Source organism: Cherax quadricarinatus, chromosome 83 (genome assembly GCF_038502225.1).
Source record: "Cherax quadricarinatus isolate ZL_2023a chromosome 83, ASM3850222v1, whole genome shotgun sequence".
NCBI lineage: Eukaryota > Metazoa > Arthropoda > Malacostraca > Decapoda > Parastacidae > Cherax > Cherax quadricarinatus.
The window spans coordinates 7,202,508-7,274,596 of NC_091374.1; positions in this window are offsets into that span (position 1 = coordinate 7,202,508).

A 72,089-nucleotide genomic window follows, 5' to 3' on the forward strand; every position below is an offset into this window, starting at 1 on the left:
AAAGACTTGGAGCTACCTTTCCTTGTCTTGGACTGGATATGAGTCTCGTCCCCTAAAGTGCTATATTACGCTTACGGTTCAAGCGCCCCTCCCGTGAAATAAATGTGACAATACCATTAATTCTGAGGTTTATTAAAGGAAACGTTTAGCCATGACGGGCTTCTCCATTATTAACATATATCTGAAAAAAAGAGAATATATAGTGGGTGGAGACGAGTAACAAAGTGTGAGATGGTAGTCACGTGATGAGTAGTGGGTCAGGTAAGTAGTGGGATCACGTGATGGTGCACGTGGGTTGGTGTTTCCTGAGGCTGTCTAGGTTGGTGGTGTTTGAGTGCTGTAAAGTACGTTTCTAAGCACATCCGCTTTCACATGTCACTCTCCTTTATGACTACCTTAGCATAACCTCGTCTCGTCCCGAGTACCTCGTTTCTCTGTTTTATTACAGAAACGTTCTTAATAAATGTCGTAACTGTACGTTTGTGTGTATCTTTTTCCACATCTTATCAGCAAGGGTGTTTATAGCCAAATAAATAAATCCTCACCAAGCAACACGAGACAGATTAAAGTCTGACGAAAGAGTCTGTGGAGATATTCGTGTTGTTCTTTGCGGAACTAGAATGGGGATTGTCCCAGGTTGACTGACCGGTTGTGAAATAAAAATATTTCCACTGTTCTTACTTTTATATTCGTTGACACGGTTGCTTCTTCCGGTGATGATGTATTGTATCAGCGGCATCTTTAAGAGAGGTAGAGATGCAAGAAGTACAGGAGGAATATATTTCTCTCCCTCTCTCTCTCTCTCTCACACAAAGGCGGGGCCAGGAGCTAAGGATCAACCCCTGCAACCACAAATAGGTGAGTACACACACACACACAAACTGGGAATTCTTATAAAGTTCAAGATTGTCTTGCCAGTCTTCTTCTGTCCTCCGCAGTATCCAATGAACCAACGAACAGGTTAGGCAAATTCTAACAGAACATTCAGGTAATTCAGCTTGGGTGGACGACCCCAGCTTTACTAGTAACACCAGTTTGTGGAATGTTTTCACGGTTCCCTCGCTAATACCAGTTCCATATATCTCTGAATGCGAAATGTTTTCCCTTGTTTTGTAAATGATGCAGAGAAAAACTTAAGTATCATATAATATGATATTAATTGTTTTACAGAATAAACTGGTAAGTCCTCGGAAAAGTTAAAGAAGTTATACTGTTCGGGTCGTCATGTAAGACCCGCGCTAGGAGAAATGTTACCATTTCTCAAGACAAAAAAAAATCAATATCAAGGCCGGTTGCAGTTGACCTTGATACAGATTTTGCCGCAGCTTTGCTCCAGGAAGAAAATACATGAAGTATATTATCTGCTTTGCGGTCCATATTTACAATGAAAACAAGTATATTTACGGCAAAGCAGTGGCTTACTAATATTATCTGTATAGCCTGAGCTGTGCAAATTCCAAGTGATGACGTGCAATACCTGACATAGAGTACTCTTAGTCGCTTGGATGAGATCACATTGTATCCTCGTAAGAATGAGACAGATGGTGTATCCTCGTAAGAATGAGACAGATGGTGTATCCTCGTAAGAATGAAGCAGATGATGTATCCTCGTAAGAATGAGACAGATGGTGTATCCTCGTAAGAATGAGACAGATGGTGTATCCTCGTAAGAATGAGACAGATGGTGTATCCTCGTAAGAATGAAGCAGATGGTGTATCCTCGTAAGAATGAAGCAGATGGTGTATCCTCGTAAGAATGAAGCAGATGGTGTATCCTCGTAAGAATGAGACAGATGGTATCTTCATTGGATGATACCTATATTCCGTTTAATCGAGATACACAAGTGTAATAAACTGATCATTGGTGAACTCATGAAAAAAAATAGACATTCCTTCTTTAGTAAAAGAAGACCCCAATTGTCAGAAATATACAGTACCCATCTTTGCTTCTGCTTCATTTTCTCATGTGGGTTTGATCACATCATTCATTAAATGTTGGTCAACCGGGTGGTGTCGAAATATATATATATATATATATATATATATATATATATATATATATATATATATATATATATATATATATATATATATATATATATATATATATATATATATATATATATATATATATATATATATATATATATATATATATATATATATATATATATATATATATATATATATATATATATATATATATATATATATATATATATATATATATATATATATATATATATGGACAGTGGTTGCAAGCCTCACTTCCGGTCAGGCTAGGGGACTGGGAGTACGCAGATCCTCCCAGATTGCCCTACCAGCTTTCCTATCCTCTTCCATAGCATCAAACTAGTTAATAAGACAAATTCTTCCTGATAACCTCAGTGACTCAGCAGGAATACAGGACCCTAACTATGCCAGTGCCATCACTGAATGGGAGACTCTTGCTTTTCCAGCACCAAACCCTAGTGCAGCACTGGCTTACAGTCAAGCTGGGATGGCCCCCATCGCTGAAAAGGTGCTTGCCAACATCCTCAGGGCTGTAGCATCAGACAGGGAGACTGCCCGTCTCCAAGCTGTGAGCGCACATCACTCCAGGGACTTCCTCCAAACAGTTCCCATATCGGCAATGGGAACGCGCCTCGACCCAAAGACCCTCCGTATTGCAGTGGCTCTGCGCCTTGCTGCCCCAATTCACACGAAATATACGTGTATTTGCGGCGAAGCGCAAGCCGACCAATGTGGTCTACATGGTTTTAACTGTTCCAAAATCAAGGGCTAGCATGCAAGACACAATGAGGTCAACGATATTATAAAGAGAACCCTTGCTACAGCTGGATGCCCAGCCAAGAGGGAGCCCCGATCACTAGCAGCCAACAATACCCACAACCCCGCCCACCTCCCATATGGGATCACCATCTATCCTTGGAAGAATGGCAAGCTCTTAGCATGGGACTATACTTGTGTGTCCACACTGGTTGACACCTATATCCATCACAGTGTCGGGCGACAGGGAGGAGCTGCTGACCACAGGGAGGAGTACAAGATCAGCAATTACAAGGACATAAGCCAACAGGATCAATTTGTCCCAGTGGGATCAGAGACCTTGGGATCATGGGGAAAACATGCCACACGTTTCCTTAAAAAACTAGGTTCCAGACCCATCGACACCACCAGGGACCCAAGGGCAGCCACTTTCATGTTCCAGCGCCTCAGCGTGGCCATCCAGAGGGGAAATGCATGCTGCATACTGGGCTCGCGTCCAGCCTCGGAGGAGCTGGAGGAAATTCATAACCTTTGATATACATGTATTGTACCAACGTACTCATGTTTGTGTTTTCTATCAATGTATTCTGTCTATTAATAAAGTACATATATAATATAAATTATAGGGGGTGGTAGGAGAAGAAAATATTCAAACAACTCCGGGGAGAACCTTGAGTTTTCCTTGAGGTACGTTTATTATCTACTCTGAGGATGAGGGTCCCCAGTAAAGTTCTAGAGGTGGTACCTCCCTATAATTTATATATATATATATATATATATATATATATATATATATATATATATATATATATATATATATATATATATATATATATATATAATATATATATATATATAGTCAGTTATACTACATTTCTTTAGTTCTTTTTTCGTATCAGACTTTTTTATTAAATATCTTGTTTAATCGCTACCTGGTGAAGGTTAAGTTGATAATGAGGAACAAGTTGCCCTGACTGGTGCTTGCTCACGTTGCTAGGCTGCTGCCAGGTGGCTCAAAGTAAGCTTCCAGCTTGTCATTTCTTTTTTCGGTTCAGTGTTTAATATACTAATTTCCCCTTGTGTTATAACGTTAATATTTAGGCATTGTTTTTAATACCAGTAGATATTTTACGTATATAATTTAGGAAAATAAAAGTCACAGTACTGTAGCTGGAGGAATTCACAAATATGCCACATTTCTGAGAGTAAATTTTAAGACAACGTTTGGGTTGTCCTGGACAAGGAGCGACAGACAGTTCTTGAGAAGCTTCCTCTCCAAAGTAAAGGTTGCCTATGAATTTCACTTCTGCACTGTGGAACCTCTTTTGCTCTTCCATAATTTTAAGTAAACCTTTTTTAGAATGGAATTTACCCCGTGTCATGTGTCAACCCGTTTCTCCACGCGTTTTCGCACTACGAGTTACACTCGTGTACAGCTGAACGTTTCTAGGTGCTGCTAGCCTTGGTAATGGCAGAATATGCCGACAGTATGTAAATAAGACAATGTGTGGATTATGGCACTATATTATGAAGATGTTTAGTCCACTAGGGACTTTGTAACTGCATGAACTAATAAAGTCCGACGGTGGACGAAGAGTCTTCATAACATAAAGCCATAACCCGCACATTGTCGTGCTTTGGTCAGCCTTCGCATCACCACACGTATCTGAGTTGTCTTTTTATTAATTATCTGTAGTTATATATACATTCTTTATATCTTCGTTTAATCTTAACTAAATTACAATAAAGAAAATAGTATTTGTAAGTTTACTGCAAGTGCTGAGGAATTGGCACTCGGAATCATGTGTAAAAATGTAACTAGTTTATTGAATCTTGTTAAATCAGCATGGTACAGTGGTTAAAACACTGGCCTGCTAGTTTTAGGACTGGTTTGCCATGGGTTGGAATCGTGCCTGTTCCATGAGTTAGTGTACTAAAATGAAGATAGGATATGTCTGCCTTGCCGCTGCAAGCAACGTCCCTTCTGCACTAACAGTAGACACCACTGTCTGACACGGCCTGCCGCACCCACGCCACAGGGCCCATGTAATCACCGCGCCCCCGCCACAGGCCACACTTTAGATATACCTGTGATTCATTTCGAGAGTTTTACTCTCGAAGCTCGGCCTGATGCCAGACTATTGCTGATTGCCTGGTAACCTGGTCTGTTGCTGCCAGCGATCTGAAGGCCTACATAATTGCGCCACGGATGTTGACAGTGTACTCTAATTGTTCCTTTGGAGCCCCTACGAATCACTGGCTTTATACTGCACTTCACCCGTATCTCTCGAAAACTCCAGTAGTTTATTGTGGTTTTGTGCAAATTGAGGAACTGAAACTAATTTCCATGTACATATTATGAGGCATCCCACTTTACGTTACTCGGAGTTCATTCCAAGTTTTTTTTTTTAGGCTATTTCATTATAGTTTAAATGTTTTATTGATTGTGCGAGCAGTAAACGACCTCTGTACACTTCCCAGCTCTTGAAATAAGCTGTTGAACAGAACTGTACTCGAGACGCGAGACCACTACTGATTAAAAAGGTACATGTTATCACTGGCATGATTTTCTTAGAAAGTTTTAATAATCTAACCTGGCATTTTCCTGGCATTTGATGCGGTTGCTTTATTTTGTTGTCCGTGACGCGACGTGATTATTCCTTGGACTTTTATACCTTTCATTTTGTAGGATAGCCCGTCTGCTTTGTTTAATTATATACTGGTATTTAGATCTCAGAGGTTTCCATTTTGAAGTAATTGAATTATGTCACCGTTGAACATCATATTATTTTGCCTTTTCCATGTTCTGCAGCTGGAATCTGTCACCGTTGAACTTAATACTGTTTTTCTGTGCCCATCGGAAAACTATGTTCATATCTATGATTCGTCTGTGTCTTTAACCGTGGTAACATTCATGAAGGGATACCAGCTCAGGTAATACCTCATCGTTATGAAGCACTGCCGTCTAGTTAGCTATTTTTATAAATTGGCGTCTTAATATTTAAATATGGGACTGACGTCCCTATTGATATCTAGGACCCCCTCCTGCTGTCTGTGATCACTGACGAATTTATTGACATCTTGTGACCCCCATATGTGGTCTATGTGATGACGAAAGTCTCGATTGGCATCCTGTAACCCCTACCTGCGGTATGTGTGATGAATGATGTTTTTATTGACACCCCGTGACCCCCCACCTGTGGTATATGTGATGACTAGCGTCTCTATTGACATTGTGTAGCCCCACACTTGCGGTCACTGTGACGACTGACGTCTCTTTTGACATCGTGAGACCCCCCACTTGTTGTCTGTTGATGTGAAGGAAGAGATGAGTTTTTACAGAAGCTCTCCCAGCCTCGAGGCTCGGGGACTTCCCCCAGCTCGCTGTACAAATGTCAAGGTTTGAACACTGCAACTTGTGGGAAAAAAAAAAACGAAAATGGTCCTGTTAAGGAATGCTTTGCATGGTCTAGTTGGGTGCGGTCCGGGTACCTAAGGGTAGCATCAAGTTGCTGGGTTGGGTAGCATCCGATTGTTGAGCTGGGTTGGGTTGGGATAATAAAATTGTTATGTTAGAGTTGGCAGCAATAGGTTGTTGAGCTGGGCTGGGTTGTTAGGCAGCGTCAGGTTGCTGGGTTGGACAACTGCAGGTTCATTGGAAGCGCTAAGTGTTTAGGGGTCGTACAGCGACTAAGGAAGAGGAGGTAATCAGTTTTGATAGAAGAATGGATAGTTCCAACTCCCTGAATCAAGAGCCCTTCGCCAGCATAAGTAACGTATTTAAGAATGTGGCTTCAGTGACAGGAAGCATACCACGAGCAACATTTCAGGACACCAGCAGTCTCATTCTCTCAGTGAGAGATGCAGCCCACTCCCCCCATATACATATATATATATATATATATATATATATATATATATATATATATATATATATATATATATATATATATATATATATATATATATTTATGCAAAACAACCACTCTGAAAGAATAGAGAAATTCCAAGCGCTTTCGCGACTACTCACATTATCAAGGAACTATGAAAGTAAAGCATCCAAGGAAGCTATATAAGGGGTCTGGCCAGCACCTCACTATCAGATCCCACAACGGTTAAACACCTGACGCGCGGCGACCCAACTTGGATAGGTCCTTTGCACAACTCACCCACAAACTATTCTACCCAAGAAAATTTAAAAATTATTATTTGTCCAGTGTATTATTAAATTCTTCCCAAATTCTATTAATTATAAATGGATCTAATTTATATAAACCAAAGGAAATATTCATATTATTGTCAAAACTGCTTTTTATGAAACAAGATTCAATTATATTCCTGTCGACCATGGACTTGCTTGATACTACTTTCTCAACTTTTTGAAAATCAATTGGATGGTTAAAATCTCTTACATGAATAAATAGAGCATTGGAATCTTGTCCAGTTCTAATGCTATATTTATGTTGTTTTAATCTTAGTTCGAGATTTTTACCAGTTTGACCGTAATAAACTTTATCGCAAATTTTACAAGGAATCTTATAGACACACCCATCAGCATTTTGGGGGGAATTCTTTATCAAAAGTTTTTTTTACTGTATCAAGATTTTTGAATACAAATTTAATATTAAAAGTCTTAAGAAGAGAAGGCATATCAACCAAGTTTTCATGGTAAGGGAGAACCAACATATTATATATATATATATATATATATATATACATATATATATATATATATATATATATATATATATATATATATATATATATATATATATATATATATATATATATATATATATATGCAATAAGATCACAGTCAGCAAGTGTACATATACGAGGACCTGATCAAGTTCATGGACAAGAAAAGTCTTAGATATTCTGATTAACGGAGTTAAAATGTCAAAATAATATTCAGTATCTGTGTCTTCATGTGAGGACACCCCCCATTTTGAGATTCCTCGAAGGAAACCAGTCTGAGGATGCCTTCGCAACTTTTCTTGAATCAACAGAGCACACGGGAGAAATAACAGAAATTTCTTACGATACTTGAAGACGTTGGGCTCGGCAAGCAAGAGTGACTTGTTGAAAACTGTTCTGTAACAAGTCTGATACTTACAAAGGCTTGCAGGCTTGACTAGGAAAAAGTCACATGAAAAAAAAGGAGAGAAACGGCCAGGAAAAAATAAACATTTTGGTCTGGGTTTGGTTAGGTAAATTCGGTAAAGTTATGCTAGGTTTGGTTAGATTAAGTTGAGCAAGATTTGGTTGGATTTGGTTAGATTAAGTAAAGTTAAGCTAGGCTTGATTTGGTTGTGCCTTTTTCACTACCTTACCAGGCAACCTGAATAAACTTTCTGAAATGTACAATACAATTTTTATTTCTTTGCAAAGGTTACAATATGTCATTTACATTTTATAAAAACTGTTGTTAAGTACAAAGAAAGCCACTAACATGCCTGAGCATTTCAGGTTTTATGGGACACGTAGGTTCCCTCGTCCATTTTCGTTTTTCCACTGTAATCTACTTTTTCCATAATTACTGTCGAATTTCCTTTGTTTCGTAAGGTGAAGTCTAGGATCTTTCCTTAATTTATGGTATAAATATAACAAATGTTTGATGACAGTTGTGTTGTAGAGGTGTGAGCGAGGCTGAGCGAGCGTTAGCAAGCCAGGATACCCCAAGATAACCAGGATAAAGAATTGAGACACTTATGCAACACATGGGAATCTTTATTGAAGAAACGTTTCTTCAATAAAGATTCCCATGTGTCTCATTTCTTCAACTTGTCGATTTTCAAAGCCATTCACCACATAACCAGGATAACCCAGATTGTGTCTTCTTGTTTGATTCTACTTTGGAAAGATGTCTTTGATGAGAGCCCTTGGAAAGTAGTCTGAAAATATAGGTAAACCCCGAAAACCGCCTTGCTTTCCGGTAATATTCTGTAGTTATTATATAAAAACATCGCGCTTTGATAATTGCCCGGGACGAACCGAAACGTCATCTAATTTTCATTTCCAATTTGTCAGTTAATTGTAAGTTAGTTCCGCTAGTTTATCCTTTAAAATGGTGCTCCTTTGGTAATTTCTGCAGAAGCTAATACTTCAATTTCTTTAATATCCACAGTTTCCGGTTAGAAAGGTTAATTGATTTAGGGGATTTCCTCTTTCCGTTATAACGTGACCAAGGTTAGCGAGCCCTCATATAGCAGCAACCTCAAGCCACTGCACGAGTCATTTATGCTGCTTATATCTTGTTCACCATTAGTCAAGGATACTTTAATCCCTAAAGCACAAATTAGAGCAAACTCTCAGCGTACATACGCTGAGATAAACACACTTCTTGGTGTATATTTCCTGCGATATATTCACTTTATTAAGTCAGTTTTTTGACGATTTAATATTTTCAAATATCTTCCTCATTTTAAGTGAGGTTAGGCTAATTTAGGTTAGATTGGATTAAGGTTGATTATATATATCTTTAAAACACGTATATTTACCTCGAAATAATTGGCACACAGCAACTCGTTCTCGCACTCTTAATCCTCCGGCTTTAAAATCTACTTGACTTCGATGTCAGAAGTGTCACAAGAAAACAAGAATGAAGGAACACTACTATAGGCTTATTGACCCATGCTAGGCAGGTTCAACTCACACCCCTCCACACCCACTCATGTATCCGTTCAACCTATATTTCAAGTTACCCGAATTTCTTACCTCAGTGATGCTACCTGGGAGTTTTTTTTTTTTATCCACTCCTTTACAACTCAAAACCAGCATTTCCTTATATCCTTTCCAAATCCAAATTTGTCCAACTTAATACATTGCTGCGAGTCCTGTCTAGGTTAGGTATTTTAAACACGTTATTTCTATATCTTTTATTTATTCCTATTTTCCAGTTAAACACTTAATTATATCCCCCAGAATTCTGCGTCTTTCCAGAGTGCAAATTCATTGCCTTCAGCCTATTTCGTAGGGAAAGTTTCTGATATATTGGATCAACTTCGTCATCTTTTTATGTATATTTTTTCCAGTGCGTTTATCCCTTCTGTAATATGGAGACCGGAACTGAGCAGCGTAATCTAGATAAGCCCTTACTAATACATACATTATATATATATATATATATATATATATATATATATATATATATATATATATATATATATATATATAGAGGTCGTGCCGAATAGGCAGAACTTGCGATCTTGGCTTAAATAGCAACGCTCATCTTGCCATATAGGACAAGTGAAAATTTGTGTATGCAATAATTTCGCCAAAATCATTCTGAACCTAACGAAAAAAAATATATTTCACTGTGTTTGTTTAGTATTAAATTATTGTAAACAAATCTAAAATATATTTAGTTGGGTTAGGCTAAAATAAATTGCACTTGTTATAATAAGGTTAGGTAAGTTTTCTAAGTTCCTTTTGGTGCAAAATTATAAATTTTTACATCAACATTAATGAAAAAAATATATCTTTAAACGTATAAGAGAAAATTTTAGAAAAGACTTAATTTTATATGAGTTCTTGATAATTGACAATTTTTACATATTCGGCACGACATTATATATATATATATATATATATATATATATATATATATATATATATATATATATATATATATATATATATATATACATATACACACACACACACACACACACACACTAAAACACTACTGCCTCCAGTGCCAGGTTCTAGATTATGTTTGTAGGTTTGGTGCACATTACTCTGCAGTGCCCCATAGAATAGTGTCACCTCCGAATCCTTTTGTTGGTTAATATATATGCGTACGCCCTGCTTAATCCATACACCTCTGCACTGTAAACCTGTGTGTAGGCTAGGAAGCCACTCAAGTAACACATCCATAAACACAGACTCCATATTTAATGCGACGCAAGAGATGACGATTGTACTGCGCCCTCCATAAGGATTCAATGTCACATGAAGGGCATGGAAGAATATTGCTGGGTGTTGGATCCAACTGGTTGGGGTGGGTGCGGCCGCTAACCAAAATATTGGCCCGCGTCATGGCATCACGAGTTAATCTAATTAAATTGTGATTGTGCTGTTATGGCAATGCTGATTCCATGTAAAAGGATAAGTGGTAAACTCTTCCACAACAGGTGTGATAATGGTCAAATTAGACGGACGCAATGAAAATTAACCATATCTGTATGTATGTGTATATATATATATATATATATATATATATATATATATATATATATATATATATATATATATATATATATATATATATATATATATATATATATATATAACTTTCAGGTGATGTGTTTATATAGTCAAATCCTCAAGATTTAAATTCCCGTAATAGAAGTAAGATAAGATAAGATTTCGTTCGGATTTTTAACCCCGGAGGGTTAGCCACCCAGGATAACCCAAGAAAGTCAGTGCGTCATCGAGGACTGTCTAACTTATTTCCATTGGGGTCCTTAATCTTGTCCCCCAGGATGCGACCCACACCAGTCGACTAACACCCAGGTACCTATTTGCTGCTAGGTGAACAGGACAACAGGTGTAAGGAAACGTGTCGAATGTTTCCACCCGCCGGGAATCGAACCCGGGCCCTCCGTGTGTGAAGCGGGAGCTTTAGCCACCAGGCCACGTTCTTTCTAAATTTTTGTTAACGCATTACACCGAGAAAGAGACGATATATTAATCCCGTTATTACGAACAGTACAATTAGTTCTGCATTTAGTTCTTCCCAATGACTATAATAACAATATAATTAATACGTAAATAAATATTTAAGGCTATCTAAAGTACTCAGTCACATGTCGTAATTTACTTTTTAGTCAAAATAATAATGTAAAAAATATCAGATAAGGTACGACAAAGAATTAAAATGTGTAACTGTCGGACTATGTATATAATTAAATTGCCGTAGTTCTGTGCTAGGCTGTAGTTTATTTTTTTTTTTTTTTGACATGCAGTGTTTCCGAGATGGTCTGCAAGAGTCAGGAGTCAGTACCTTGTAGCCAGAGTGAATGGGTGGTTGGTCCGCTGTTATAGTATAGTGGTCACTGAAATGATGGAGGAACTAGGGGACATATCTCATGGGTTCGCTTAACATGTTGATTTCTAGTGGGAAATGAATTTACAGATATGTTCATAGATTAGTGTGAGTGCGGAGTGAGCGTACGGTGCTACTCACGTTTAAGTGTACTGTCGTACCTGAGTGTTTTAGGTATACAGTGCTATCATATGTAAGTAGGCATAAACTGCTACTCAAGTGTAATCTTAAATGGGTAACTTACATGATTAAGATCCATGTCAGGAGGCACTTGCCCTGTCTCCTGCCGAATATTATAACAGTTACTAACTCGTAAAGTGCACATAGTGTTAACCACGTGGCTGAGAGCGCCGTGCTCTCCACGTATAATTAAGCATGCAGTGCTACTTTCATGTGTAAGGGAGAGCACAGTGCAGCCCATGATTGTGCAGATTAGTGCACCCTGCTGCTACCCGAGTGTCTCGCATAACTCAACCAGGAAACTCAGCATTCGAATTGACAGCAAATATTAAAGGCTCAGATTTCCTAAGGTATGACTTCAAACTAAACTTGTTAAAAAACGTTCTAAAACTTATTCAAGGAATCAAATGTTATTTAACCTCTCTCTCTCTCTCTCTCTCTCTCTCTCTCTCTCTCTCTCTCTCTCTCTCTCTCTCTCCATACATACATACATACGCATGCATACATACATACGCATGCATACATACATACGCATGCATACATACATACGCATGCATACATACATACATACGCATGCATACATACATACATACATACGCATACATACATACATACATACGCATGCATACATACATACATACGCATGCACACATACATACATACATACGCATGCACACATACTAATAATATTGTCGCTTCGAAGTTTCCCCCAGCTGGCAAGAAAGCTTGTAGCAGCGAACACGGTTGTTGGGTTCACTACGAGATCATGGTTCCTGGCTTCGTGTCTTCGTTTCCGCCACCTGGTACTCGAGTCAGTGGTCTCACAGTCGCCAGGAGACATAAGGAGGCCAGACCAGATGGCCTTGCACTGCCTCAGGCTGTGCAAGGGCTGGTGGTCACCATGGTATAAGCACAATAGTGTTACACAGTCTGGCGTACAGGAATCACCTTAGCACTTGGAAACAACAACGAAATGTTTGGTAAAAGAAAGACACTAATGCTGAGACTGCGTTTCGCTCACAGTTGAGCATTTAAAAGCTCATCTTTGAGCGAAACGTTGTTTAAAGGATTTTTTTTTCACTACAAGGGAAACGCTGCCACTATATTTGAGGACGTTTCCAGGGCGCCGCTCACACCAACCACAACAGCGATCGAGGACGTCTTCAATGACATTACTATGTTGCGACCCCCTTTTTGGGGGGGGAGGGGTAATAGCCTAGCTCTGGTGTGACAGTGGATGCTGTTTGTTTTGATGGAATATTAAAAATTGGCGTATAATAAAATCTGACTTTTCTTCAGGTAATCAGTAAATTAAACAGCTTCATGCCCTTGTTTTTAATGTATAGTTTTTGTAGTTTTTTTAGTGACTTTCGCGTAGTCGATAAGTTTTAAACTCGGTTAACTAATCAACTATGTCTGCATTTATGTGCGTCAATTTCTGGAGGATCTCAGCTGACAACATAAACATTAATTAGGCAGCTTTACATTAACCTAAAGGTTCATAAATTTAATTATAGTTAGTCTCCGATAACAGCTTGAAACAAACGGAAGGGTAAAGTCTGGGAGCGGGGCATGCACAAGAATTGCATAATTCGTCAGAAGCAAACGCTTATATGTACGACGTGAGCCGGGAAACACTAGCTTGTGTAATGATACACGTTCTGACGTGATGGCTAATTTTCCCACGCTTTGAGCGTTGGTACTCCTACGATGATTGTTTAAGTTGGAGGCTGGGTTGTAAAAAGATGTAGGGACCAAGGTTAATTTCCCGAAGTGACCTCCCTGACGGGTCTTTAAGAGGAGTCTTCTGGGAAAAGCAAATACAAAATTGAATTTACAATTATTATTTTCATGGGAAAAGATGATCTCGTAGGTGTCCAACGGCGCATAGTGTATTGGAGGTAAAGAGGTTTGATTCAAAGAAGCGGAGGATAGATGAAATTCCCTAGACCAAGAAATTTTCATTTGCACCAAGGCACTCTCCTAGAAGTACGAATAAAGTTAAGAGTTGTATGTGGTGTCTGAGTGAGCACTTTACTGTGTGGATGTCTCAGACACGTGTACTTCCCAAAGTCTGGGTGTATTCGAGACACAGTGGAGTTCTCTCAACGGATTCTCAAAGGGCTCCTATTATTTTAATTTATGAGCGGTGGTTGGAGGGGATGTCGGTGAATGTTTTGTTCATCAGGAAACAGGAAAGTGTCTCTAACTGCAGGTTTTCACCAGTTGATGACCTGTTCAGTGATTAATCATCCGCTGGTCCACCCGAGCTAGGTTTTATGCTCCATTAAAAAAAAAAAAACAGAAGGACCACCACATAGTAATGTCAGGGGTGAGGACGTCTGGTTCCTCCACAACAGTCACTCTAACGGGTTTAACGCTTCACAGTGAATATGTAATATACATCAACATCTCGAAAAGTGTGTGGGTGGCGGAGCTCCTTTAAAATTTTAATAAGTAATAGGTACGTTATTTATATTTCGTGCCCGTCGGTTATTAGATCAGTAAGGATGCGGTCTACCTCGTTACCAACCATCAAGTATACTTGATTCCATGGAATAAGAAATAAAAATAAATAAATTTTATAGTTTACAGTGAAAAAGATAACTAGGCGATGTTACGATCCGTCCTCGACTATTACCACCTGTGGCTGGATAATCCATGTTATTGTGACTTGTTCTTCACAATTACTTCCAACTTGATAATGCTTCAAGACGGGTTGAAATGTCCAGTTTTCATTATGATTCGCAGATTAGTAAATGATTCCAGCCATGGTATTGTAACGTATTCACGATTTATATACTCTGAAGGTAACCAACCCTTTTAATGTAAACTTGTATGAAATATTCGAATACAGTGATATATTGGTTTACTTAGTGTGTTAACTACACCAGGGTCATTTAAAGCCGCACACCTCTACACCACCAGTCAGGGATATTTTAATCCAGAATATAGAGATTAAAGTAAACTTTAAGAATATATCTACACCGACAGAGACCTCTCTAGGTATATATTACCTGTGGAAATCTATTATTTATTTTAAATTATACTTTATATCAGGACTGCGGACGTGAGTTTGTACGGATAAACTAAATGTTGCCGAGACAAGTATGTATATATATATATATATATATATATATATACATTATATATATACATATATATATATATATATATTATATATATATATTATATATATATGTCGTGCCGAATATGTAAAACTGGTCAATTAGCAAGAACTCATTTAAAATTAAGTCCTTTCCAAAATTTTCTCTTATATGTTTAAAGATATATTTTTTTAATTAATGTTAATGTAAAATTTTTTAATTTTGTACTAAAAGAAACTTAGAAAACTTACCTAACCTTGTTATAACGAGAGCAATTTATTTTAGCCTAACCCAACTAAATATATCTTAGATTTTTTTACAGTAATTTAATACTAAACAAACACAATGAAATATATTTTTTTCGTTAGGTTCAGAATGATTTGGGCGAAATTATTGCATACACAAATTTTCGCTTGTCCTATATGGCAAGATGAGCGTTGCTATTTAAGCCAAGATCGCACGTTCTGCCTATTCGGCACGACATTATATATATATATATATATATATATATATATATATATATATATATATATATATATATATATATATATATATATATATTATTTTATTAACACTGGCCGATTCCCACCAAGGCAGGGTGGCCCGAAAAAGAAAAACTTTCACCATCATTCACTCCATCACTGTCTTGCCAGAAGGGTGCTTTACACTACAGTTTTTAAACTGCATTTTTAACACCCCTCCTTCAGAGTGTAGGCACTGTACTTCCCATCTCCAGGACTCAAATCCGACCTGCCGGTTTCCCTGAATCCCTTCATAAATGTTACTTTGCTCACACTCCAACAGCACGTCAAGTATTAAAAACCATTTGTCTCCATTCACTCCTTTCAAACACGCTCACGCATGCCCGCTGGAAGTCCAAGCCCCTCGCACACAAAACCTCCTTTACCCCCTCCCTCCAACCTTTCCTAGGCCGACCCCCCTATATATATATATATATATATATATATATATATATATATATATATATATATATATATATATATTTAATGCCACTATTCACTATTTACATCTCGTCTAAATTTATATCCATTTCTCGATTTTTTTTTCTCTCCTTGTATAATTTTCGTTGTTTCATTCTGTGATGGAGATATCTTCGGAAAAATACCATATGCGTATGAGATGGACCATCCTGAGAGATGGTAATTCCCAAATAATAGAAACTCCAGCTGTGCAGAAACGAAATCTTCAAAACTCCAGTAGCTGATGAATCTCTGATCTTCGATATTTGACGGGTCATCATATGATTAAGACTAGTGCCAGGAAACACTTGTCCCAATTTCCTTGCGAATAAATCAGCAACAATGGATCTTTCATGAAAAAAATGACGATGTCATTATTGCCTAGCTTAGTTTAACAGTTATCAACACTGAAATCCATAACGCTGTGTTACTATCATGTAGAATAGGATAGCATCACACTGCTGATGCATCCAGTTTGACAATTAATAACAATTGGGGATAAAACCTGGCTGTTTTCCGTCCATCATTCGCTGTAGGACTTACAGGTTTAGCCGTTCCTTATAAATTAAACAATTTATTGAGTCTCGTTTTACTTCTTACACCTTCCTTCTGCCTTCCCTCTTTTCTTCCTTTCTTCTCCAATGTTCCCTCTTTGTTTCTTCGTCTCTCCTCGCATTAAGATCTTTCCCTCCTCTCAGTACTCTGTATCGTTATGATGAATGACACTCTTTCACACTTGTAATTACACAAGCAGGCAGGCTGAGCAACATGTGACCACAATGTAACTGCGACCACAAGATGACCTGAGTGTTGAGAACAGTGTGTGCAGGTGAAGGACTCGCTAGTGTGGTAATGCAAACTAAGGTCAAGCAAATGATCATTGTTGCTGTAATCACGGGGAAGCGCTAAACCAAAGGAGATGTAGTGAATGACGAACAAGAACGTATAGAATTGTAGCCTTTACTAAAGGCATAAGGCGAAACGTCTGCTAATGCAAAGGTTGGCTCTGATACACGAGTGTTTCACACCCCCTTAGCGGTTATAAAGCATCTTGGAAAGGGAGTTAATTAGGATGGATCCAACGGGAGGGTAGTTCTAATTTATCACCCGACTAACTATTTCTTGAAGGGATGCGAAGGTTGATGTAATTGAGATCAATTTTGGACCATGACCTGCTGTTGTCATTAATAATGATGAGGCTGTCATGTTGAAATATTCATGTCGAGGGTAATGACGCAGTGTGAGAATAGTGCTGACAGAGTTTATATGTGGTCAGGTCTACATCAGCTGGTGTTGCAAACTCACAAAGGTGTATATATAGTACGTGTAGGTTAGTAAGAGTCAGGTGATAGTAACATATAAGAGGCGGATGAATTTGTTGAATGTATCTTAGACATGAGGCTCTTCTTGCATAACAGAATAATGAATATATTGATTGGTGTTTAGCAAGCTCTTAACTCTCTGAATTTAAGTTTGACTTCTTTGTATATTATTGCCCTCAGCGTACTAGAAGACAGCCCTAACTGATATTTGAATCCTTTGACAGAATCTTGCTTAACAAACTTAACAGTAATATTACGAATTCGCACAAAATGCACAAAATTAACTTGAATTACTCATTTATAATTTTATATCCATGCCTGGCTTGTACGTATGTCCACGTTGAAGTGCAAGGAGTATAGGCAAACACTTTAGCCTGGAAGCTAAAGACTAATTATTTACGTGGTCCCAACGCTCAAGGTGGGAGCCATCACTGTGTCACAGACACTCCGCTTCCTGCTGCACTTATTTATACACGTGCATTTTTTATTGAAACACTAATGATTATATATATATATATATATATATATATATATATATATATATATATATATATATATGTGTGTGTGTGTGTGTGTGTGTGTGTGTGTGTGTGTGTGTGTGTGTGTGTGTGTGTGTGTGTGTGTGTGTGTGTGTGTGTGTGTGTGCGCAAGGCATTCCCAAGAGCAGGCGAAATATACACAAACACTGATCTCTGGCCGAAGGAGGCTCGAACCTACGAACCTTGGAACAAGGTACGCAGTGCTTTGCCATTCTCACCACACTGGACCAAAGCACTGCGTACCTTGTTCCAAGGTTCGTAGGTTCGAGTCTCCTTCGGCCAGAGATCCGTGTTTGTCTATATTTCGCCTGTTCTTGCGAATTCCTTGCATTGTTAAAAATCTCTAGTAAGGCTGATGCCTGCAGGGGATGAGATGAAAAGCTGTAAGCCTTCTCCCTGAAAGCTGGCTGCCTTGGATTAACGTCTAGCGCAAGCTGGGCGCCAAGGTATTGGTCCAGTGTGGTGAGAATGGTAAAGCACTGCGTACCTTGTTCCAAGGTTCGTAGGTACGAGTCTCCTTCGGCCAGAGATCAGTGTTATATATATATATATATATATATATATATATATATATATATATATATATATATATATATATATATATATATTGTGTGTGTGCGCGCAGCAGAGTAAGTATGTTTCTCTCTCTTTACGTTGCTCGACGAGGTCCGTTAAATAAAACTGGGAACAATAGCTAGCAACCTGTTGTAGATCCGTTTGTGGTTCCTGTTTCCTTTCGAGTGACCGTAGTAAGGTCTGGTTGGGGCGTGATACTAGGAGAGTTTAAGATTAAACCTGACTCTGGTATCACTCGTCCAGGATGCTTGAAACAGTGATCCTAGGGAATGTTGATCTCTTCGGCTTCGTAGCTCGAGCGGTATCGCCCTCGGCTCACGTGTGAAGACCCGGATTCGAACTCCTGATGAGTGAAAACGTTGAGGATATTTCATTACACCTGTTGCTACTATTTACCTAGCAGTAAGTAGGTATCCTGATGTTAGCCGACAGTTGTGGCTTGCTGGTGAAATCCTGAAGACTACCAAACGATCTCAGTGTAAATAAACCACACACTGGTTGGCATTCTTGAGTTATCCTGGGTTACTAGCCCTAAGGGTCAATAATTCTAATATAATCTCGATGTTAGCATGTGGACTAGTTCTAGGATGCAACCCTAGAACCCGTCTTCCATATAGTTCATTTTTCTTAAGGCTACAGTGGGTCAGTTTCTGCAAGATCTAAACTGAGGTCAAGATTAAATGTTAGTTATTATAATTTAGATTAGTTTACTATACTCCTTTATTAACCTAAATTTAAGTATGATTAACTGTCGGTGACCAAATTATACAAACAGGACTGTTTGATCAGAGGAAGGGAAGGTTTGGTGGTATTGGATTACAGTGCTTCCAACAAGACATGTGAGTCAACTCTACGACATATTTATTAGAAAACGTTTCGATCCTTCGACCTTGATCGTTTCTAACACTTGTAACGTTTCCTAGGACCGAAACGTTTTCTAATATATATATGTCCTAGTGCTTGCTCACGTGTCTCCTGTCTGTATGTATGTATGTATATATATATATATATATATATATATATATATATATATATATATATATATATATATATATATATATATATATATATATATATATATATATATAATATGTATCCAGAGGGGAAAGGCTTGCTGCATATTTGGCTCGCGTCCGGCTTCGGAGGAGCTGGAAGAAATTCATGATCTTTAATACATTGTACCATTGTATTCATGTTAGTGTTGTCTGTAAATGTATTCTGTTTATTAATAAATGTTCACATAGAATATAAAATATAGGGGGTGGTAGGAGAAGAAAATATTCAAACAGTTCCGGGGAGAACCTTGAGTTTTCCCTGAGGTGCGTTTATTGTCTTCTCTGAGGATGAGGGTCCCCAGTCCAGCTATAGAGGTGGTACTTCCATATATATATATATATATATATATATATATATATATATATATATATATACATATATATATATATAAAATATATATATATATGGTAGTAGGTTGGTCGACAGCAACCACCCAGGGAGGTACTACCGTCCTGCCAAGTGAGTGTAAAACAAAAGCCTGTAATTGTTTTACATGATGGTAGGATTGCTGGTGTCTTTTGTCTGTCTCATAAATATGCAAGATTACAGGTATGTCTTGCTACTTCTACTTACACTTAGGTCACACTACACATATGTATACAAGCATATATATATGCACACCCCTCTGGGTTTTCTGCTATTTTCTTTCTAGCTCTTGTTCTTGTTTATTTCCTCTTATCTCCATGGGGAAGTGGAACAGAATTCTTCCTCCGTAAGCCATGCGTGTTGTAAGAGGCGACTAAAATGCCGGGAGCAAGGGGCTAGTAACCCCTTCTCCTGTATATATTACTAAATGTACAAGGAGAAACTTTCGTTTCTCCTTTTGCGCCACCCTGCCTCGGTGGGATGCGGCCGGTGTGTTGAAAGAAAGAATATATAATATATATATATATATATATATATATATATATATATATATATATATATATATATATATATATATATATATATATATATATATATATATATATATATAATGTCGTGCTGAATAGGCAGAATTTGCGATCTTGGCTTAAATAGCAACGTTCATCTTGCCATATAGGACAAGTGAAAATTTGTGTATGCAATAATTTCGCCAAAATCATTCTGAACCTAACAAAAAAAATATATTTCATTGTGTTTGTTTAGTATTAAATTACTGTAAACAAATCTAAAATATATTTAGTTGGGTGAGGCTAAAATAAATTGCTCTTGTTATAATAAGGTTAGGTAAGTTTTCTAATATTCTTTTGGTGCAAAATTAAAAATTTTTACATTAACATTAATGGAAAAAATATATCTTTAAACGTATAAGAGAAAATTTTAGAAAGGACTTAATTTTAAATGAGTTCTTGCTACTTGACCAGTTTTACATATTCGGCACGACATATATATATATATATATATATATATATATATATATATATATATATATATTATAGGCACTACACATGCGTTCCTCCAATCCTTAAATACCTTCCTTGGACAAAAACACCAACACTTGATATCTTTTATCCAAACCTGCTTCCTGCTTCTAAGTCATATTTACATCTGGGTAATTACGTTTTGTTTGGTTTAAAACCTATCGAATTCACGAAGGTCATTAAGGCTGCATTTTACCTGCGCATCAAGCTGGCATATCTTCACTACATGACTGGAAGGTGGGTAGTACAGTGCCTGCTCTCTAAGGAAGGATGAGGATGTTGCTGGATGTTAGGTCACGTAAGATTAATCAGAGAAGAGGATAATAGCCTCCTGACGCTAGTCTTGGTCACATGGAGTTCATAGGTCATTTTAATTGAGATGTCTGGGCAAGGCCGCTATTGAATGAATGATGGTGATTGCGTTTCCTGTTTTGGGTCCTTCTACCTTGGTGAATAATAATAAGTCAGTTGAAGGCAAGGGATGACGGAGGTTTGTAATTACCTACTTAAATTTGCAGGGGGGGGGGAAGCTCCAATTCTTGGTCCTGCCTCTTAATTTTCGACAGGTTGATATTATTGAGTTTCATCTTATCTATTTTTCGAACCCCGCGATGAAGTTCACTTCCACTGTATCATCACTTATTCCATTCTTCCGACTATGTGATTTATGCTGAGCAGCAGCTGCAGATGTCTTTGTTGTTCATGTTACCTGTCCCCTCCACCACAAAAATACAAGAACAAGTAGATTTCATTCAGTTTTAAAAGTAGGTATTGTAGGGCCCCCGCGGCTATTTAGGGAGTGACTCATAAGCGGAAGATTAAAAAAACGTCTTGAAGATCAAACTTCTGCCCGATACCACATAGAGGCGAGCATGAACATATTATTATTATTATTATTATTATTATTATTATTATTATTATTATTATTTTTATTTTTATTATTTTTATTTTTATTATTTTTATTTTTATTATTTTTATTATTATTATTTTTATTATTTTTATTATTATTTTTATTATTATTATTTTTATTATTATTATTTTTATTTTTATTATTATTATTTTCAACACGTCGGCCGTCTCCCACAGAGTCAGGGTGATTCCCCAAAAAAGAAACACTTTCACCGTCATTTACACATAATCACTCTTTGCAGAGGCGCTCAGATACGACATTTTAGATTTCACTCCAAACAGCCAGTATCCCAAACCCCTCCTTTAAAGTGCACTATACTTCCCGTCTCCAGGACTCAAGTCCGGCTAACCGGTTTCCCTGAATCCCTTCACAAAATATTACACTACTCACGCTCCAACAGCTTATATTCCCAAAACCATTTGTGTCTGTTCACCCCTATATAACACACGCACACATGCCTGCTGCATGACCAAGCCCCTTGCACGCAAAACTTCTTTTACACCCTTCCTCTATCCTTTCCTAGGGCAGCCCTTACCCCTCCCCCCCTCCATTACAGATTTATACACCCTTCAAGTCATCCTATTTTGCTCCACTCTCTCTAAATGACCAAACCACCTCAACAACTCTTCTGCCTTCTGAATAATACTTATAGTAACTCCACACTTCCTAATTTCCACACTACTTCTGTGCATAATATTTACGCAACACATTGCCCTTAGACACGACGTCTCCGCTGCCTCCAGCCTCCTTGCTGCAGCATTTACAACCCATGTTTCACACCCATATAAGTGTTGGTACCACTAGACTCTCGTACATTCCATTTTTTGCCTCCATGGATAACGTTTTTTTGTTTCAACAGAACTATTATTATAACTACTGCCCGAAATGTTCTGCATATTTGGTAAAAAATGGATAAAAACTGTATACTTTGGGGAAATAAACTATAATAATATATATATGTCGTGCCGAATAGGTAAAATTGGTCAATTAGCAAGAACTCATTTAAAATTAAGTCCTTTCTAAAAAAATTATCCAATACGTTTAAAGATATATTTTTTTCAATTATGATAATGTAAAAATTTATAATTTTGTAAATCTTAAAAAACTTACCTAACCTTATTATAACAAGCTCAATTTATTTTAGCCTAATCCAACTAAATTATTGTAGATAAGTTTACAATAATTTAATAATAAACAAACACAGTGAGAGAGAAAGAGAGTTTAAAACAGTCCTCGATGATCTACTGACTTTAAGTAAGTTAGTTTATTCAGGTATACACAAATACAGTTACATAGAATTATCGTACATAGCAGCATATGTGTAGAGAACCTGGGATAACCCAAAAAAGTCAGTGACTTATTTCCATTGGGGTCCTTTTACCTTATTATAATATAAAGGTTATAATATTTTCTTATTATTCTATAATGAAGATAACATCTTATTATCATACTAAAAAGACTATCTACTACACGAGGGTCATTAAGACTATCTACAATACGAGGGTCATTACTAGGAATAAGGTAAAATTTACACGCGTGTTAGCTAAAAAAATAAAAAATCATTCCCCTCCCTTTCTGTAGCTACATTCATCAGACACCTTTTGGCACTCTTCTTGAACTGGCTCATGCTATGACTGGCTTTGACATGTGCGGGTAGTCTGTTCCATTCCTTTATTGCTGTACAATAAAAGGTGTTTGAAGCCTGGCCACTGACTGTGGGTACTACAAAGTTGTGCTCTCTTCCCCTTGTACTATGATTGCTTTGGTTCCCAACCTTGACAAAATTAACAGCAAGATATTCTGGACACTGTTTGTGAGCAGTTTTATAAACATGATTTAGCTTCAGTTTATTAATCTTATTTATTAATCTTATTGCTAGTATTGAGGCTTAGCTTAATAGAAAGTGGGAATAGAAAACGCTATATCGGTGTTAAATTTGAACATAAACTCAAATACACAGAACTATATGAATATCTCTGTACATAAACACCGAGCGGTGCGTATCTGTGTATATTTATTTATTTATTTTTATTTATTTATTTATTTATTTATTTACAATTTGAGCATACATACAGAGGTACAAAAAAAATACAGATAATAGCAGCATGCCAAAGCCACTTATACTATGCATAGCATTTCGGGCTGGCTTAAAATTAACTAAGCAATGATGAAAACAGTGATAATACATTATTGTAAACAGATAACTATAAAGCACAAATGAGTATTACAAAGACAGGTCATATGGTTGCATGCATTGTTGTACATTCAGCCGTATAGAGTATTCTGTTAGGTAGTGTATTTAAAAAATAATAAAGTTAGATTGGGTTTTAGGTTTAACATTTTTGTGATATAATTGTGAGAAACATTTAAGATATACAATTTATAAGGTTCAGTTATTCAGTATTTATTTGGTTTTGGGTGAGTAAGTGATCTTTGAGAAGAGACTTGAATTTATAAACAGGTAGTGTTTCTTTTATAATTACAGGTAATGAATTCCAGATTTTAGGGCCTTTTATGTGCATTGAGTTTTTGCATAGTGTGAGATGGACACGAGGAACATCAAAGAGTGATCTGTGCCTTGTGTTATGGTCATGTGTTCTGTTGAGGTTGGCAAGGAGATGTTTGAGGGGAGGGTTAATATCAGAGTTAAGTGTTCTATGTATGTAATAGGTGCAGTAATAAGTATGGATGTTTTGTATGGTGAGTAGGTTTAGTGTATTGAATATTGGTGGAGTGTGCTGCCTGTAGTGAGAATTTGTTATCATTCTAACTGCAGCCTTTTGTTGGGTAATTAGTGGTCTGAGATGGTTAATTGTTGTTGAGCCCCATGCACAAATTCCATAGGTGAGATAGGGGTAAATAAGAGAGTGATATAGGGCCAGGAGGGCTGACTGTGGAACATAATACCGTATCTTCGATAGTATGCCTACAGTCTTGGAAATTTTCTTAGAAATTTGTTGTATATGTGTATGAAATTTGAGTCTATTATCAAGGTGGATTCCTAAGAATTTTCCCTCTGTTAGCTTTGTGATAGGTGATCCGTTTATCATTATGTTAAGAGGGACATCTGTAGCTCTGCTACCAAACTGAATGAAGTAGGTTTTGTCAATGTTTAGTGTAAGTTTGTTAGTCCTCATCCAGGTAGATATTTTCTGTAATTCGGTATTTACAGTATTGGCTAGCGTGACTGGGCTCGGGTGAGAGAAGACGTATGTAGTGTCATCTGCAAATAGTGTGGGTTTGAGTAATTGCGAAGCATTTGGAAGGTCATTTATGTATAGGAGAAAGAGAAGAGGGCCAAGGACACTTCCCTGTGGGACACCAACTTTAATTGGTTGCGCTGAAGAGTTTGCCCCATTTGCGTACACATATTGGCTTCTGTTGCTGAGGTATGACTTGAGGTAGTTGAGGGAGTGCCCTCTTATACCATAGTGTGACAATTTTACGTGGAGCAAGTCATGGTCAACTGTATCAAAAGCTTTACGTAAGTCAATGAAGATCCCCAGTGGGACTTCTTTTTTCTCTATTGCAGTGTATATATGTTCTAGCATGTGTATAATAGCATCATTAGTATTTTTATTAGGCCTGAATCCAAATTGGCAGGGGTTGAGTATGTTTTGGGAGATAAGGTAGGAGTAGATTCGTTTATGAATTAATTTTTCGAAGATTTTTGAGAGAGGGTGTAAGTTGGATATTGGCCTATAGTTATTCAACTCTGTTTGGTCTCCTCCTTTGTGGATCGGGGTGACCCTTGCTATTTTGAGTACTGTAGGGAAGGTGGAGGATTCTATGGATTTGTTAAAGAGTGTTGCAATGATTGGTGATAGCACTTGTGACAGTTTTTTGTATATAAAGGGTGGTAAGGTATTTAAATCTCCTGCCTTGTTTTTTAGTGCGTTGATAATAAGGGAGACTTCGTATGGGTTAGTCGGAGCTAGGAACAGTGTGTTCGGGTAGTTGCCGGTGAGGTAGTCATTTGGTGGGGTATCTGAGCTTGGGATTTTATTGGCAAGGTTTTGTCCTATAGTGGAGAAGAAATCATTGAGTGTTTGCTGTTTCTGTTGGTGGGAGTTGGGGTTCATCTGATTTTGCTAATTTTATTTCGCTATTTCGTGATATCTTTTTTGTTCCCAGAATTTCTGATAGGGTTTTCCAGGTCTTTTTTATATCACCTCGTAAGTTGGATAATCTGTTCTCATAATACAATTTTTTTGCCCTTCTTATCAGGCTGGTTAGGATTGACGAGTAACGTTTTGTTTGGTCTCTGGTTATGTGACCCATTCTGTACTGTTTTTCATATTGGTGTTTTGTATTTATGGATTTGAGAATGCTGGGTGTTAGCCAGGGACTGTTCAGTCTCTTAGCTGTCATCTGTTTAGTTTTTTAGGGCAGTGCTTGTTATAGAGGTATTGGGTCTTTTTTAGAAAATTATTAATACATACGTCAATATCTGTATAGATTTCTAGCTCAGTGTGCCAATCTATGTTTGCTACTGCTGTTGTGAAGTTATTAATGGCTGCCTCATTGTGAAGTCTGAAGGTGACTTTAGTAGTGTCTTGGGGTAGTTTACCAAGAGTTGTTATGAGGAAAGTAGGGTAGTGGTCTGTGGTATTATCTGTAATTATGCCTGATTTTAAAGGGGATATGGTGTTGGTCCAGATGTGGTCAAGTAGGGAAACACTAGTCTCTGTAACTCTTGTAGGTTTTGTTACTGTTGGTAGTAACATACAGTTACTCATTGTGTTTGTGAATTCATTAACGTGTGGGTCCTGGTCTTGCAGGAGATTTATATTGAAGTCACCTGAGAGTAGTAAGTGATCTTTGTTCATGCGTGCATCAGTTATCATACTTCCTAGGTTTTGACTAAATTGGCTAATGTTTGACTGTGGAACTCTGTAGATGTTTATCAATGTGAGAGGTTTTTGTAGGTATTTGGATTTGAATTTAGCTATTATATATTCCCCATGTTCATCCCTTGTGCAAGTATTAGTGATACATTCTAGTTGGTCTGAGTAGTATATGGCTGTGCCACCCCCTTGTTGGTCTGGCCTACAGTTGTGTATGGCTGTGTAACCAGGAATGGCATAGACATCTGTACTATCAGGCTTTAGCCAGGTTTCAGTTAGTGTAATGATGGACATATTGGTATGTAAGGAATTTAGTAATGCTATGAGGTCATCGTAATGCTTGCTTAAAGATCTGATATTGTAGTTAAAGATAGTTATGTTGTTGTTGGCACTGAGAAGTGCCTTTGATTGTTCTGCAGTGTAGTAATTACAGTAACTGTTTGATTCATTTAAGTCATTAAATAAGAGGTTGGTATCAGGATCAATGCTTGTAATCATAAGATTTGTAGTGAATCTATAGTTAGAATTAAGTATAAAACAAAGTAAATAGTCTTAAGCTAAAAAATAGCACCTGAATTATTTAACAAATGTAAAATAATGAGCTAAGGTAGTTTTTTTAAGCTAAAATAAAGGAGACAATATAAAAGGGAATAATACAAATAAAGTGATGATCAAATAATGGAGCTTGGGAATATGATAGTAGGTAGTACTATAAAGGTAATTTTTTAAAGTTAGAATTATAGTATAAAATTATAATATAAAAGGGACTAATATAGGTTGTGGTGAACAATAAAGTGGTAATCAAATAAATGAGCTTTGGAATATAATGGCAAAATTGTGAACTTATTCTACTTTAGCACCTGAGAATAGCACCTTGATTATTTTAACAATTGTGAATATATAAACTAGGGTAGTTATATAAAGCTAAAATAAAGGAGAAAATATATAAGGGACTAAAATTAAGTAATGGTAAACAAAGTTAAATGGACAGATGGTAGGAATTATAATATAAACTTATAATATAAAAATACAATTTGAAATGGTACTTGCAATTGCACTAGAGTCTGGTATAGGTTGTTGACAAGATCAAGATTATAACTAGATTTAAATTGACAAAATAAAATTCACAATTAAAGTACCAAAAGAATAATAGTAAAAAAATAACAATGGTAATGTCTTGGTTATAATATGATAGTAAGATGGTAGACAGGTACCCAGGTACACAGGTACACAGGTACAAAGGATAATATAAAGGTTGGGGTTGAATATACAAACTTGAAAATTTGGCAACAAAAATGTTATGGGAAGTATAAGATAATGTTTAATGTACAAAAGTAAAATTGACTGGTAGTAAATATGGCGTTTAATAAAATTTTAGTAAGTAATAATGATTACAAAAAAGTGAAAAAGTAATGTTTATTTCATTCAATATTGCACTGGTAGTTATACTTGGTTATATGGCAGTACAAGGTAATTAAGAGTAATCTAAGATAGTAAATGTGGTATTAAAACAGGTAAAGGTAATTAGACAAGTAATGATTATTAAATGTCAAAAATGTTAAGAGTAAATTGAAATTTTAGTAAAAATGATAATTATTAATTTTAGTAAGTAATATCAATTGATAGTATTTAAAAAAAATATGAGGTAGTAATATGGACAGAGAAAGTATCAATTCAGCTAATGCTTAAGCAAACAATAGTAAATAACAAAATCACATAAGGTGACTTATGCTTACTAGTAAAATCACAAAATGAGGTAGTTGATTATTTAATTACTAAGAGATTGCACAATGAAATTTGAACAATAATGGAGCAAAACATACACTACACTACGTAGGCTTTTAAGTTGGACATTGATTAGTTATTCTCTGTAAGATTAGTATCCCTGAGAAATCGTGATAGATCATTCTCGTTCGTGATTGTGTACAGTTGACCTACATTTGTTTTCCTAACAAGAATTTTCCCATCCCGTGTGAAGCATTGGTGTATTGTGTCGTTATTCTCCCGCTTAAGTTTTCTGACTCTATACAGGAGGTTCTGACGTTTTTTGGTAAGACACTCGTTTATGTATACCTCTTTCTTTACTTTAATAGATGCAATAATTAAGTCTTTTTTCCTGTCATGTGAGTGGAATCTAAGCATAACACTTTTTCTACCATGGGATCCTAGTAACCTTGCTTCTTTTATTTCAGACTCTGGTACAATAACACTTGTTTGGTCCTTTATGATCTGCAGAGTAATTTCTTTACTGTTTGTTTGGTTCATATCACTGGGAAAAAGTGGACTGTTAACTATTACTGCGTCCGATAGTTTATCTTGTTCAGTTTTATCTTCTTGGAGAGCAAAGTAGTCACTGAACTGGTTATCTAAGTTGTTCTTCCAGTCTTTTACTGCTTCTTCAACCTTTGTACACCAAGAGATAGCTATGTATATACACCGAAAAGAGAGTAGCAATGTTTATACATCGAGGAGAAGAGTAGCTATGTATATACACCGAGAAGAGAGTAGCTGTGTATATATACACGGAGACGTATATCTTCCAGAGTATATATACAGAATGGTGTATCATTATAGGTACTAGAGGCATATATCGCTCAGTATATATACATAGCGATGACCAACATGCGGTTACGTTTTAACTAACTTCTAAATAAGACAAATACATTGTTTTAGACAAGCTCTGCCGGGAAGTATATTACGTTATTTTATATTTCGGAGATGCATCTTTTTGTTTTATTTATATAACATATCCTCTAACTTTTTAACGGATAGCTGGAAAAATGTACGTTCTAAATATTACGATACACTACGCTGCGAGATGTAAGCACTCTGTTGTTGAATATTACCGAAGGGGCACGGTACCTTAAATGATTACTTGAATTTTTCCTTCGTACTAGTTTTTTGTTTATATCTTGAAGTCCTCCTCCGATCAGCTTCAAAAATTCTAACCTGGTGCACTGTAACTGGGGTAAAGTTTGTATAGCTTTTGGCTACATGATATATATCGACCATTCCCGGTTATGGTTACAGTGCATGAACTTGAGAAAGCCTGTACTGATCAGCTTCAAACTCTCGATATTGGTATGTTGCACTTAGAAGGTTTGGGTTGTCATTGGAGTGTGTAGGTTTCAGTTTGCTAATTCTGTTTTTAGAAAGATGCAGTACTTTAGTCAATGTTGAGTTTAGGGCCGTCACCGATTTCGGTGATTTGTTATATTTTACAGTGTACAATATTAAATGGGGTTTGCAGTGGAGATAGTTTTATTTTGTGCAAATTATTATAAAAGTTTTTATTGAGTTTTTATTCTCCTGATTTATATTTAGTGGAGGAAAGTAAGTGAAACAAGACATGCTTTTCCCATAGAGTTTAGTGTACATCTATGGCGTCCAGATTGTTTTAAGGATTTTTTGGGATTTTACACACACTATCTCCATTGTAAAGCCCACTTAATTGTATGTACTTCAAACTCTAACTCGAATATGAATATGACTTTTCCGAATAGCTTTAATCTGTCTTGACTAATGCATCTTTATGAAATGGATGGTACCTGTTAGAATCGTTGGATACCGAGCTAAGACTGGAGAATACCTGTTCGATTGACTTCAAACTTTCAGCAATAGTGAATGGACCTTACTCAAATTCGAGGAAAACTGAACAAGAATCGTACCAGAGGGTTCGTGAGAGCGAAACCTATGCTCTACCAATACAATATGGTTACTCTGGAAAGGAACAACCTTCATTAGGTAATGTTAACAGGTGCCAATGCTGTATCATGACTAATTAATAGATTCCGTGCACACACAACCTTGAGTTTAATTCCCGATATTTTTTTTTTCTGGACAGCGAGCTCGTTCTAGACAGCGAACTCATTTCGAACATCGATTTCGTTCTGGTCATCAATCTCGTTCTGGACAACGAGCTCATTCTGAACATCAACACTGTTCTGAACAGCACATCGTTTCTTTTTGAGCATCACTCTCGACATCTCTCAGCCTGCTTCTGATTATAAGATAAGAGATAAGATAAGATTTCGTTCGGATTTTTAACCCCGGAGGGTTAGCCACCCAGGATAACCAAAGAAAGTCAGTGCGTCATCGAGGACTGTCTAACTTATTTCCATTGGGGTCCTTAATCTTGTCCCCCAGGATGCGACCCACACCAGTCGACTAACACCCAGGTACCTATTTGCTGCTAGGTGAACAGGACAACAGGTGTAAGGAAACGTGTCGAAATGTTTCCACCCGCCGGGAATCGAACCCGAGCCCTCCGTGTGCGAAGCGGGAGCTTTAGCCACCAGGCCACCGGGCCACCATTTAATATATTTAATCGCAGTTGCTTGACGGATGTTTCTTGACGCAGGTCACCCGAGTTCATAACATGAGTGATCTGTGAACCTTTACACACCTTGGGCGCTTAAAGCAAAAAATGATATTTCGTAATTCATTTAACAATACCTCGTGACATCCCGGAAAGATGCAATCAGATTTTTTAACTTATATGCCAGGTCCCATCAAAGCAGAGTGCCAAATGGAAGAAAACTGTAATTATCACTAATTTCCATCAGGTTGAATGGCCAGAGATAAGGTTGCAATTAGCGGAAGGATGATCACTACACTAAATGCAATAATTAAAATGTCGTTGAAATCTAAGGACTCCGCCGATTTTATGCACCACAGGTGTACTTTATACTAGATCATCTTGAACAGGTAATCCAGTTAGGCATCTACAATGACATTTTATAACTCGTGTATAGTGTTTAGCGCCTCCTGGTGAAATATAATATAATCCAGAAGTACGGGAATATTATGGTACAGCGAAACACTGAAATATCCTATCCCATCTAAATCACTGTGGCTACTTTATGCCCCGGGCTGGCTAGCCAGAAACGATTAGAGATGTGTTGTATCTCAGGGATAAGATGTCTTTTAACCTCTACTTGACGTTTGTTGACTATTTTTAGGATATGAGAGAGTATATTTCCTAGACAGGTTGTTTTAAGAAAAGCTTGCTATGTTTCGTCATAGTAGCGGTAGTGCTGGACCGTGGGGTGTGGCGGGTGGGTGTGGGCGTGGTGTTGAGGTGTGGTGGGTGGGTGTGGGGCGTGGTGTTGAGGTGTGGTGGGTGGGTGTGGGCGTGGTGTTGAGGTGTGGGGCGTGGGGCTGTGGTGTGGTGGGTGGGTGTGGGGCGTGGTGTTGAGGTGTGGTGGGTGGGTGTGGGCCGTGTTGAGGTGTGGTGGGTGGGTGTGGGGCGTGGTGTTGAGGTGTGGTGGGTGGGTGTGGGGCGTGGTGTTGAGGTGTGGTGGGACACTTCCCCTGCCTCACCCGGAGATCCTCAAAAACTAAGAGGGAGGGAGGAAGGTAGAACAAAAAACTGGTTGTGTAAGAGAAAATTCAAGTCATGATCACGCATTCTGTCTTTATTTGTTTCCCACACGTTTTCCTGTAATAATAACTATATTAATAATATAATAAAAATATACCTTTGTCTTAAATAATTTGTGGCTTTCTTTAAGCACACACCAAGTTGTGTATATCTCACTGTTTAAAATGTTGAATTATACTTAAATATTTATGTGTTTAATTACCCTTGTGTAATTGATAGGTTTTACACCACATTAACAATAAACAACTTGAGTAAAAAATTTTCATTTTCTCTTGACAAATAAAATATCACTATCAACATTATACGTTATTGTTGAAAATTGTAAGGTTCACAAGGTTTAAAGCCTATCGACACAAGGACACTTTAATCCCTAAAGCCAATATTGATCGAGGCAAATTCTGTGTTATACGCTAAGAGTAGAGGAAGAAAATAATAAGCTCTTCTGTCTTGCATATTTTTTTGTACAAGGGATTAAAAAGTAGATGCAAAATTGAATAGCATGTACATGAAGACTCTTTTTCCAGGTGTTTTTCAGTTTTGGATGTGCTTTTTCAATCGCATTTTCAAAATATTGATCTTATAGAAGAGATTTATGAGATTACAGCAGTTGCAACTACTGTTGCCTCCGCCCTCGCACTGGACGCAATATACCTGGAGGGTATCTGCCTTTTATATAGACTGCTACTCAGGTCCGCATAGTGACGCACCCAGCCAGAGCTGGGAGCTCAAGGAGCCTTGCCACTTTCTCTCCAGCCTTCCTTGGGGCGGGCTCTTCCCTTCCCCGTTTTTGTATCGTACCTTATTGTCTGCCATTACCCAGGAGCTGTGCGAGTTTTACGGGTTTAGCGCTTCCCCATGAATGGAATGTTGAGGCAATGATTATTTTGCTTGTAATGCATTCACGTGATGACCAGTTAGGCTGCAGTTGATGACCAGTTAGGCTGCAGCTGATGCCCAACTAGACTGCAGCTGATGACCAGTTAGGCTGCAACGGATGACCAACTAAGTTGCAACTCATGGCCAACTAGACAGCAGCTATGACCAGCTAGGCAGTAGCTAGGACCAACTAGGCAGCAACTATGACCAGTTAGGCTGCAGCTCTCGAGTAAGTTAACCAGCTGTCTACTCCTTGATGGTAATTACGGCATAATTTGACTATGAATGGCCTGGAGAACCCTACTTCTGATAATTTAAGCTATGGTATACAGAACCGGTAAGCCAAAGGTTGCTGAACCACTGGTAGAAAGCGCCGGAAAGGTTAGTGATTGGCCTAATCACTTGATATCCCAAATCAGTAAGCTAGCGATTACGTAATATTAATACTCAAAACCAGTATGCCAGCGATTAGTTTATCACACACAACCAATAAGCTGGCAGTTAATCACTTGTACCTAACACGAGTAAGCCGGCGGTTGCTTAAGTGAAAGGGTCAGCTGACGAAGACCCCCGTTAAAAATATTCACAAATGAACAAAACGCTCCTGCCACCAACACCGAAGCAGCTGACTGCAGATCTGCATGTGTTAACCATCTGTCTGCTCTTAGGACTACTTGTCATGCTTAGGACGCACTGCGGCAATATATCTTGACCCAGCGGCGTCTCTTACCTTTCATCATTATCTAAAACGATCCTGGAAGCGAGATTCCTCGAAGAATTAGAACATGTTTACATCTTCATCTACTAACTCAACGTGCCCTAATGCAATGTAGATCAGTGCTAGTACCTACCGTATGTTTGTGGTTGAAGGATTGATGGTATGTATCCACCAGAACAGGTTTGGTAGAAATACCAAATAGGCATGTCAGTAATATGCTTTAAGAACGTAAGCATAGAAGAGTACTGCAGTGAACCTACTGACCCATACTAGGCAGATCTTACACCCAACCATTCTACCATGTTTGTCTAACGTATTTAAAGTCCCAGATAATTTATCTTGATGTATTGGGCGAGTTCTGTTTCTAAAACTACTACCTTTCCTGCGCTAGCATATGCCTGTGATTATGTTGTAAAATCTCTGTCGGCGGCTTTCATTACTGTTTTTTTTATCCTTGGTATTTCTTCGTTAATATTTAGTTTAAGGACTTCGTTTTAAAGTTAGGGATTATATATTATGTAAATTTTTCAACATTACATGAATTATGCAGTTCAGGGCAAATGGGATAATAGCTCTTTGGTAGCCAAGCAAAACCGACCGACCAAATCAAACCTAACGGAACCTAACTTAGATTGTGACAAATTCTAAGTAGGTTACATTCGGCTGTGTTTGAGTTGATTTGGTTAAAAATAAAAATTCCATCTACACAAAATATATCTAGCACCATTGCACAACTCACTTTATATTTGAAAACTTTCATAATAAAAAATGAAACCCCTGAACTGAGCATTAACCATTTCTTGTAGAGGCGTTCTAGCTTACAGAGGAACCATAATTTATCTTGACGGACAACTATAACGTGTATGTTCTAGACTAAGACTAGAGGGAAGCATTTTTAATTTTTATTTTAATCATGAGAAAACGCTAAATTCGTGTTGGTTTCTGAGGTATTCAAGTTCGATTCAAGAAGGAGGGGAAGGGAAAAACAATAACCTGGTGATCCTAGTTAACTCGTTAACAGTAAAATTTGGTGTGTGGTTCCTCTAATTCACTTAATTGAGGAGGGAACTATTAACGTAGTTGAGGGGAAATATTTGACCTACTTAAGAGGTAACTATTGTCCTATGTAATTACAGTAAAACATCGTATGGTTAGTGATCTGCTTGTGCTTCAGATCCGTCAAAACTACAGTACTGAAACACTCTTAGGCTGAGGGACTAATTACTTTATCTTCCGTTTATGTCCCTGCAGTGTACTGATAAAGCCAATCAGACTCATCTCTTCCGACATGTCGTTCATATATACTAGAAATAGCACTGGTCCCTGAGTGGGTGAACGGGAGGTGGGGGTGATGATCTCTAGTTGTGACTTCCTGGTAATGCAAACATTAACTGAGATATGAAAGAGATCATGATGCAGCAGGAACTTGAAAATGTACGACAGTGACCCTACAGCAAGCCACCTTCTATCAGGTAGGACCACACCCTTTCATCTGGTTTTTCTGTCGCTCGGAAAGTTTAAGTTCCTTGAGCAATGCAAAACCTCTCTACACAGTGAAGGACGTTGGCAGCTGATTGAAACTCGCCTCAAGGTCATTCGCCCACAGGTGTTAGGTCAGGAAATGTAATTTTGCAATAATCATCTCATTTCATTAGGATATATACACCGTGAGGTGAATGTCTCCCAGTGTCTATATGCCGAGAGTTTGCTTTAATCCTTATTTTAGAGAATTAAATATTCTTTACTGGTGGAGAACAGGTTTCCTGCAACCTCAGTTACCCTCGTGTGGTCGACAGGCTTTATTCCTCATTAACTGGCCTAACCATTTTTTTTCACTAACCATAATCACACGACGCTTCTCTGCAGTGCACTGATCCAGTTGTTTTAATGGTAACTAAGCCAAGATCCCGTAATCCAGTGCATGTTAAACTTATTTTGTTTCCTGACAAATAAATTACCACCAATCCTGTTACTTTCCCTGACATGGATCATACATGTCTCGCAGATACTAAATACAACATGGGATTATGAATTGCAGATTTTACACATCAAATACCATTTGCTTTACACACACACACACACACAGTGAAGAGGCGGGGCCAGGAGCTGAGTATCGACCAAGGCAACCACAATTAGGTGAGTACACACACACACACACACATACAGATGTACGTTAATCAAAGTTATCCAGATGATTTCTTTGAGTTATCTAGATGTTTTCTTTGAGTTAATTGGACGTCTGAAGTGTTTCCTCGTGATATCCAGATGTCTGAAGCTAACCTTTACTTAGCCTTCAGAGAGAGAGCCGACTGACACGCTAACACTGATCATGTTTCGCAACACCCTGGCTACATCGGCAGAGCTAAAGCAAGTCCAAGAATGTGGATTACTTGTTCCCACTCACTCAAGACACTTACGACACATATCTGGCGCCTATATGTATACATATACATCATTCGTATTTTTTTTCCATTTTTCCCTGACAAACAAAATACACTACCATCTACCCCAGGGAAAAATTAAACACTTCACTTAAAGCGACATTTTTATCCGTTCTGAACCATTGTGACTTTACTAGTCCAAGACGGACCGAAACGTCATTAGTAAGTGTAAGTTTTATGATTAAGGGGAAATGAGGAAACATGAGGGAGATCGGTCACTTCTGTTACAGACATCGTCGTCTATAGCAGTGTTTCTCAACCAGTGGGCCGCGGACAGATCACGTGAAAAATATTTCTTACTGCATACCTGAGTTGTTTTCCACCAGCAGACATTTTGGAGGCTGTTGCATCACAGGCCACTCTGTGTTAGCCAGTAATTATCAGCTGATGTTGTTTTTAGGTATAATTGATATAATATTGTGCACTGACTTTAGTTTATAGTTTGGTAGAAGGTGGACCCTTCACCGTGTTGAGACGTAGGTGGTCCCTGACCATGTTGACACAGGTGGTCCCTGACCATGTTGACACTTAGGTGGTCCCTGACCATGTTGACACTTAGGTGGTCCCTGACCATGTTGACACTTAGGTGGTCCCTGACCATGTTGACACTTAGGTGGTCCCTGACCATGTTGACACTTAGGTGGTCCCTGACCATGTTGACACTTAGGTGGTCCCTGACCATGTTGACATACTAGGTGGGCCCTGACCATGTTGACACTAGGTGGGCCCTGATCATGTTGACGCATACTAAGTGGGCCCTGACCATATTGACACATAATAGGTGGGCCCTGACCATGTTGACACATACTAGGTGGGCCCTGACCATGTTGACACATACTAGGTGGGCCCTGACCATGTTGACACATACTAGGTGGGCCCTGACCATGTTGACACATACTAGGTGGGCCCTGACCATGTTGACACATACTAGGTGGGCCCTGACCATGTTGACACATACTAGGTGGGCCCTGACCATGTTGACACATACTAGGTGGGCCCTGACCATGTTGACACATACCTAGGTGGCCCCTGACCATGTTGGCACATACTTAGGTGGGCCCTGACCATGTTGACACATACCTAGGTGGTCCCTGACCATGTTGACACATACTTAGGTGGTCCCTGACCATGTTGACACATACCTAGGTGGCCCCTGACCATGTTGACACATACCTAGGTGGGCCCTGACCATGTTGACACATACCTAGGTGGCCCCTGACCATGTTGACACATACTTAGGTGGCCCCTGACCATGTTGACACATACCTAGGTGGGCCCTGACCATGTTGACACATACCTAGGTGGGCCCTGACCATGTTGACACATACCTAGGTGGGCCCTCAGGTAATCAAGTTTGATTCAATGAAAGGGAGAGTAGTTTCAATACATAAGATCAAAAGTCCCTTACCAGCTTCAAGGCAGTCCTCCCCGAGTCCCCATCCACTCCCTTGAGGGTGTAAAGAAGTAGTGACCTAAATAGTAACATGAAAGCGGGCTCCATACAGGGGTTGGAGAACACACAAGAGAGGGTGATTTCACATGAGGTTGAAAGAATAAAACAGAACTTAAAATAAAAACGCCCATGTCAAGTTAAATATATTGTACTCATAAATATAACACACGTAATCTTGGCGCATTTTTCTGTTCGGCAAATTTGTTACGTTAATATGTTGGATAATGTATTACTCCTACTTGCTAGAATGCGCGCGACGGATAAGCAGCGCAGTGTATATACGCAGATGCGTATATATATATCGAAAATTTCCATTAATTCCATTTTTTGGGGATTAAAGTTCTGTTGGATGTTAGTGAAACAAGTGGTGTGCAGCCTTACTCGCTCTCGTGCAGTTGATAGGCTTAAACGTAACAAACTAATTAAAATTTATGATGTTTGTGCCCTGATTGACCCACACGGGTTTATCGCTTCACATAAATGTATAATACATTAGTCACCATTTAGCTGAAACTTCCTTAGATGACCTCCGTATTTTTCATGATTTATTCGGGATAAAATATCAGAAGAAATAATGTTGGTATCGACTACTCAACCCAACAAGTCACTGTAAAGTGAGCGCCTGTATGAACATCACTGAACGATTTATATGATATAGATAAGTGAGGTGTGAGCCCCAAGGGAGGGCGTGTGGGTCCCGCCTTGTTTGGATGACCCAGAGAAAATATTAGCTATTGCTGTTTAAAACAATATCTATCTTTTGTTTTGAAGAGAAGGGAGGGGAGAGAGTGAGGGAGATAGAGCGAGAGGATAAAAGAGGGAGAAATATATATGCGAGGAAGAGTGGAATAACACCAGAGGTAGTATGATAAAGAATGACTCAGAACTTGGACTAGTGCTCTCTCATTTCTCCTTGAAGCTTGGTCATCTTTCTTTGTGCGTGGGATGAGCCATCCCGAGACATGGTGATTACCAAGTAACAGTAACTCCAGTTCTGCTGGAACAAAACCTTTAAAGCTCCTGTAGATACTGCAGCTAAGTGTAATGCTGGACGATAGCCTCATCTCTGTGGAAGTCTCCCAACTCAAGTTGATTGATCATTACCTCATGTAAAGTCCCTCTCTGTATGATGGAATATAAGGAAAGAATAGCCAGCTTTTGTTCCCACTATGTAACTATTATCTAGAGCAGGGTGGCAGTACACTGCTGATGCACACAATTTGACTTAATAAAAAAAACTGTAATTGAGGGAAGTTTCCGTAGATTGAGTTATGAATAGTGTTTAATACCAACACTTCGGTTTTAAAAGACGATGACGTTTACTCACTCGTGTAAATGTTAACTCTGCATCATGTCAACGGGTTCAACATTTTTTTTTCTTGGAAATTATTGGGAGAGTATAATGCCTATAGAACCGGAGATGGATAACAGGCACGATACACAATGATTTTCAAATAATTAATGCAAGTTAAGAGTAGGTTGATGTATGTGTTCAGAGTGTGTATAAAAAAGAAGGGAAGGAACTTAAAAATTGTCAAACAGCATGCAGAACATTTTTTTAATAAAGAGAACAGGAACAAGAGAGATTGCATAAAATATAAGGGAATAATTAGGTTGAATACACAAGGTAAATACACAGAGTATATGCACAGAGATGTGTATCTCTCAGCGTATATCTGCTTAAAATTTAATCCCTTTTTAAGGATTAAACTGTTCTTGACGGTTGGTGAACAAGTTACCTGCATAAAGCCTTAATAAAATGACCCTTGTATAGTCGATAGGTTCTAAAGTCCCATTAATCTCTTAAAAAGATAAAATGTGTGACAATATTGTTACCAAAGAAGTGAAGGGAAGGTCAGAGATGTTGTGTGCAGAGGAACAAGGTGGTTTTAGAAGAAGGGTATCTGTAGCCTAACAGTTTACAGTGAAACACGTATATACATTGATAAGGGAAATGAACTGTTTGCTGTAACATCCACATATCTCGACCATTTATGTGGTGGGAAAATGTTGTTGTTTAAAGAAATTACTTTTAAAATTGCTCAGTACGGGTTGCAATGGATTACTTATCATAACCAAATTTCAGTGTATATATACCGAGAGATACACATCAGTGTGTGTATATTTTCAGTATATCTGTATATACATGAAGTTATACACACCTTTCCTCTGTATATACACAGTTACATAAATCGGTGAGTATACACTTAAACATACACACCTCAGCGTATATACACACTTCACACATGCTTCGCAGTATACATACACTGAGAGATGTACACCATTGTGTATATACACCTAAGTGTATATTCACTGAGAGATGCCCATATCTCAGTATATACACACATACATACACCTCAGTGTATTCAAACAACGTATATGCACATACACATCTCACTGTTTATACACCTCATACATCGCAGTATACGTATATACACTTATGATATACACCAAAGTGTATATATACACTCAAGATATACATCTAAGTGTATATACACCGAGAGATGCACACATCTCAAGTGAATACACACTGAGACACATACAGCTCAGTGTATATAGACAACTCTGCGTATATGCACACATTTTTCGCTGTATATACCCTGGATATACACAAAGGGTGATGGTTGTTACTAGAGACAGAACAAAGAGGGTGATGCAGAGACTCAAGATTATTTATTTTTTATATCGCGGATAAGCGCTAAATCCGTAGGATCATACGCTCCTGGGGAAAGGAAAGCAATCGGGTTTGTTGTGAAGATGAGAAAGGTAAATCCAATTTTTCGAATCAAGATCCCTTTACCAGTATCAAGACCCGACCTATACGAGAATGTAACAAAAATATACTTTCTCCTAGAGATATCTACTAAATGACCTTCAAGATGTCTGCCATTTAGAATTATAGATAAATTTGGTCGATTATATCATAGGATTATTGTTTGTAACTAATTTTATACGAACTTTCAAGTGGAGGTAAATTAAATCGACCTTTAAGCCTACTGTAACTTTAGTTTTATGGTTAAGAGTATTGTTGTTGTGAAGTAGCTAGGCAATGTTAGTTCCTCTTTGATAAATGTCGAAGTAGAGTTCTTAGACGTTAATGTTCGTTACTTGAAAATTTTATGGCACGTCTTTAACAGCCATTAAATATGATCTTAGATGTGGTTAGTTAGGTTTTAAAGCCTATTGATTACACCTGTCCTCAAATATCAAAAATTGTTTTGTCCCTAAAATATGGATTAAAATATATTCTTAAGGCATACACACTGACGGATGTACACCCATCGAAGGAAGTTCAAGCCTCCTCCACCCTGTGTTGAATAACTCAAACAGGTATATATATAATGTGTGTGTGTGTGTGTGTGTGTGTGTGTGTGTGTGTGATATGTGTGTATGACGTGTGTGATTGTGTGTGTGTGATTGTGTGTGTGATGTGTGTGCGTGATGTGTGTGCGTGTGTGTGTGGAGAAGAATTCTTCCTTCGTAAGCCATGCGTATCATAAGAGGCGACTAAAATGCCGGGATAAAGATGCTAGTATCCCCTTCTCCTGTATAAATTACTAAATATAAAGAGAAGAAAACTACGTTTCTAATTTTTTTTGCTGACCTGCCTCGGTGGGAGACGGGTTTAACGCTTATCCATAAATATAAAAATCTAATTTGTGTTTCTTTCTTTTCAGGTGAGTTGAATAGTTTAGCCCTGATCCACCTGACGAGGAGAGTGGGTGTCTGTAGACCCTTGTGTGTCTCGTCTGGTTCCTGATCCACCTGACGAGGAGAGTGGGTGTCTGTAGACCCTTGTGTGTCTCGTCTGGTTCCAGATCCACCTGACGAGGAGAGTGTCTGTCTGTAGACCCTTGTGTGTCTCGTCTGGTTCCGGTAGTTGTAAGATTCGGTCTCTGATTATGTGTATGTTGCTCCCAATATATTCTGACTAGTTCTTCAGTTGTTTTTACATATTTCTCTGTTGCAGCTGTGTGGCTTAGTATTGCGTAGCAAGGCTTCTGCCTCGTTGTGGCTTAGTATTGCGTAGCAAGGCTTCTGCCTCGTTGTGGCTTAGTATTGCGTAGCAAGGCTTCTCCTGCCTCTTTGTGGTTTAGTATCGCGTAGCAAGGCTTCTCCTGCCTCGTTGTGGTTTAGCATTGCGTAGCAAGGCTTCTGCCTCGTTGTGGTTTAGTATTGCGTAGCAAGGCTTCTCCTGCCTCGTTGTGGTTTAGTATGCTGTGGCAAGGTCTCTAAACCCTTATTTCCGGTAGCTCATTTGTTTCAATCAAATATTTACCTTTCTTGCTTCTTGTGCGTGTGCGAGAGAGAGAGAGAGCGTGTGTGTGTACTCACCTATTCATGGTTGCAGGGGTCGATTCACAGTTCCTGGCCCTGCCCTTGGCTGGTCGCTACTAGGTCCAACTTTCTCCCTGCTTCATGAGCTGTATCGTATCTCTTCTTAAAACAATGTGTGGATCCTGCCTCTACTACATCACTCTCCAGATTGTTCCACTTTCTGACAACTCTATGACTGAAAAAATACTTCCTAAGATCTGTGACTCATCTGAGTCTTCAACTACCACCACACTGCCCACACAACTACCACCACGTTCCCCACACAAACCATCACACTGTTCATACAACCACCACTTGTTGCTGTGTCCCATCTCTGAAACATCCTCTCACTATCCACCTTGTCAGTTCCTCTCAGTATTTTATGTCCCCCTCCCCCCTTCCCTATCCCTTCTGTCCTCCAGTGCCGCTAGGTCGATTTCCCTTAACCTCTCCTCGTAGGACATACCCCTTAGCTCCGGGACTAGTCTTGTTGGATACCTTTGCACTTTCTCTAATTTCTTGACGTGGTTGACCAGGTGTGCGTTCCATACTGGTGCCACATACTCCAATATGGCGCCCGTATGCCGCAGCAGTTATTCTGTTGATGTGCGCCTAAGATGTACTAGATATTATACTCACCCCAAGATCCTTTTCCTTGAGTGAGGTTTGCAGTCTTTGGCCCCCTAGCCTGTACTCTGTGGTCTTCTTTGACCTTCCCCAATCTTCATGACTTTGCATTTGTAGGGGTTAAACTCCAGGAGCTAGTTGCTGGACCAGGCTTGCAGCCTGTCAAGATCCTTTTGTAGTCTTACCTGACCCTTATCCAATTGAATTCTTAGCATTAGAATCACATCCTCCTCCAAGGCCAATGGTATTGATGACTGGACACGCTCGTTGTGCTCCCGGTTTTTCTGGTGTTTTCACGGTCGCTCTTACGTGCTAGAACTTTAATTTGTGTCATCAATCCTATACGATACATCCCTCTAGCGCCTGGAACCAATCTTGGGCGGAAAACATTATATACTGAGTAAAAAAAGGAGAATTAGTGTGCACTTCCTAGCAGAGTTTACTGCCAGAGGGGAATCATAGGCCTGTCCCGTGTGGAAAAATAATAATATTGAACTTTGTGTCAGAGGAAAGAAAGTCTCCCTGAAAGCATTGAGTATACATAGTGTATAGTGTATACTACAGTGGCTCCCTAGTATATTGATGATAAAGGCTAAAGTGTCATTTGAAAACAGGTGAATTTGTAAATGAAGTGATAAGCCTATAGAGGCAGGTGCCAGAAGTCGCCAGAAACTTACCACAGGTCAGCTGTTTTTAATAATCTTCCTGGCCTGCTAGTGTACTCGCATATAATCTAGTGATACCAGTGAATAGCAGAATACAGTGTTGTAGTAGCAACTAACCAGTATTATAATGGTACTTAGTGAAGTGGAGTGACTTTCATTAGTTTCTTTTTCTTGAAATACCAGACGTTACTGTGAATTTCATATAACCTGTAGTTACCAGCGGTCGCAATATACACAACGAGAAGCAATTATTACTACAGAAAAAGCGCCCTTCCTCCAAAATTTGCACCAGTCAACTATAGTGATAATATAGCATTTATTGTGGTGGAGACGGAAAAAAAAAAATAGAGAAGCTAGATACAGCGATTGATAAACAAAGGTGGAGGCTCGACCGTTCGTCATTGTAGGAGTGCCAGCAGTCACCGGCTCTTCAACACGCAAGTTATACTTTTGTATCAATCAAATCACATATTACTCGGGTAGATAATTTCCAGTAGATCCTTCATGTGTTAGCTCAAATCACCGACCAGTATGGTTTAAATAAGTGACCCACTGATCAGATCAGATAGACTGGTCCGAACCCTTGACTGGTCCGAACCCTTGACTGGTCCGAACCCTTGACTGGTCCGAACCCTGGACTGGTTTCAAACGGTTTCGTTGTGCACCACCTAGCAGGTTATTAATAGAATATTCAAGAGGTTGCTAGTAGAATTGCAGTAAATAAACCATTCAAATCATTATGAAGCTGTGTGTAGTCTGTGGTCAGTCAAACAAACGGGCTTCCACATGCATAAATTGTCATTTCTGTGGAAATTGGTGTCACGCCCCTTGTGCAGATATCCAAGAACTAGCTACAAGCAGTATTAAAACAGGGAAGTGTTTTTGGGTATGCCCAAATGAGATAAATCTGTGGACTAAAATCACAAGGGTATTAAAAGAGGTCAACATCAAAGCTGCTTTCATAGAAAACCTGGAAGCTTTCTACAACAGATGGGAACACAAAAAGTCCGGGCTGAATGGTACTGCCCTTGATACTGGCCATGTAGTCAGAAACTGTAAGGCTGGAGATGATGTCCTGGTAGTCAGTAAATGGGGGGCTGATAGTGCTGTCCTGGGAGACAGTAATGGGGAAGCTGGAGGTGCTGTCCTGGGAGACAGTAATGGTGAAGCTGGAGGTGCTGTCCTGGGAGACAGTAATGGTGAAGCTGGAGATGCTGTCCTGGGAGACAGTAATGGGGAAGCTGGAGATGCTGTCCTGGGAGACAGTAATGGTGAAGCTGGAGATTTTGTCCAGGTAGTCGGGAACTATATGCAGGAAGGAATACATATGAATGACCGCATAGGGGACAGGAGCCATAGTAGGGAAACAAGTGTAGTCAAAGATAAGATAAAACCAATATTGCAAACTAGAAATACCGCAGGAAATAGCAAACAAGAGGACTCCACTAGCAATAGTGAGGATATATTACCAAAAACAAATGGTGGGAGCTCCATTGTTGGTGCTAGGGAGGATAGAAGTAAGACAGGGAAACATGCACCAACAGGGAATACAGTCACAGAAACCCAAGGCAAACGGAAACCAAGCCTGTGCACATACTATGCACTCGGTATCTGCTGGCATGGGAAATCTGGAAAAACAGATGGGACGTGCAACTATGACCACCCTAGGAAATGCCATGCCCATATGACAACAGGAAAATGCAAACTCCCTTCCTGTAAGCTTTTTCACCCTGAACTGTGTACCTCTTCAGTACAGGAAAGACTGTGCTATAACTTAAATTGCCAGGCATACCATCTAAAGGGGACAAAAAGATACAAAACATCCAGGCCATGGGAAAACCTGGGTAGCCACAGCCACTCAAGAGGGAGAGGTTTTTTAGTGCCAGGAAGGAAAAAAAACTGGCAGGAAATGGCAGAAATCGTACACCAAATCCAGTCATTCCTGGAGTGGAACCACAGTCGATGGCCTCCACTCCAAACCAACAGATACAGATACTAATGCCGGAAAAAAAATCCCCCCCCAGTACCAACAATACCACCAGTCCGATAACATTCTTCTTTGCAAATATACAGGGTCTAAAGCCAGCAACAAACAACAAAATACCTTTCATCCGTGGACTGCTTGCAGAGGCAAAGGCAATGTTCGCGGCTTTCACTGAGACCCACATAAAGGATCACTTAGACAACGAAATATGGATCCCAGGTTACAACCTATACAGATGTGACAGAGTGAACAGGCAAAAGGGGGGGGTTGGCCTGTACATTGCAGAGTCACTTGTTTGCACAGAACTGCTAAATGCCTCAAATGATGTAGTGGAAGTTTTAGCAGTAAAGGTCGAGAACCAAAACCTAGTCATTGTGATAGTCTACAAGCCTCCGGATGCAACATCCCAGCAATTCCAGGAACAGCTGTTAAAAATTGACCACTGTCTGGAAAACCTTCCAGCTCCTGCACCCAACATCTTGCTCCTGGGGGATTTCAACTTAAGGCACCTAAAATGGAGGAATATAGCAAATAATATTGTTGCAGTAATAACACCAGGAGGCAGCTCTGATGAAAACTCACACTCACGCGAGCTTTTAAATCTCTGCACAAAATTCAATTTAAACCAGCAAATAATAGAGCCTACTAGACTGGAGAATACACTAGACCTCATCTTCACTAACAATGATGATCTGATAAGAAATATCACCATATCAAAAACAATATACTCAGATCACAACATAATTGAGGTTCAGTCATGTATGCGCGGAGCCCCAGACCGACATAATGAGATTAGTCACGAGGGAGCATTCACCAAATTCAACTTCAATAACAAAAACATAAAGTGGGACCAAGTAAACCAAGTCCTAACCGATATAAGCTGGGAAGATATACTAAGCAACACAGACCCCAACTTATGCCTAGAACAGATTAACTCGGTAGCACTCGATGTATGCACAAGGCTTATTCCTCTAAGAAAAAGGAGGAGTAGATGTAAAACAGAAAGAGACAGGCGCTCCCTTTACAGGCGACGGAAAAGAATAACAGAGCGGCTAAAAGAGGTCAATATATCTGAAATGCGTAGGGAGACACTGGTCAGAGAAATAGCAAGCATCGAACTTAAGCTAAAAGAATCCTTTAGGAGTCAGGAATCGCGGGAAGAACTAAAAGCCATAAATGAAATCGAAAGAAACCCAAAGTATTTCTTCTCCTATGCCAAATCAAAATCGAGAACAACGTCCAGTATTGGGCCCCTACTTAAACAAGATGGGTCCTACACAGATGACAACAAGGAAATGAGTGAGCTACTCAAGTCCCAATATGACTCAGTTTTTAGCAAGCCGCTAACCAGACTGAGAGTCGAAGATCAAAATGAATTTTTTATGAGAGAGCCACAAAATTTGATTAACACAAGCCTATCCGATGTTATCCTGACGCCAAATGACTTCGAACAGGCGATAAATGACATGCCCATGCACTCTGCCCCAGGGCCAGACTCATGGAACTCTGTGTTCATCAAGAACTGCAAGAAGCCCCTATCACGAGCCTTTTCCATCCTATGGAGAGGGAGCATGGACACGGGGGTCGTCCCACAGTTACTAAAAACAACAGACATAGCCCCACTCCACAAAGGGGGCAGTAAAGCAACAGCAAAGAACTACAGACCAATAGCACTAACATCCCATATCATAAAAATCTTTGAAAGGGTCCTAAGAAGCAAGATCACCACGCATCTAGAAACCCATCAGTTACACAACCCAGGGCAACATGGGTTTAGAACAGGTCGCTCCTGTCTGTCTCAACTATTGGACCACTACGACAAGGTCCTAAATGCACTAGAAGACAAAAAGAATGCAGATGTAATATATACAGACTTTGCAAAAGCCTTCGACAAGTGTGACCATGGCGTAATAGCGCACAAAATGCGTGCTAAAGGAATAACAGGAAAAGTCGGTCGATGGATCTATAATTTCCTCACTAACAGAACACAGAGAGTAGTCGTCAACAGAGTAAAGTCCGAGGCAGCTACGGTGAAAAGCTCTGTTCCACAAGGCACAGTACTCGCTCCCATCTTGTTCCTCATCCTTATATCCGACATAGACAAGGATGTCAGCCACAGCACCGTGTCTTCCTTTGCAGATGACACCCGAATCTGCATGACAGTGTCTTCCATTGCAGACACTGCAAAGCTCCAGGCAGACATCAACCAAATCTTTCAGTGGGCTGCAGAAAACAATATGAAGTTCAACGATGAGAAATTTCAATTACTCAGATATGGTAAACATGAGGAAATTAAATCTTCATCAGAGTACAAAACAAATTCTGGCCACAAAATAGAGCGAAACACCAACGTCAAAGACCTGGGAGTGATCATGTCGGAGGATCTCACCTTCAAGGACCATAACATTGTATCAATCGCATCTGCTAGAAAAATGACAGGATGGATAATGAGAACCTTCAAAACTAGGGAGGCCAAGCCCATGATGACACTCTTCAGGTCACTTGTTCTATCTAGGCTGGAATATTGCTGCACACTAACAGCACCTTTCAAGGCAGGTGAAATTGCCGACCTAGAAAATGTACAGAGAACTTTCACGGCGCGCATAACGGAGATAAAACACCTCAATTATTGGGAGCGCTTGAGGTTCCTAAACCTGTATTCCCTGGAACGCAGGAGGGAGAGATACATGATTATATACACCTGGAAAATCCTAGAGGGACTAGTACCGAACTTGCACACGAAAATCACCCACTACGAAAGCAAAAGACTTGGCAGACGATGCACCATCCCCCCAATGAAAAGCAGGGGTGTCACTAGCACGTTAAGAGACCATACAATAAGTGTCAGGGGCCCGAGACTGTTCAACTGCCTCCCAGCACACATAAGGGGGATTACCAACAGACCCCTGGCAGTCTTCAAGCTGGCACTGGACAAGCACCTAAAGTCAGTTCCGGATCAGCCGGGCTGTGGCTCGTATGTTGGTTTGCGTGCAGCCAGCAGCAACAGCCTGGTTGATCAGGCTCTGATCCACCAGGAGGCCTGGTCTCAGACCGGGCCGCGGGGGCGTTGACCCCCGGAACTCTCTCCAGGTAAACTCCAGGTAAACAGGGATACCTCTGAATCTCTCCTTTTCGTCATATCATTCACATATACCAGAAATAGCACCGGCCCTAGTACTGACCCCTATGGAAGCCCGCTCGTCATTGGTGCCCACTCTAACACCTCGTCATATACCATGACTCGTATCCTTCCTGTCAGGTATTCTCTGATCCATTGCAGTGCCTTTCCTGCAATTTCTACCTTCTTCTCTGGCTTTTGCACTAATCTCTTGTGTGGAACTGTGCCGAAAGCCCTCTTACAGTCCAAGAAAATGCAGTCTACCCACCCCTCTCTCCCTAACATCAGTAGGTTGTGTATATATGTGCTTGTGTGTGTGTGTATGAGTGAACGAGCGAGTGAGCAAGCGCGCGAGCGCTCACCTATATGCGGTTCCAGGGGTCGAGTCTTAGCTCCTGGCCCTGCCCCTCAACTTGTTGCTTGCCATATTCACTTCCCCGTAGCCTCGCGTGTATGTATTCAGGGGAGATTCCTTTACATAATTTGTAAGTACAATATAACGATAAATTTTCAACATACAGGAAACTAGACAAGTACGCCATAATTGAGAGATATACAACTCTAACGTAAGCCGTAAATTTTACACACACAAAACTAATTTCTTAAAAGCCTTGTACAAAATTTGTATTTAAAATTTTATTAAAATAATACGAATCGTCACGCAAACGTCACAGCTTTATATATAAAATACTTGACAATGGACTAAGAATACAAGGCAGCGTTGTTGTTATTGTTGTTGTTATTATTATTATTATTAGTAGTAGTATATCTAAATATTTGATATACTGAAGAATAAAAAATCACAATACTGTGAGTAGATAATTTCACCAATAACCCGCACTTTGTTGAGGAAACTAGTAAATGCTTCAACTGACTTATGGTACACTGGTGAAGTGCTCTCGCAGTGACAAGGACGCCGTTTGGTCTCCAGTACGCCTTACACAATGCTACCAATATGCTGTGATGAGATTTCATGTTATTCAGTAGAAGTAATTTCCGGGCGTGGTGACGCATCTTTCAGTAGAAATAACCTTCAGGATTTTTTTCCTTCCTGCTCCTCGGAAGTAAGTATGCGTAAGTGTGTGTAGGAGTGATGCTGAGGACCTTGAGAGTATAATGCGTCAGAATGCCCAGTGAGAAGTGCTGGCTCCCTGCAAGGACTCGTTGTTGAGTAATGAAGTGGGGGTATAAATTATTAATTGGGTATGAAACTATTAAAACTACAAGGGTCATTAACACTGCGTGTCACCTGTTAACCACCTGTCAAGAATACTTTAATCCCTAAAACAGGGATCAAACTCGCAACATGTATACCGAGAGATATACGCCACACGATGTGTATTTGCGAAACAATATAACCCGTTTCCATCTCTTAGTATTCCCCTCAGGGAAGGTTCCTTGATGTTGGTGAGGGGCTCTTGATTTAAGGAATTGGATCTGTGCTCCAGTTCCCCGAATTAAGCCTGAATGCCTTCCACATCCCTTATAGGCGCTGTATAATCCTACGGGTTTAGCGCTTCCCCTTGATTATAATAATAATCTTTTAGTATTAAGGAGGTGAAGGTAAACTCTGATAATTCTTTCGTGAATTATATTTTTTTTCCATCTAGTTAGAAATACAGTAGTATGAAACCTATGGCCCATTGATTTTTATTTTTCTCTATATTGTAAAGTAATTTTAGTAAACTTTGGGTAAATAAATATGATTGTGGTTGATATCTTGTAAAGAAAGTCTTAAAAGTTTTATCTCATGTTTTCTGTTAATGGTTTAGTATAAGAGTTGATGGTTCTTTCCTGGATGATACATTATGAGAGAATGTTTAGTGTTTTTATTGGAAAGAAAATGTATTTGGAAAGTTAGCCCTTATTATTGTAAGCTTAGTTATTATTACTTTTGTCACTTTTTTTGAATGTTTGTTAAATTATTTTGTTAGTCAGATTTTAAGAATTCTTTTGTTTGTTACTGAGGAAGAGTATGTGGAAGAATGTCTTGGTTAGCTTTCACTGTGGTGCAGTGAAATATGTAGCTCATAGAAGGCGGTCCAGAACATCTGGGTCAGAGGCAGAGCTGTAGGGAGGGCTGGTGCTGTTGTATGTTGGATCCATCTCTGTTCTGGATCCTGGCTAAGTTTGACCTTTCCTGTAGTCTGCTCAGGTCCTTCTGTTGTAGCTGCTATACCATAATTTTTAAAGAGGTGGAAGGGTAAGCCAGTGGAAGGCCTCAGTCAGATGACCAAATGCAGCATCAGGAAACACTTCTCTCATCCGACTGTCAGTATTCCACTATAGCAGACTGCAAACAATATGCAGAAGTTCTCTCATTGATGGGATGTTTTATATTCACTAAGAGTATGTTGCCGAGCACCTATAGTTTAGGTACTTCACTGGTTACTGTCACCCTGGTTCCTAATATCTTTTTAAAATCATTTTGATGTCATTCTAGAATTCTGTGAGGTATACTAGTAGCCTCCTTGTTACCCCAGTTTGATTTTTTCCAGTTTCTCAAATAATCTGTTGTGTGACTCAGTAGAAAATGGAAAAAAAGTAATGAAGGTTTTTATTCATTGAATATGTATGTGTCTATCATTATTATTGAAACATTGTCGTACATTATATGTTTTATCTTATAGATTGCATGGCACTATTGTTAGGGACACTGTTCTATAATTCAGTGAATCTTATCTGTCTCCTGCCAGTCACAAATAATAAACTTAGGTGAGGAAACTTCATGACGACAATTCGATCCGTCCTGGACCATTGTCAAGTTGTAACTGTTGTGACTTGAAAGTTCCAAGACGGACCGAAACAGTGTCACAAAGTTTCCTCTTCTAAGTGTGGGTTATTTGGGATTTGTTCCAACTATGGTAGTGTGATGATCTTTTAGTCTTCTTTTGTGAATGTTGGCATTTGTCAGTTTTCACTCTTCTGGCAGTTCCCTCACAACAACCACTAACAGCATACTATACATTATACACGAAGAGATGCATGTTTTTCAGTGTGTATACACCTAGAAGTGCATGTCTTACAATATATATACACTGAGAATTTGCTTGCATCCGCATTCTAAGCATTAAAATATCCTTGACTGGTGGTGTAGAGGTGACCTGCAGCCTCAGTGACCATACTTTGTCGATAGGCTTTAAACCCAGTGACCCAAGCAACTCCCAAAGGAATATCCACAAACACCAGGAACAAACACCAGCCACAAAGACGGTTTATAATTTCAAGTAGGATGTTATGCAAGCTGTGAGGTCCGTGTGCATTCCTTCCACACCTTTGTAACCAATTATATTAGTCTCACTCTCTTACCTCACTTCCACCTACCTCTTCAAAAGCATCTTCCTTATTTTTTTCAGTGTGGTCTGGTATAGTCTTCCCTTTGTTTCATGCTGGCAGGGGCAGGAGGGAGTGGAGAGTGAGAAGAGAACCTTCTGCTTTATTCTCCTAGCCTCGGACATCTAGATAATGTATGCTAGTCCTTAATCTAGAAAGATGTAAATAGTACTTGCCAGCAGATAGCCTCGGTATGGACTTTAAAAGTCTGTTGAAAATGGTATGAAATACCGAAAAGTTGATAAGTCACACGGATATCTTTATTGTTGAAACGTTTCGCCCACAGAGTAGGCTTCCTCAGTCAAATGTATTCAGATACGTACTTCGCTGCTACTCCTGTTGACTATACATGTATTTGAAGAAGCCTACTGTGTAGACGAAGTGTTTCAACAATAACGATACCCAACTGTTACATATACGTAACAATAACAAAAAAAAAGGCACAATACCGTGACTGGAACGATACACAAATAACCCGCACATAAAAGAGAGAAGCTTACGACGACGTTTCGGTCCGACTTGGACCATTTACAAAGTCACACAGTGTGACTTTGTAAATGGTCCAAGTCGGACCGAAACGTCGTCGTAAGCTTCTCTCTTTAATGTGCGGGTTATTTGTGTTACACATGTCTTATTCATCAACGTTAAAAGCCCTCTGTTGTCTTTCTCATGTATTCCTCAGCCCTTGCCTCTTCACTCCCATTCTCCGTTCCTCTTCTCCGCTGCTTTCTAATCTCTGTTACAGTTTCTTGTCCCCCACCTTCCATCTGCCTCACAGCAACCGGTCTATGACGTCACGCTCCCATACTCTGTCATGAGTGACGTCAAAGAGCATCTCCGGGTTGTGACGTCACTCATTTTCTCCCTGGTCCATTTTCTTGTGTGTGACGTCATTGTCCTTCCCTGTCTCCCTGCTGATCTGTGACAAATCATTCGTCTCCCTCTCCACCATGTGTATATATATATATATATATATATATATATATATATATATATATATATATATATATATATATATATATATATATATATATATATATATATATATATATATATAATGTCGTGCCGAATATGTAAAACTGGTCAATTAGCAAGAACTCATTTAAAATTAAGTCCTTTCTAAAATTTTCTCTTATACGTTTAAAGATATATTTTTTTCGTTAATGTTAATGTAAAAAATTTTAATTTTGCACCAAAAGAATCTTAGAAAACTTACCTAACCTTATTATAACAAGAGCAATTTATTTTAGCCTAACGCAACTAAATATATTTTAGATTTGTTTACAATAATTTAATACTTAACAAACACAGTGAAATATATTTTTTTTCGTTAGGGTCAGATTGATTTTGGAGAAATTATTGCATACACAAATTTTGGCTTGTCCTATATGGCAAGATGAGCGTTGCTATTTAAGCCAAGATCGCAAGTTCTATATATATATATATATATATATATATATATATATATATATATATATATATATATATATATATATATATATATATATATATATATATATATCGTGCCGAATAGGTAAAAGTTGCGAGTTTGGTTTAAATAGCAATGCTCTTCTTGCCGAATAAGGCAAGCTAAAATTTGTGTGAGCAATAATTTCGCCAAAATAATAATCTGAACCTAGCGAAAAAAAAGTATTTCATTGTGTTTGTTCATTATTAATTATTGTAAACTTATCTAAAATATATTTAGTTGGATTAGGCTAAATTAAATTGCGCTTGTTATAATAAGGTTAGGTAAGTTTTCTAAGGTTCTTTTGGTATAAAATTATTAATTTTTACGTTAAAATAAATTAAAAAATATACATATCTTTAAACGTATAAGAGAATTTTAGAAAGGACTTAATTTTAAATGAGTTCTTGAAAATTGAAGCAAGTTTATTCTTTTCTCTGAGGATGAGGGTCCCCAGGACAGTTCTAGATGTGGTACCTCCCTATATATATATATATATATATATATATATATATATATATATATATATATATATATATATATATATATATATATATATATATATATATATATATATATATATATATATATATATATATATATATATATATATATATATATATATATATATATATATATATATATATATATATATATATATATATAATGTGTGTGTGTGTGTGAAGTTTTCGGCTGGTGGCTTCATATTGAGTTCTTCAACCCTCCTCAGCGATCATTGATTTCTTATATAACAACCGGCATGAAGACGTGTCCTGACTGACGCACTCTCATGCCTCGCCCCTGTCATAGTGCCTGCACCACTGCATGTGTCATGTTATGTGTGAGCCGTGTCTAAGGACACATGTCAAGGCGGAGGGATGGTCAATGACCTCATGATGAGCCTTGGCAGCAGTGACACTCTCTCTGTTACTCAGTATTAAAAAGATACCTGGATGTTAGTCGACTGTTGTGGTTGGCATCTTGTATAAGGATCTAACAGCAGACTAAAATGGAAGTAAGCCACACTGTCTTTCTTGGTTTTGAACCACTCGAGCTAACTGATCCAAATAATCTTTTCACTGTTAACCAGCGATTTGGAGGAAATTCAAGACGTACGGGAGCGTCTTGGAGCATTTTCAAGTCTCCGTTGTAGTGACATAATAATGGTGCAAGATGCTCTGAAACATCACATATTTCCTCTCCGAACTGCGGCTTAATAGTGTTTAGTTTCACCTGCGGTATTGTGACTTCTCTTCTATCAGTTCTGGTCTCAGTAGTCTGAATGTGGAGTCGAGGAAAACGATGTAACAGTATCTTGTATGCGTGTGTGTATACTCGCCTATTTGTGGTTGCAGGGGTCGAGTCACAGCTCCTGGACCCGCCTCTTTTTTAGTCGCTACTAGGTCCACTCTGCCTGCTCCATGAGCCTTATCGTACCTCTTCTTAAAGCTATGCATGGATCCTACGTCCACTACTGTGTGTGTGTATGTGGTGGAAAGCTACTGGGGAGGAGGGATGATTAGGTAGGTATGAGATTGGGTGGAAGATGAGCAGGGAAAGTCTAAGTAGAAGTGGAGAATGTGCGTGGGAGAGATGGTGTGGGAGTAGGGGGTGGAAGGTGGTAGTTAGGGAGAAGAGGTGTTGGGAGAGGTAAGAGAGGGTGTGGAAGTGGGGGAGGTGACGTGGGGGGGGGGGAGACGAGAGAGTAAGTAAGTAAGTAAGTTTATTCAGGTATACACAAATACAGTTACATAGAATTATCATACATAGCAGCATATGTGTAGAGAACCTAGGATAACCCAAAAAAGTCAGACAGAGTGATGGAAGATGGTATTGGAAAAGAGAAATGGAAGGGCTGGAAGAGGAGAGGTTGGTTGGTTAATGGGGTTTCCAGCTTATTGACTACATAAGGGTAATTTACGCTGCACGGTAACCTTTTTTTACCAGCAAACAAAAATACTTTAAATTAGTCTTAACATATATACCCTGAGAGAACTGTACCCCTCAGGGTGGAAATGACTGGAGCAGCTGGAGAATAAACGAGAGGGGAGGGATGGGAAGGTTGAAGGGTACGAGAAGGGCGTAACCACCTAGAAGGTGCGTCATAGAGGGGAAATCCCCGGTCTTCAGGTTAGCTTATTTTTCTACTTAATTATCATCATTATACACCGAGGTATGTGGCTACATCTTACACATCACTTGCAACCTTCCACACACATGTACACCGTGAGGTGTACAGCATGTCTGTGTATATGTACGCTGAGAGTTTACCTTAGTCCCAGTTTTAGAGGATAAAGCATTTTTGGCTGGTTATCTGTAAGTTACTTGTTGTAGTCACTTCCGCGCGCCACCGCGGTCCGATCCCAGACCGGGTCTTCTGGTTGCTAGCCTGTCGTCCACGGCCTGACTGATCGGGAATTGACTTGCGGAATTTATCAAGTTCTCTCTTGAACATAGCTAGGGGGCTCTTGGAAATTCTTATGCACGATGGAAGGGTCTTGAAAAATTCAGTTTTCCCTCAGTGTATTCATAGCGTTCTGCTTTTCATTGGAGGTATCTTGCAGGAGTTATTTCGGTGTGGAAATTTGGGACCAGCCTCTCCATAAGTTTTCAGTGATTATGATATATCTTTCTCGCCTTCGTTCTGAGGAATACAATTCGAGGGAAGTTACGCGAACCTCGTGTATTCTTTTGGCACCATGAACCAACCAACCTTAATTCCCATTTTAGAAGTTATATAATTTTTGATTGTTGAACAGTGGCAGGCAGCCTTAATATTCAGGCGATCGTGTATTCGATAAGATCTAAACTATATTAACCACCTGGCCATTTCGTAGGATTTGTTTCTTACATATTTTGTCTAACAATGTCACATATACATACGAATCCTCTAACAATAAAGCCTACTACAGTTGCCTAACATCGAGGTACCTAGTTTTGCTGATGGCTGAGCATAGATCACTCTTGCGCCAAGAATGATGCCAGAGAGGCGTATTTTTTCTTGGCCACTTTGTTGTCCATATCACGGTCTGCTTTTGTGATTTGCATATTTATGAGTAAGTAAATATTTTTATAGGCTTGTTTAACCAACCCTAAATTAACTTACCTAATTTTAAATAAAGGAAATACCTTTTGAGAAACAATGGAACGATACGAAAATGACGTTGAGTACCACTCTATGAAACTGACGTAGTAAAAGGAGAATGAGTTAATGAACATCCGTGTAAGGAAACTTTCCTGTACGTCTCTTTTGTCCAGAGTCTAATCTTTGGACCTTGTCGGAGGCACACTTTAAACTCTTATCTACTCTTATAGCTTCGTATAGATAATTACATGGGAAAATAAAAGAAATATGCATGCACACGCGCACACGATGAATGGGTCGATTATTAACTGAAGAGACTGAAGATTTAGTGGTCAAGTGGCTTCTAGAACCTATTCTTGATAAATAAAAGCGAATGATAACGAGAGAGAGAGAGAGAGAGAGAGAGAGAGAGAGAGAGAAAGGGATGGAGGGAGGGGAAGAAATACCTGTACCTACAGTTTGAGAGGTTAGTCACTGCTGATAAACATATAGGAAGAAAGTAACACATTACATCATCAAATGTCCGTCACATTTGGCTGTAGCATGAGTTACACTGTTGTAAGTGCAACAAATGATATGTTTTGATTGTAGTGCCAAAAACGGTTATATTGTCGATGAAAGTAAAAGAATAAATCTGTAGATTTCGGCTACAGAGTCAGAGACCCGCGGTATAATTTTTTTTACGTGTTTTAGGTTTCTGTCCAAGTGGTTAGTCATTGCAAAAAGAGAACGGCGTTGTGAAACTCTTCATTTCATGGACAGGAGTGAAGGGCACATCTGTATTGTGACCACGAAGTCCGTGAGGTGTCTAGCTTCTAGGCAAGTTCATATTCTTTTCTGTTGGGCACGTTGGTGATATTACGTAATCGTATGTGTAAGTGTTGTTGGTTGATCGGTTGTATATACAGCGAGAGATATACATCTCTGTGTACATGCCCTGTGTAAGTAGACTAGTTCCTCAAGTGCTCTTACGTTTCCTGATTCTTCCCGAAATTCGTATTTTTCTGTACTATTCTGTTATATTAGTTTTTGGATATTTATTTATTTATATTTACTTTTTTTGTACATAGAAGTTATTATATTACTAATACTTTATACGGGTATTTTATTCCCTGGTGTTCAGTATGTCTTCTAAATTGATTTCTTAATGATCACTTCTGTTTAAGTCCTGGATGTCAACATCAGTGTAGTTGACCACAAATTTACTAAACCTTTTTTAGAACACTATGGCAATAACTTATCTTTTTTTATTTTGACTCTGTTTAAATCATTTAATTTTTTATAAGAGATAAAAGTATAATTTAAAGAAATGTCATTAGAAGAGGGAACTCGTAGCTCATCGTTTAAGGACAGTACATAACAATTGAGACTACGTGCCAGCAGCCTGCTAAGAGTGAGTCAGTTGAATTCCAGGGCATCACACCCACATCCGGCTTTTTATTTCAAAACGCCTTCATTTTTTTTCAAAACACCTCCATTTTTCTCTTATATTTCTTTATGCTTCCGTATTTCTTAAAACTATTTAACTCAGGACAGTGGTGACTCGAGAGCAATTTGGAGTTCAATAATCGTGTATATTCAGAGTCACTGTTTTTCAGCAGGTCAGTTTCCTAACAAGTAAAGCATGGAGATATCCGAGAAAAATGTTATATTTTTTTTAACATGAACAAGTGCAAAAAAAATATCATAGAACACTAACATAGATTCAGAAATAAAAGGTCAAACAAGAAAGGTCAAACCAAAAGTCAAAGAAGAGAACAACAGATGGACTGTAAATTCCTTGACTGTAAGAAAGCTTCTGATACAGTACGACTCAGAAGGCTAATTATCAAACTGGAGAAGCAGGCCACAACAGGAAAGATATTAACATGGATATTCGTTGTGTGACATTCGTCTTGAACTTATCCATGAATAATATTTTTAACATGGATAAGAAACTACTTGGCCATCAGAAAATAAATAACATTATGGATGAATTATGAGAATGGGAAAGTGTAACTAGTAGAGTCCCGCGAGGATCAGTGTTAGTTTGCATACTGTTTTTGGTGTATGAAGTTGACCCAATTACAGAAGATAACTCCTACATATCCTTGCAGACGATGGCAAACTAAGGAAGAGACGATAAAACAGTTACTGTAAGATGATAAAACAGTAACTAAGATAATCCAGTATCATAACATGTAGCTAAGAAAGTCCCGGGTTGCATTACAGGGTAGGACGAGGCTATCGGCAAGTATTTTTGCACTTGTTGCCTAGGTTCACCTACTGGTAAAAAGAAGAATATAAGTCAGTACCGTGGCTGGAGCAACTCATAATCAACCAATTGGAGGCAAGATATTTAACAATCGTTCCGTCTTAGACTGGGTATTGGTCCAGGAAGGACCGAAACGTGATGTGGATAAGCACACATAAACAATTAAGAAGGTTCAAGGAACATAAGGCGAGGAACGCATGTATGATTTCCCCCTCAAATTCATGAGTCAAACATGGGGAAGCCAGCGGTGGTTACTGCCGTAGGCCACCATAGAACCATCCGCTATCGGATCTATTTTACCTTAACGTGTCCTTAGACACACCTTGCCGCGCCTCCGCCGTACTGCCTTCCTATGACAACAGCTCTTGTCAGGGTTTATTACTGACGAATAAATTAACAAGTCTGGAAAAAGAATTACCTCCACATAAGAGCTCTTTCGATCACGCAGAAGCATATCAGGATCCTGGTGGAGACTGCGGATATGGCGGGCGTCCAGGTCATTGTTTACGTAAGCGAAAACTATAAGCCAGACCTCACCCACCTCAAGATGCCGCGTCAACTCATTCCAGTTAGTAAAATTCATGAATGTATAATTTCCTCAAGTTAGTTTGGTTCATTGCATTTCAAGGATGATGACTACGAAATAGTCATGGAGGCTGTGCGTCACCCATCGGTTAATAATACTCTGAGATAGAAATTAAAGTAAATTCGACTTAGCTACACTCTGTATGTACCGTAATAGCATTTCTTAGGGACGTAGATAGCGTATAATATGCTCGTTAAGTATACATGTGTGTATGTCCGTATGCAAAAAAGAACTTGTTGGCAGGCAATTATGTGCAAGACAAGCGCCTACTTTGTACAATATGCAAACGTCCTGTTAAATTGTAAACTTAGACGGACGTGTCTATTCTTGTACCCAGCTTAAATACGTATTTTTAACTGTAACTACATTATCTTTGCTATTATGAGGTTAAACTGATTATTTCAATTATAATGTTGAGTTTACAAGATAAAAGTTGTTATCCTACCTCAGTTCACTTAAGTTATACGACTAATAACCCTTAGGATGCGCCACTCAACAGTCGACTCACACCCAAGTACCTTTTACTGTTAGATGAACAGGAGCAACAAGTACAGGGAAACTTGTCCTATTCTGTATATTAGAGAATTATTTATATTGTACCTATGTGAAGACAAACACATGTAACGAAAATCTTGATGGGGGCAATGTTTTAAGCTAAGGAGGGTTTTACAGAGGCAACATTTTGCTCTAAGAAGAGCTTTATCATCAAGTTAGGTAAAAGGACACGTGTGGAACTAATGCGACATTTTATCGTGGCAACGTTTTGCTCTCCGGGACCTTGGTCAAGTCGTTACCAGCTGTATCAGGATTTTATGAACGTCTCCTTGTTCGAAATGTTGTTCGAAATGTTGCGCCAGTAAAGTCTTGTTGCGCTACATGTTTGTGTGTGTATACATTACTGTCGGCATTACGACCTTCAGCTATTATACATGTGTGTTGAGGTTCTAATGGCTCTCGTGCAGTGAAAACACTTTCAACCTAACAAAATTACGCTAATGCAGTTGAGAGACTAACTTATGACGTCAGTGAGATGCAGGAGTCTATTGTATGTAGGCTTAAAAAACCTCAGATATTTCTCTCACTCGTTATTATAGATGATTTTTTATTAAAGAACAAAAACACACAATACCGTGACTGGAACAATACAAAAATAACCCTCACGTAGGAGAAAGAAGCTTACGACGACGTTTCAGTCCGACTTCGATCATTTACATAATCACACTAACATAAAATTGAGGGAGGCAGTATATATAGGGGAGGGGGACAAGGACGGGACCAAGAGAGGAAGAAAAAGAAGTATTGGTAGTAGGAGTAGAAAGTATTGAGAGTAGTTTAGTGGCACAAGAAAGGGGAGTGGCGGTAGGCAGTAGTAATGGTAGTAGATATGAAGTTGTAGTCGTAGTAGTAGAAGTGGGGTCAGTCCAAGGACAAGGAGCACTGCAGGGTACCTAAGGGCCAACAAGGGGTAGGACCAAAAATGGAGAGGGAAAACTGAAGGACAGAACACACCTAGGCAGAAGGAAGGAGAAGAGGCAGGGGAAGAAAGGATCAGATCAAGTCACGAGTGTTTCGAAGTGTGGAACGTTTAATAATGTAATTAGAACGGAATGCATTTACAAAGACAAAGCCAGTACTAAGATTCATATAAGGAAAGTTGTGTATGAGGGATGCTAAAACAAGACGGCGACTGTGAAGATTAGAAGTAGGGTATACACAACTTTCCTTGTATAAATCTTAGTCTTGCCTTTGTCTCTGTAGATGCCTTTCTCATTACATTGTTAAATGCTCGAAACGTCAAAACACTCGTGACTTCATCTGATCGTTTCTTCTGCTTTCCCTGACTCTTCTCATTTCCTATCTTTTCCTTTTTCTTTCTTTGTTTTCCTTTCTTCTGCCTAAGTGTGTTCTGTCCTTCAGTTTTTTCCTCCCTGCGTTTTGGTCCTAACCATGTGGACCCTTAGCTCTCCTGCACTGCTGGACTGACCCCACTTCTACTACTACAACTCCCACCCCATTCTATTATTATTGCTACTACCATTACTATTGCCTCCTTTCACCCTTCACTCCCCTTCTCTCTTGTACCATTAAACTACTTTCTCTACTTTCTACTACTACTATTACTTTACCAGTACATCCACTACCACTACGTTTTCTTCCTCACGTGTCATCTTTTTGATATATATAAAAAATGTTCGTTAGCCTACCATCCGTTTGCTCACACAAGACATTTACCACCAGGAAGCAATGCCCGTCTCGTAGGGTAATACTGAGCGTCAATAAAGAGCTTAACCTGGCAATAGTGTACTGATACCACACTACGACCTTAAGTTAAGATTTCCGGAAAAGCCTATGAGATTTCAGATAAGAAAGTCTCACCACCAAAAAGTCATCTTGTCGGTTCTTTACCTCTTGTACCTAAACTAGTGTAGGGTTAAAATGCAATTTGTTCTCAGATTATATGGTTCATATTTTTGTATTATTAGTGTTTTCAGGCTTGCGTAGGTTACTTTGTAAGTTCTCCGGTGTTAAGTTGGTTGTGCAAGGGTCGTTTGGGGTAAAATCCTTTATCGTTAACCGAAAAAAGTAAACCAACGTCACCAAAATCTAACCAAGATTGAGTTAAATTCTAGGTTAAGGTAAGCTTTCTTTTGGGGGAATACAAAAAAAAAAAAAAAAAAAAATAAAAAAAGGAAATTACGTATAAGCCCAAAATGTAACTGTCTCCATTTCACAGTCCACTTCATATAGGAGAATTTGCAGAATTAATAGCACGAGTAGTTCACCTCTGTATTTACCAGCTTTTTTTTTTTTTTTTGCATAATTTAGTTTACAGGTTAAGAGCTCTTTGTTACCTTGTCTCAGCTCCTTTCAAAGCCCAGCTCCAGGGTATGCTTCCACCCCGCAGGATGCCATCTGCAATAGCCGACAAACAACAAGATACCTAATTTATTGCTAGGAGAACAGGGGTAACAGATACGGAGACTTGGCCATGCGTCTTGGGTCGCTTGGAAATGGAACCCCAGAGTATTATTTGGTGTTAGAGAGGAGCGCTGTACTATATGGTACAAGTTTCTTATGTCCAGTGTGTCACGAAGACAAACTGGGAAAATAGCCCAAAACGTAAAATTATTCATTATTCGCGAAGGTCAAGTTTTCCGTATTTGCGTATTGTGAGATAATTACGAAATGGCAGTATAGGCAATCTTTATTCATTCAGTATAAGGGTATTCCGTATTCACGTACTGTAAGGCTGTTCGTTATTCGTTCAGTGCAAGGTTATTCCATATTCTTATAAGGTTGTTAATGTATTCGCGTGATAATCAACACTACAGAGATAACCTTTCTTTATCTACCACCTGCAGTGTGTTTCTAGGCTCCCTGTAACCAGGTTGGTAACAAGTGATTCAGATGAAATAAAAACGAGAGGCAATAAAACTGGTTAACAGGGGCATAAAATGAATTAAGTTTTGCCGCCGATGAGGGTAGTGTATTGTGCTCCTCGTGGACGGTAGCGAGAGCATACAGCAACTCATCTTCACAAATTCTACGTGGATTTCTCAAATAGGTTTGCAACAAATTTCTCGATTTATGCTATTCAGGTTAGATTAGATTTAGTTAGGTTAGATTGTTCTCTATCAGTAGAAAGTAACCAAGTATAACAGGTTAGTTTCCCCTCTATCAATAGAAAGTAACCAAGTATAACAGGTTAGTTTCCCCTCTATCAGTAGAAAGTAACCAAGTATAACAGGTTAGTTTCCCCTCTATCAATAGAAAATAGCCAATTATAACAGGTTAATTTGACTTCTATTAATAGAAAGCAACCAATTACTACAGGTTACTTTGCCCTGTATCAGTAGAAAGTAACCAGTTATAACGTATCACAACGCCAGTAAATAAAGTTAGTTTAATATGTTTATTATGCACCACATACCCATCCTGTGGGCGGTAGTCAAAAGATTACAGAGGTACATAATTGGTCCAGGGACCAATGCGTTTAGTTTTGATAGCTGAACAAGTTACACAGGTAATGAACTCACAATTTACAAAGGTAATGAACTCCAGGTAGGTCTGGTCACAATCAAAAGTGCTAACAGGTAAACAGAAAACGGGGACCCACGTAACACAATAGAAAAATAGAAAAAAAAGTTAATCTGTTTAAGACTTGTTAATCTGTTACCCATTTGACTGTCTTAGCAACAGTAAAATACTGTTTTATTATGAGGATATGCTTCGTAGGGACACACTAAGTTCCCTGAAGTAGGTCATATAGTAGTTAACCTGGGTATATATTATTTAGAGCCTCGTAAGTTTTAAAATTGTTTTTATATGCAAGTGCGTTTAGGATATTTGTTCATATTTTCTCTTATTTTATTTTCATTAATAAGATACACTGGCATATAGGTTAGTATACCTACTCAATATTCGTTAATAAGTGGACAGCAAAGAACACTGGTTAGCTGATTTGTTATATTTAAATATCGACTTCACGAGTTATTAAGACTGTTTATCTTGTACACAACCAATCAAGAATGATTTAATTCATAAAATCTGGGTTAAGTAAGCTGTCAGTGTATATATACTGACATTTGCACCCCTCGGTATACATACACTGCTGCTCTCATTACGTGTACATTGAAAGCACCACTGAAAAAATACAGAATAATGCTTTTACAAGTTATTTATACAAAGTATTTTTAAATATATGCAACTTTAGGGCATGTTGATGAACGTAATGTCAGATACAACTTTCATGGAGAAATTCTCTTGTTGACTATAATATTGTATTCATACAAGTTATGACTCGAATATTATTATATTGGATTTATTTCTAGACATTTAGTATAATTTGCTTTAACAATCTTTGATTCATTTCCCACGATCTGAATGTACAGTTACGTTCCACTTGTCTGAGACTAACACTGGGAACACTAGGTTCCTTCCTCATTTTGTTAAAGGATTAAGAGTTATTGTGTGAGCAACGTCTTGTATAAACTCTTAAGTGCCGATAAGTGTCTTTAATATTATTGTAGGTGGAATATACTCTAGTATAGATATAATTTTGGTTTTATGTATCATTCATATTTTTCTTATACTATTACTGTATATTCTGATAAGCATATCTCTTGATGTGTATGCACTAAGAACAGCAGTGCATATGCCCATCAGGGATGTAATCTCTCAGTATGTATACATTTAGAGTTCACTTTAATCCCTATATTAGGGATAAAAGTATTCTTGGCTAGTGGTGTACAGGAACATGGAGTCAGTAGGCTTTAATCTCAGTTAATGAAGCAGGTACGAAAACATTTAATTTTTGACTCAGACGAGGATTTGTAAAAAAAAAAAAAATACCCTGACCAGGGCTCTGGTCTGAGGGATTTTTTTAACTTACAAAATTAATTACAAACGTGTTGACGGGTGAAATTTTATATGAGAGGTACGCACGCTCGCGCGCGCGCACTAACACACACACACACACACACACACACACACACACACACACACACACACACACACACACACACACACACACACACACACACACACACACAAGATAAACAGACATGGATCTCGTCTGATTGCTTCCCATACCCAGGCTCTGTATGACTGGTGGGCTTAGCACTTTCCTATGCATATAGTAATCGTTTATAAGAACATAAGAAAGGAGGAACACTGCAGCAGGCCTGTTGGCCCATACTAGGCAGGTCCTTTGCAATCCATCCCACTAACAAAATATTTGCCAAACCCAATTTTCAATGCTACCCAAGAAATAAGTTTTGATGATTCTATTTACTCATTACACAAGTCTCACTCAAATCCAACGCCTCTCACTCATGTATTTATCTAACCTAAATTTGAAACTACCCAAGGTTTTAGCTTCAATAACCCTACTAGGAAGACTGTTCCACTCATCAACTACCCTATTTCCAAACCAATACTTTCCTATATCCTTTCGAAATCTAAACTTGTCTAATTTGAATCCATTATTGCGGGTTCTTTCTTGAAGTGATATCCTCAAAACCTTATTTATATCCCCTTTGTTAATACCCATCTTCCACTTAAACACTTCGATCGTGTCTCCCCTCATTCTTCGTCTTACAAGTGAATGTAGTTTGAGAGTCTTCAATCGTTCTTCATACGGAAGATTTCTAATGCTGTGTATTAATTTGGTCATTCTACGCTGGATATTTTCTAGCGAATTTACATCCATTCTGTAATATGGAGACCAGAACTGAGCTGCGTAATCTAGGTGAGGCCTTACTGATGATGTATAAAGTTGTAAAATAACCGCTGGACTTCTGTTGCTTACACTTCTAGATATAAATCCCAGTAATCTGTTTGCTTTGTTACGTACGCTTAGGCACTGCTGTCTTGGTTTAAGGTTGCTGCTCACCATAACCCCCAAATCCTTTTCGCAATCTGTATGGCTAAGTTCTACGTTATTTAACTGATAAGTAATAGGGTAAGGTAAGTAAAAGGTCTGAGGTGTGAGAATATGCCACTAGATCGAGTTCTTCGACACCAGTGAAGTGATAAGATAAGATTCTCTAGATATTTTTAGTCCCTCCGCGGCATGTTTGACGATCAGAGGTATTAAATTGTCGTAATACAGACTCGGTAGTTTAAGCATGAAGCACAGTGTGAGGCATTACTAGAGTTGTGGGTCAGTCTAGCTGGAGCGAGATCGTCACTGGTGGGTGGCCGCCTGAGGATAACTCTACCAGCGTCAACAAAAGATAAAGATGTCAGCAACTATTTTACAGCATTTTGAGACTTGTACACATCTGATGTCCACAGAGACGGCTGCGGTGACAATAGAAAATCACTTAGCAGAGCTACCTTCAGAAATATCAACAGAGTTACCTGCGGATATATCAACAGAGCTTCCTGCAGAAATATTAACAGAACAACCTTCAGAAATGTCAACAGAGCTACATGAAGAAATAGCAACAGTACCTTGTTCTGAGCCAGCAACAGTGCAGAGAGCAGAACAGCAATACGAGTCATTTGTAAAGCAAAATTTTGATGATAATGGACTAACATCTGAAGAACCTGCTGAAAGATTAGCCTCCTATGATGGTAGCACTTCCGGAGACAAGCGTCCAAGAAACCGTAAAATGGCTTCTCGCGAACAGCTAAAATTTCTTTCGTCATCCACATCCTCAGAAAGCTCATTCCCATACGACTTGAATGATCCATCTTCTATTCCTTACCACTTCGTTACTATGAATATCAATCCTAAAGATGTCCCAACCTTGGATCAATGCCGAACCTTCCGGAAGAACAGAGACCCAGTGATCCCTATGGGCCCATTGCAATTTAAGAACCCTCAACCCGCAACTCGAGGATCTCCGGTAACTACAAAAAAATATTCTCAGTCAAATTCTTCAACGCTGAAGTCATTACAGCCAAATCAGACAGTTGAAGGATTTTCCGAGAATACACAGGGTTGTACGGAGTCGAGCTTCTCAACGCCGAAATCATCACAGCCAAATCCTGTGGTGGGAAAGCGTCGTATATTGCAGCAGCTTCTGACTCCTTTCACTTCATCATCTTACCCTAAACGCAAGGCTTCCACCCAATCGCTACACATCATCGTAGAGGATGGGTGAGTATTGTACACATTTTTTTTTACACCGTTGAAATTACAGGCTACGAACTTTTATGCTAACTCATCTCATTTCAGAGCCAGCCCTCACGAAGGCACGCTACCGCCCCTATCCCCCAGAGATATCAAGTTTGTCATTTAACCAAATTCAGTCAATTATAACATTCATTAATACCTATAACTATAATAATATACAGGTGAGAGATAATATTTTGAAGGGCAAACAGAAAATGGGTACCTACCAAGAATGAGAAAGCGTGCAAATAAAATCTCAGCGTTCACAATCAGTAGATATGGAATATATTAATTGCGAATCTTCAGACTTCACTGTAGCTTCCTATTGTCAAAGTTGTAAGCTTGGAAAAACTTATCAGGTATCTGCTGCAAAGTTTGGCTTTCGAAGACAGGACCAGGAATATGTCTTGATGCCAAAACTTAAAATTGCTTCAGACCGATGAGAATTTAATGAAAACGGGAAGGGGGCTGCTCTGAGTGAAGAACCTCCAGACCTAGATTCAAAGAAATATGGATGAGAGAAGGACGATTTTGCCAAAACTGTGGTGTTACTTTTCCTCGGGATGTTTGGGTTGCACCACCAGAAGTCCTGAGATTAATCCACAGCAGCTGCAACAAAGAACAGCTCTACGTATCTCGTAGTTGTGGGTGCACAGCTGCTTACCTTTCTTGCTCTGTGATTTACAATTATGGTTAGGCTAAGCTGAGTAAGGTTTGTCAGGGTTTTATTCATATGATGACCCACAGCTGGAGCTTTTAAGTCTTCTGACTGAGGCCTTCCGCTGACTTACTGGTCCACCCCGTTTAAAAATTATGGTCATAATTGTAACCATTAGATACATATGCGTTTTTGAAAAATTAATAATCTGACAGTTTTAAACCATATGACAGGACAATCTGGGAGATGATGCACAAGTGGAAGATCACGATAAAAGTAAAGAATAACAACATGGAGGATTTAGTTCATTAGCTTCTTAGTTTAGCGATAGGGGACAGGTTTAATGTTAAGGTATCAAGAGAAAGCCTGTGGTTTTGTTCTCATGACATTGCTGTGGCAATAGAAGAGGTAGTCTTAGCTGTGGGATACAGATATTATCTGTACTTTTATAAGCAGAAGTTACTGGGCAAAGATGCACAATAGTGTATTAGTAAAACAATTATTGTTGATTATATTGCATTATTTACATGAGTAGCATTGTAGGTACTGTATATGGTAAAATTTAAAGCCCCATAAATGTTTTATAATAAATAGTATTACCTCACTTTCACAGTGTCTTGGAGCTTTGATGGGACAAATAAAAATTTAATATGTAACGAAAAATTAAATATCACAATCTATTAATATAACAACCTTACAGTTTAGTGAGAATAACAGAATGCATACATTAATAGGAAAAAAAAAGATGTATGAGGCAGGAAAGGTGGAAAGGCAATGTAGCCTTGAGACCAGCAGTCCTTGTAACTAAGACCACACCCAGCTAGTGGTCCAGACTAGCTGGCCCTCAATAGGCTTACGCATGTACAGGATAAATACCTGCGACTTATATCCCATCACTACTCACAGCTTTTCCCTACTAGGCCTCTCTGGTAGGCTTTCCATAAGATTAATTACTAAATTTATTCATCATTTTTTATACAGCCCTTGGAGGTTAGGTTATGCAAGATTTGTCAAGAAACAGGATGTTTCCTGACGCAGGTCTAAGTCATATGATGACCCGCCGCTGTAGCTTTTAGTCATCTGATCGAAGCTTTAACGACTATGGTTATGATTACAACCATTTCATATTTAAAAACCTTTTGAGGAAAACCTCTTCGAGGGAGCGTGCAGTGGTGTCTTGACATTTATGTAGTGTTCTTCCGACAAATCATCAGAGCTCTCTTTTTTTCCTCTTTGAGTCAAGCTTGATTAACTCCCATTCTGCACATGTTGCATGAATCCTACGGTATTAGTGCTATGGTATTTACTCTTCTCCTAGCACTCCTGATAACAGTTGGATTCAGATGTCCACTGTAGTGAAGAAAATGCATGTTTCAGAACCAGGTTTATCATTTTAACTGCTGTACACAGTGAAGCAGAACTTGACAAGGCTCTGCACAAAGCTATGACTTGATAAAAGCTCTCCACAGTGAACTAAACGTAAGTAACCATTCTTACAGAATTTATTACCTTTGTAACTTGTGAGCTCATTACCTTTGTACCTAGTTCAGCTATCAAAACTTTGGGGGCCCAGTCCCTGGACCCATTACTTACCTCTGTAATCTGTAAATACCTTTGTAACTTGTCATGATTGTGACCAGACCTACCTGGAGTTCATTACCTTTGTAAATTGTGAGTTCATTACCTTTGTAAATTGTGAGTTCATTACCTCTATAACTCGCTCAGCTATCAAAACTTTGGAGTCCAGTCCCTGGACCAATTATGTACCTCTGTAATCTTTTGACTACCGCCCACAGGATGGGTATGGGGTGCATAAACATATTAAACTAACAGTGAACTATGACTATATGAAACTGTATAAAGCTAAAGCTCTGTATAAAGCTAAAGTTTTATACAGAGCGAAACAAAATATCAAATTCTACATAGGGCAAAACTTGACTTAATAAAACTCTAAACGGAAACGTTGTCCCAATAAAATCCTGCTCTGCTACGTGCCTATTCTTCATACCTGCAGTAGCTAGCCTTAGTAAGGAAGTGAGTAGCTTCTGTATAGATCAGTGTGACCTTCAGGGTTAAGTTTTTATGTTCGACTCGTAAAGTCACTTATATACAGCTATAAACATATCAGTTATACAACTATAAACATGTCAACATCCACACGTCTTTCAGCGCTGTGACACCAATGATTGCTCAAGCATATTTATTACTTATAAAGAAAGAAACTTATTGTTTGCTTAAAAATTGTGTCATAAACAGTATTTTTATGCTTATCAGCAATACTGGAAATTAATTGAGAAGGGCAAGACACGTAAGGATCATATAGTAACTTGGGAATGGAAGGTAATCAGGATTGTTTTTCATGGCATCGCCTTGAAGTTTTGATTCGTAAGAATGTAGTGGCCTACTTTCTTTGATGATCAGTATAGACAGCTGCATCCTCCTCTCCCCCTACTAAAAATAAAATACTAAATATAAGTGAGTTAGGTTTTTTTTTCATTGGGCATAAATTAACTTATTGACTGAAAGAGTCATTAAGGCTGCATGTCATCTGTACACTACCAGTCAAGAGAGCTTTCTCTTGTTGCTATTATAAATAAATAGGTGGGTGGGCGGCATTAATATATACTGAGCCTAGCAAGTCAGTAGTTGTATTAATGTTGGTAGAATTACCAACAATATGTTAGGTAAAAGGACACAAGTGCAACTAATGTGACATTTTATTTTGGCAACGTTTCGCTCTCCAGGAGTTTTGTCAAGCCGTTACCAACAAGACATGGACACACAGGCTTACAGTGAGGTGTAAGGCACAATATAATTTAAGCGTATATATACCAACTGTGTCCATGTATTGTTTGTAACGGCTTGACAAGACTCCTGGAGAGCGAAACGTTGCCACAATAAAATGTCACATTAGTTGCACTTGTGTCCTCTTATCTCACAAGTTAGCAGCTGCTGCTGCCTTGGTTCATCATAGAGGCAACACATACACCACTTTGACAAATGCCCTCAATTACACTGTCTTGCATGGGGTGTATACCTCTTACTTGTCTAGGAAAAAGAGTAAATTACAATCTCAGACAAATGGGTTGTCGGAGGATTTAAGACCCGTGTCAGAAGTCTCTCCTAGCGAATACTATAACAACAATAAAAGTTTACTTTAATCTGCATTTTAGATATTAAACTATTATTGACTTGTAGTGTAGAGATGGCATGTAACCTTGTTGACCATATAGTTGGTAGGCTTTAAAGTATACTTTGCAGGTGGTGAAAAGGTATATACAGCCTTAATGACTGGTGAAGTTGCTAAGCTTTAAACGTCCATACCATATAAGCTTTCCCTGCCCTCATAACACTGTATATATTCTGAAGATAATATTTTTTGATATGTACGCACTTAGAACATCAGTGTCGATACAAATGGGGAAATTTATAATTCCTCACGGAACGGACTGGATTCGAAACTATGACAAGTCAGTCCTGTAGCAAGGGGATATATATCTCAGTATACGGTATATACCAGAGTGTAATGTAATCGTTAATCCCTGTATATAAATATTGTATATTAAGTATTGATGTAGACTTTATGACCTTAGAGTAGGCGAAAGGCTGTAACTCAACTAAAATAACTTAAAACGCAATTCTTAAATAGTATCTTTATTATGTATATAGAAAAACTCTCGTTAATCTGATCATTGTATTTTAACTAGGTTTCCGCTTGTCATTTACCAAACAGAGCAAAGCTCAGCTGGTTGTCGTTTCTGCCTCTCAAGACTTAATATCACTTTTGTATGTTTTATATATAGCTTTCACAAAGCTGTTTTCCTTAAAATCGTTTAGCAAATAAAAGCAAAACGGCTGGTTGTTGTTTCTGCCTCTCAAGATTTAGTAACTTTTGTATGTTTTATAACTTCCATTAGACTATTTTTCTTAAAAGTCATATGGCAAACAGAAGCAAAACTCTGCTGGCTGTTGTTGCTGCCTCAACGCTTTATAACTTAAAGCTTCCACTAGGTGCAAACCATAATATAATGGGTGTTGGATTATATGCTTTGCACCTCACTCTGTACCTATATATGCTCCTCTGTGTCTCTGTATTGTTTGTAACGGCTTGACAAACCTCCTGGAGAGCGAAACGTTGCCACAATAAAACGTTACATTGTTGCAGTTATGTCCGTTGACCTAACATACTGTCATTAATTCTACCAACATTATTGCAACTATTAGATCATCTAATGATCATAATTATAACCATAATTTTTAAAGGGATAGACCGGTAAGCCAGCAGAAGGCCTCGGTCAGATATCCAAAAGCTCCAGCTGTGGGTCATCATATGACTAACACTCGCGTCAGGAAACACATGTCCTGTTTCCTGATAAACATTACCTAACCTAACCACGAAGCAACTGTCTGCATGGCAGGAGCATTCTTAAGCAGTGTCATTATAAGGATGTGGTTGCTTGGAAACAAGTATGCATGGGTGCCCGGTGGCCTGGTGGCTAAAGCTTCCGCTTCACGCACACGGAGGGCTCGGGTTCGATTCCCGGCGGGTGGAAACATTTCGACACGTTTCCTTACACCTGTTGTCCTGTTCACCTAGCAGCAAATAGGTACCTGGGTGTTAGTCGACTGGTGTGGGTCGCATCCTGGGGGACAAGATTAAGGACCCCAATGGAAATAAGTTAGACAGTCCTCGATGGCGCACTGACTTTCTTGGGTTACCCTGGGTGGCTAACCCTCCGGGGTTAAAAATCCGAACGAAAT